At 42.6% G+C, this 71,448-nt stretch overlaps 2 protein-coding genes across 2 annotated transcripts; both read left to right on the top strand.

The window, feature by feature from the left end:
• Nucleotides 1–28,036: 28,036 nt before the first annotated feature.
• Nucleotides 28,037–36,368, top strand: LOC150041430 (homeobox protein Rhox13-like). The gene is made up of 3 exons (XM_090326206.1): nucleotides 28,037–28,434; nucleotides 32,599–32,644; nucleotides 36,233–36,368. The coding sequence occupies exons 1-3, from the start codon at nucleotides 28,037–28,039 to the stop codon at nucleotides 36,347–36,349; spliced, it is 561 nt and encodes a 186-aa protein (XP_090182332.1). The 3' UTR covers nucleotides 36,350–36,368.
• Nucleotides 36,369–45,986: 9,618 nt separating this feature from the next.
• Nucleotides 45,987–70,907, top strand: Nkap (NFKB activating protein). Its single transcript, XM_090325685.1, has 10 exons — nucleotides 45,987–46,091; nucleotides 50,535–51,218; nucleotides 53,349–53,429; nucleotides 55,795–55,865; nucleotides 56,595–56,738; nucleotides 58,684–58,747; nucleotides 62,480–62,589; nucleotides 63,084–63,159; nucleotides 67,014–67,163; nucleotides 70,356–70,907. The coding sequence occupies exons 2-10, from the start codon at nucleotides 50,839–50,841 to the stop codon at nucleotides 70,528–70,530; spliced, it is 1,251 nt and encodes a 416-aa protein (XP_090181811.1). The 5' UTR covers nucleotides 45,987–46,091; nucleotides 50,535–50,838; the 3' UTR covers nucleotides 70,531–70,907.
• The last annotated feature ends 541 nt before the right edge of the window (nucleotides 70,908–71,448 follow it).

The following is a 71,448-nucleotide window of genomic DNA, read 5'->3' as shown; positions in this document are numbered from 1 at the left end:
GTACAGGGGTTACAATTATATTCGTAGGTGCATTACTTCATCAATTCACTCCTAAGTGTTCATTTTGTGCCTTTCCTATGCCAGCAGTGTTGCAGGCATTGACGAGATAGCCATGAATAAACCACAATGCATTACATTCAATTGGAATAGAGTGAGAAAAAAAAAACAAGTATATTGACAGTATTCGAGGAAATGATCCGATACTAAATGTAAAAGGAATTAAGAAGTAAAATAAATACTATGACAGTAAGAAAAGGATTCTCGTAAGGTAATTATAGAGGCCTGAAGAAGCTAAAGGAGCTGATAGTTCAGTAATGTAAAACAAGAATGTTCCATGTAAAACAATACTAAAGCTCCTTAGGCACATGGGACATGTTCAAGGAAGGAGAAAAGCTAGTGAGATTGCAGTGGAGAGAATGAGGGCTTGAGTGGTAGAGAAATGAGGTCGGGGAACTAGCAGGAGGTGCTGGAGATGCAGAATGTTATTACTACAACGGCACTTTCGTTTTACCCAGAGAGGCAGCATAAGGAGTTTGAAAACAGAGGTGTGCCTATCTGACTTGAATTCACCATGCTCCCTCTGGTTGCTCACTGTAAGAGGACAAGGAGAGGAAGTGGTGCTGGGGTTAAAGTGGTAGAGCATTAGTTTTCAGATGAAGAACTCAGGGACAGTGCCCAGGCCCAGAATTCAAACCCCATGACCAACAAAATTTTTAAAAAATATTTGGGGGCTGGGAGTGTGGCCTAGTGGTAGAGTGCTTGCCTAGCATGCACAAAGACCAAGGTTCAATTCCTCGGTACCACATACATAGAAAAAGCCAGAAGTGGTGCTGTAGCTCAAATGGTAGAGTGCTAGCCCTGAGAAAGTTCAAGGACAGTGCCCAGGTCCTGAGTTAAAGCCCCAGGACTGGCAAAAATAAAAGAGGGCAAGGAGATAGATAACCTGTAAGAAGATTATTGTAGCAAGAGGACCAACTGAAAGAAGATAATATCTGTGATGAATTCTCAGTCTTCATCTTAGGAAAGTTGGAGCAGTCAAATTATAGGTATGTGTAAAATAGCCCTTCAGTATTTGCTGATGAATTGAACAAGACTCTGAGACAAAGACTGATTTGGGGCATGAAGATCGAGTCACCATCTAATAAAATTAGGACTCCTAGGGAATAACAAATTTCAGAAGATGAGAAAAAAAGAAGTTAGATTTAGGACAATGTATGGTTTTCAAATGAATGTATGTGTTCAACTAAGATGTTAAAACTTAATCTTTAACATGGCAGTCTGGGGATTTGGGGACCAGGAGTGTAGCCTAGTGGCAGAGTGCTTGCCTGGCATGCACCAAACCTTGGGTTTGATCCTTCAGTACCGCATACACAGAAAAAGCCAGAATTGGAGCTGTGACTCAAGTGGCAGATTGCTAGCCTTGAGCAAAATGTATCCAAGGATATTGCCCAGGCCCTGAAGTTCAAGGCATTATAAAAGAACTGGCAAAGAAGAAAGAAGGGAGGAAGGGAGGGAGGGAGAGAGAGAGAGAGAGAGAGAGAGAGAGAGAGAGAGAGAGAGAGAGAGAGAGAGAGAGAGAGAATTTTCAGCATGATTAAGTGATGAAGGCCTTTGTGGATGGAATAAGTAGCCTTGGAAAAGAAGCCTGGGAAAGCTTCCTTATGCCTTCTACAACCTGAGAATAGAAGAAGGTCCCTCTATGAAGAACAGGCCCTCACTTGCCATTCAATCTGCTAGCACCTTGACTCACAATGAGCTCAAAAAATGTCTGTTGAGCCAGGGACCAGTTGCTCATGCTTGTAATCCTCACTACTCAAGAGGCTGATTTCTGGGGATGGCCGGCTCAGGCAGGTAAGTCCATGGGACTTTAGTGATTAGGTTTAACATAAGGATTTGGAGCAAACACACACATTCAGGCCATAGCAAGAGGGAACGTCTCTTCCAGATGCTGTTGGTAAGCACAAGTGTGATAAGAAAGGAGAATCAGCACTGAGCTTGGTAGCCTGGGAATTATTTATGCACATCATGTATTAATACCTTGTGTTTCTCAATAATGCTATCAACAAAGATGAAATGCTATTGCAAGTTTTTGCTAGTCCTGGGACTTGAACTCAGGGCCTGGGCACTGTCTTTGGCCTTCCTCAAGGCTAGTGCTCTACCACTTGAGCCACAGCACCACTTATGGCTTTTCTACGTATGTGGTACTGAGGAACTGAACCTGGGTCTTTGTGCATGCTAAGCAAGCATTCTACCACTAGGCAAATCTCCCGACCCCATGTTGTTGCATTTCAAATAATAAACCTGGTGTTGCTTTTTTCTATAAAGTGACTTTTATTTTCATGTCTGACTGTCAAACTTTTATTTCTCTATAGAACTATGCATATATTTGAGCATTTTACTCAGAATCAAAGCAACCCAGAAGAAACTACAAAGAGAGACTTTCATAGCAGTGATCCATCTTCTGATGCAGTGAAAACTGGCAAGCGCTCTTACCGCTGGATGCTAGGTAAGCACTCTTACCACTAAGCCAAACTCCTTGCCCCCAGGGCCTCTCATTCTTGCTTAACTTTTTCACTCAAAGCTAACCTACCACTTGAACCACACCTCCAATTCTGCCTTTTTGCTGATATTAATTGGAGATAACAATCATATAACTGGATATAAAAACCTTTGTTTTAATCTAATTACATCCAAATTAGAATTTCACGGAAGTTTTTGTCTTGTATATCAACTAAGGTTTTACACAACATAATTTTTGCACAGCTTTACAAGAAATCAGTTATATCTTTAGGCCTAAATAAATGGCTATATGTTGAAACAAATTTACTTTCTTTTTTTAATTTTTTTTATTGTTGGGGTAATGTATAGGGGGGTTACAGTTACATTCACCAGATAGTAGGTGCACTTTACTTCTCACACATTGATACCCCTTCTTACGTTTTTGTCCCCATTTCCCTCCCCTTCCCCTCCTAATCATCTTGTTTTCCTCCTTCCCTTTCCTATTTCAAATAAACAAATAAACATATATACGATATATATACAATATATATATACAATATATATATACAATATATAATATACCAGGTAACAAAGTTAGATACTGTAACAATATGAGAATAACCAAAGAGCAGCAAAGGAGAAGAGAAATAACATAATACATTAAGATAAACAATCACACAAGATAAAGCTCTTGTTTCCATATCCTGAAGATTTTATGACCTTATGTACCTAGGTACATTACACTACTGTAATCCTCTGCTAGGAGAGTCCTAGATGGGTACTAATTATTACCAATGAGGGAAACGATTGAGCCTATGTACCTTTGGGTTGGGCTTACTTCACTAAATGATTTTTTCCAAGTCTTTCCATTTCCTTACCAAGTGGAGCAATATCATTCTTTCTGATGGCAGCATAGAATTCCATTTTTATAAGTACCACATCTTCTTGATCCATTCATATACTGAGGGACATCTGGGTTGGTTCCATATCTTTGCTATGGTAAGCTGTGCTGCATTGAACATCGCTGTGCTAGTGGATTTAGGATGTCCTTGTTTCTGGACGATTGGGTAAATGCCAAGTAGTGGAATTGCTGGGTCATAGGGGAGCTCTATGTTTAGTCTTTTGAGGAAATGCCATACTGCTTTCCATAGTGGTTGGAGTTGTTCTGATTTGCATTTCTTTTATGGCCAGAGATGTCGAACATTTCTTCATGTGTCTATAGGCCATTCTTATTTCCTCTTCTGACAAGTCTCTCTTTAAATTTTTAGCCTGACCCTTAATCAGATGGTTGTTTCTTTGAAGATTTGTTTTAGAGATTCAATTTTTTTCATATATTTTTATTGATACCCTTTCTCATGTCTTGGTCCCCATTCTCCTCCCCCCCACCCCCACCCGTCATCTTGTTTTCCCCCCTTCCCTATCCAATTTCAAATAACCAAATACGCATATATCCAATATATCAAATAACAAAGTGAAATACTGTAACAATGTGAGATAACCAAGGGACAGCAAAAGCGACGAGGGATAACATAGTACATTAAGGACAACAGTCACTCATTATATGGCTTTTGTTTCCTTATCCTGGAGTTCCTTACATTTAGTGTCGTACTATTTGGCCTAATGTCTCTAGATTTTGTTCTATTGTAAATCTCTGCTAGGAGAACCCAAGGTTTCTACTGATTATGATACATGAGGGAGACTATTTGGCCTATGTTCCTTTGAGACTGGCTTACTTCACTTAATATGATTTTTTCTAAGTCTTTCCATTTACTTACAAATGGGACGATGTCGTTCTTTCCTAAAGCAGCATGGAATTCCATTGTGTATAAATACCACATCTTGTTCATCCACTCATCAACTGAGGGACATCTGGGTTGGTTCCATAGAGATTCAATTTTTTGAGCTGTAGATATATGTTAGATATGAGGCCTTTGTCTGTTGTATGGCTAGTAAAGAATTTCTCCCACTCTGTGGGCTTTCTATTTAACTTGCTAGCTATGTCCTTTGCTATACAGAAGCTCTGCAGTCTAATGCAATCCCATTTGTCCAAACTTTCTATAATTTGTTGTGTTTCTGGGTCTTTATTAAGTTTCAACCTGTGCCAAGGGAACCTAGTGTATCTCCCATTCCTTCTTGTAAAGTTTTCAGGGTATCTGCTTTTACCTCAAGGTCTTTGATGCATCTGGAATTAATCGTGGTGCAGGGATCCAACTTTAGTTTTCTGCAGGTGCTTAACCAGTTCTGCCAGCACCACTTGTTGAAGAGGCTTTCTTTCTTCCATTCTATTTTGTTGGCTCCTTTATCAAAGATTAGGTGGCCCTAGGTCTGCGGGTTCATTTTTCTGGGACTTCAGTTCTATTCCATTGGTCTTCAGGCCTGTTCTTGTGCCAGTACCAAGCTGTTTTGGTTCCTATAGCTCTGTAATAGTCTAAAGTTTGGTATTGATATTCCTCCAGAGCTTTTCTTTCTGCTAAGAATTGTTTTTGCTATATGGGGTATTTTATTATTCCATATGAAATTTTAGATTGCCTCTTCTATTTATTTAAAGAATGACATTGGGATATTGATGGGTATTGCACTGAATTTGTAGATCGCTGTTGGCAGGATTGCCATTTTCACGATGTTAATTCTTCCAATCCAGGAGCATGGGAGGTTTTCCATATCCTCAGTTCTGCTTTAATTTCCTTTTTCTGGTTTTTAAAGTTTTCATCATAAATGTCCTTTACATTCTTAGATAAGATTATCTCAATAGATTCAGAAAAAAGCATTTGACAATATCCAACACCCCTTTATGTTAAAAGCTCTGGAAAAACTAGAAATCCATGGAGCATTCCTCAGTATAATAAAGATTGTTATGACAAACCTACAGCTAGCATTATACTTAATGACGAAAAGCTAAAGCCATTTCCTCTAAAATCAGGAACTAGACAAGGATGCCCACTCTCTCCACTCCTCTTTAATATAGTATTATAATTCCTAGCCAGAGCAATAAGGCAAGAAGCAAGCCTAAAAGGGATCCAAACAGGAAAAGAGGAAGTGAAACTTTCCCTCTTTGCAGATGACATGATTCTGTATTTTAAGAACCCTATAGAATCCACTCCCAAGTTGCTTGAGCTGATTTGAAATTTAGCAAGGTAGCAGGGTATAAAATTAACCCTCAGAAATCAACTGCTGCTGGGCACAGTGGCTCACGCCTTTAATCCTAGCTACTCAGGAGGCTGAGGTCTGAGGATCAAAGTTCAAAGCCAGCTTAGGCAAAGGACCTGAGACTCTTATCTCCAATCAACCTCTAGAAAACAGGAAGTGAGGCTTGGCTACAGGGTAGGGTGGTAGCCTTGAGCTGAAGAGCTCAGGGACAACATCCAGGCCAAGTTCAAGCCCCATGACCCACAAAAAACAATCAACTGCTTGTATGTGAACAATGAGAGGAGTGAGGCAGAAATCCAGAAAGCAACTCGTTTTGCAATACCCTCAAAGAAAGTAAAGTACTTTGGAAACATATTTTCAAAGACTTTAGAAACTACTGACTTTTTGCTTTTACAAATTCCTTATTGTTGTATCCCTCACAAAATGTATCTGTGTACTGTTAACACAAATTATGAGACATCTATACAAGATTATCTTTTTAGCGTTTTAATTATGTTCTTATATTTCTATTATTATCCTATTAAACAGTTATAGAAAAGCTGGGTGCTAGTGACTCATGCCTGTAATGCTAGCTACTCAGGAGGCTGATATCTGAGGATAGCATGGTTCAAAATTAACCAGGCAGGAAGATCAGTGAGACTCTTTTTGTTGTTGTTGTTGTTTGTTTTGTTTTGTTTTGCCAGTCCTGGGCTTGAGCTCAGGGCATGAACCCTGTCCTTGGACTTTCTCAAGGCTAGAGCTCTACCACTTGAGCCTCAGCACCACTTCTGGCTTTTTCTATATATGTGGTACCAAGGAATCGAACCCGGGTCTTCGTGCATGCTAGGCAAGCACTTTAACCACTAGGCAAAACTCCTGGCCTCAGTGAGACTCTTATCTCCTGTCAACCACCAGAAAACCAGAAGTGGTGCTGTAGCTGAATGTGATAGAATGCTAATCTTGAGCAAAAAGAGCTTAGGAACAGCACCCAGGCCTTGAGTTCAAGCCCCATGACTAAAAAGAAAAAAAAGTAGAAAAAATCTGAGAAAATTAGATGTACATATATTAAAGATGGCTTGTAAACTGTTCACATCAACTGTATTGATGGAATTCTCTACTTGGTATTAAAATCTGGTTATCCTTTTGCAGTATTTTTTTGTCAGTCATGGAACTTGAACTCTGGGCCTGGGTGTTGTTCCTGAGCTCTTCAGCTCAAGGCTACCACCCTAACCCTTGAGCCACAGCACCACTTATGGTTTTGTGATGGTTACTTGGAGATAAGAGTCTCATGGACTTAAGTGCTCGGGCTGGGTTTGAACTGTAATCCTCAGATCTCAGCCTCCTGAGTAGCTAGGATTAAAGGCCTAAGCCACCTGCAGTATTTTTTATAAAGTAATATTAAATGTTTTGTGAACAAATGGCATGTTCAAGTCTGTGTGACAAACTTTTCTATTTTTTTTTCAAGATTTTCAATGGGAAGATGATGAGAATTCCCTATTGGAATACATAAATTTGAATGGACAACCACTGACTTCTGAATCTCACCATAGTACACTGAGTATGTTGAAGTTTATATATATCAAGTTAAACATTACTAATATTCAAAATCTCAGAACTTCTGAATTCAAGTAGCAGAGTAAGAGGTAAAGTAGAGGGTTGACCCTCATACTCTTTATAGGCTGATTCTAGATCATATAGCACATGGCGTTGGGTGTTGAGAAAGGGCCATTAAAGGGTATCTAACCAGGTTTGGGTTTCCAATGCGAGCACATATAAATACTGTGCCACAATACCATACTTTAAAATTCTGAATAATAATATAAGAAAAATTATCAATGGGTGACTCATTCATTACCGACTTATATAACTGTAACCCCTCGGTATATCACCTTCATTACAACAGTTAAAAAATTAACATGGCCGGGAGTTTGGCCTAGTGGTAGAGTGTTTGCCTAGCATGCACAAAGACCCGGATTCAATTCCTCAGTACCACATACATAGAAAAAAGCTGGAAGTGGTGCTCAGACTCGAGTGGTAGAGCTCTAGCCTTGAGGGAAAAGCCCAAGGACAGTGCTCAGGCCCTGAGTTCAAGCCCAGGCCTGGCAAAAAGTAATAAATACATGAATAAATATAAAAAAATTTTAAAGAGTCTTAAGTCTTTAAAAAAATTATCACAAGATAAGCCAGGCAAGGTGGCTCATGCCTGTAATCGTAGCTACTCAGGAGGCTGAGATCTGAGGATCTCAGTTCAAAGCCAGCCCAGGCACTAAAAAGTCTATGAGACTCTTATCTCCAATTAATCACCAGTAAATTGGAAGTGGTACTCAAGGGCTAGGGTGGTAGCCTTGAGGTGAAGAGCTCAGCGACAACTCCCAGGCCTAGAGTTCAAGTGCATATATATATATATATATATATATTTGGCAATAGAATACAATTTGGAAGAAATTCCAAATGTATGGATACTTTCTGCACTTCTTACCTCATGTGAGTTGAGGTCTTTCAGTTTGAATTTTTTCCTTAGAAATAAAAATACAGTAAGTCCCATTTTTTATTCTTTACAAGTTTCAATGGTATATTTACATCCTAACATGGCTCGTGCAGATGACACTAGCTACTTAAAAGGCTGAAATATGAGGATTGCAGTTCAAAGCCAACCCAGACAGGAAAGTCCATAAGATTCTTAGCTCTAGTTACCTACCAAAAAGCCAGAAATGGTGCTGTGGCTCACAGTGGTAGAGCTAAGGGACAGTGTTCATGCCCCAGGACTGACACACACACAAAAAGTAAGAGGCAGTGACTATTTAGTTACAGACTTTTATGAGTCAATTGGTAAGTGATGCAACAAAATACAAATTTTGCAAGAGACATATCGAGTTAGTGTCTGTTATGTACTGGAGTTGTTACCGCTGTTTTCACTGCTCACCTTAGATGGATGGCACAGGTGCAAACAGGAAGAGTTGACTCACCCAAATACTGTAGTTCCCAGAGTGCATAATAGCAGAGCCTAGATTCCTGTTTTAAATACAGGATTCTAAGAATTGAGATATGGCATCAGTTAGCAGTATAAGCCTATTAATTTTCACATAATCTTTTACCTTGCAATATAACTCTGCGTTTTTTACTCATTTTTATGATGACATTCATTAGAAAAACCAGATAATGCAGATGATGAATATCTCCCTAAGAATGAAAAGGATGGACAGAATCACCTTGACAATTGAACAAGAAGTGTTCATCCAGTTGATATTGCAGGTCAGAGTTATTGTCACATTTTTATTTTTGTCTTTGATTTTCTTATTTGCATACATTGAGATACATAAATAGTAAACATTAAAGAAGATAGACTAATGGTGACATTTGTCATACAATAGGGAAAAGGTATAGAGGGATGTTAGTTGATTCTTTCATCATATTCAGTCCTGTTCAAATCATATATCTGTGGAGGAACTGGAAATTTTAAATGTGAGCTCAGTTGAAGAAGTTATTGAGGCATTGCTGTGTATTGGACACAGGAATGAAGAGACAAGGTTCTTGCCTTTGAGAAGATCCTGACTATACACCCCCTAGAATCCCAGCATTCAGGTGGCTGGATAGTCGTGAGTTCAATGCCAGTCTGTAGTGCACAGTAAGTCTGAGGCCAGTCTCAAAAATTACATAGTGAGGGGCCGGGAGTTTGTCCTAGTGGTAGAGTGCTTGCCTAGAATGCACGAAGACCCGGGTTCGATTCCTCAGTACCCCACATACATAGCAAAAAGCCGGAAGTGGTGCTGAGGCTCAAGTGGTAAAGTGCTAGCCTTGAGAAAGTCCAAGGACAGTGCTCAAGCCCTGAGCCCAAGCCCAGGACTGGCAAAAAAAAAAAAAACTACATAGTGAAGCCTTATCTCAAAAACTCCCACTGTCCCCAAATAAAATGTAACAAAAGACAGTTAAAAACCAAAGGAAAAAGATACTCAGTGAATATAATCCAAGACAGAATAAAAAGATCAGAAGATAGGACCTCTGTCTCCTACCATATATCCTGTAATTTTAATGTTTTTAAAAGCTTCTGTGCATTTATTTACTTATTTGTTTGTTTATTTATTCATTTTTCCAGTCCTCCTGGGGCTTGAACTCTGGGCCTGGGCACTGTCCCTAAGCTCCTTTCACTCAAGGCTAGTATTCTACCCGTGAAACCATAGAACCACTTCCAGCCTTTTCCATGATTTTGCAATAAGAGTTTCAGGGATTCTTCTGCCTGATCTGACTTTGAACAGTGATCCTCCTCAGATCTCAGCCACCTGAGTAGCTAGTATTACAGGCATGAGCCAGCAGGGCCTGGCTGTACTTTTATTTTTTTAATGTGTGGTATTCTATTAGGTTTAATAGAGTCTTTTCAACTTATTTTAAAACTCTAGGGGCCGGGAGTTTGGCCTAGTGGTAGAGTGCTTGCTTAGCATGCACAAAGACTTGGGTTCGATTCCTCGGTACCACATATATAGAAAAAAAATGGAAGTGGTGCTGAGGCTCAGGTGGTAGAGCTCTAGCCTTGAGAAAGTCCAAGGACAGTGCTCAGGCCCTGAGCTCAGGCCCAGGATTGGCAAAAAAAAAATCCAAAAAGCAATTGTAAAAAAAATTAAACTTTGTGTGTGGGGGGGGTCTTGCAGCTTGAACTTGGCCTGGGCACTGTCCCTGAGCTCTTCAGCTCAAGGCTACCTCTCTACCCTTGAGCTACTTCCCATTTTCTAGAAGTTAATTAGAGATAAGACTCTCAGGTCCTTTTTTGCCCAGGCTGGCTTTGAACCTTGATCCTCAGATCTCAGCCTCCTGAGCAGCTAATATTACAGGCGTGAGACACCATGCCTGGCTTCAAACTGATTTTTATATTCTATGTGCAAATTTTATGTTTGTGAGGTATTACATAATAGATATATAATATAATCTATGTATATGTATTTGTAATATATCATACAAAATATACATATATTTAATATAAAAATGTAAATTTGTATGCTCAACAATAATTCATATATAGATAACTAATAATTAAAGTTCAACTCTTCTAACTGGGTATGTGTAGAAGTCCCTTCAGTGTAGAGTCAAAGATCCAGCATGACCTTGAAAGTATTCACATTTCTTCAAGAAAAAAAGATTACAGGATTGTTCATTTATACCCAAAACCTAATAGCAAGGCATTTGATTTAAAAAATGAGTTTATATTATGGAGAAAAAAGGAACAATCCGTCCTTAGATCACACTCTATGGTTAACTTTCAAGAGTTTAAGAGTTTAAGCTGAGACTAATATGGGAAGAGAGCTTAAAAGCCCAATTCGTTTTTCCTATTCTTTCACATTCGAATTTTTTGGTAAGTTGGTTAAATAGCCAACAACAGTTCTAACTTTTTTGGCCAGTCCTGGGCTTTCAGGGCCTGAGCACTGTCCTTGGACTTTCTTTTTTTTCCAGTCCTGGGGCTTGTACTCAGAGCCTGAGCACTGTCCTTGGGCTTTCTCAAGGCTAGCGCAGTACCACTTGTGCCTCCACACCACTTCCAGCTTTTTTCTATGTATGAGGTACCAAGGAATTGAACCCAGGTCTTCATACATTCTAGGCAAGCACTCTGCCACTAGGCCAAACTCCTGGGCCCTAAATTTTAATTTATATCAATATAGCTTGTCTACCTGAATACGTTGTCTAATACTCATTTTGGACTAGGGCAACAATAGATTCTGTTTCCTCTGGGGTAATATGTTTTTCCTTCGTTAATTCTATGGAGAAGACAGGGCTTTATGGAAAGTTAAGTCTCTGGCCTTCATTTCAAGATAGAGCCATACGTGTCTTAATTTCACATATTTGCTGTCCCTTTTGGTGTTGATGCCTAATAGACGAGTTAAGTAATAGGATCAAATGATGACTACCTGAGAACAAAGAATGCACAGTGCTGAACAACAAGAAAACCAAGATAAGAGAGACTAGGGTGATCTCACCAGTGCTCTGGCAACGTAGCTAAACCATGTCAGCTGACTTGGTCTTCAGCTCAGAAAGGTGTGGAGGTATAGCAGTTTGGAATGCAGAGATGCCATGGGTAACAAGGTGGCCAAAGGTCTTTTGGAGTTCAGTTAGAGTTCTTTTACAGCTCTTCACCATTTCCCCTAATTCTCCAGTGTAGAGAATCAAAAGTGGTGTCCACACCTTCTCTGGGAAAAAAAAGACCTTCTAATTCTCAAGAGATACCAGAGACTCCAAACGCTCCCTTGAAGGCTGCCTTCAGCCTAAAATTCCCATGGGCTCCATGTTCTATTGACTTAGATATGAAGATGGCCTTTGGAAATTACGAGTCATCCCTCTATAGAACATTAACTGTGATCACACATTGAGACATCCAAATTCCCCAGAAAACAAAGTGTAACAATCGAATGAGTAGGGGCCAGAGGAAGCTGAACATCTGGAGGTAAGCTGTCAGGATACAAAGGCGCTTTATCTTGATACCAGGCAATGAGTCAACATCAAGGATCTTCAACAACTCATAAACAAAGCTTGTATCAAATAATTGGAAGAAGCCTTTAAAGAATATTGAGACTTAGAGAAGTCAAAAAAACACTGAGCTTATTCCAGAGCTTAGCATATAACTGGTGCTCCACAACTATGTATTACCTGAGGGAGCAGTGCTGTTTCCTAAAGTAGTAGTTGTTGTTTGTTGTGGTGGTGGAGTATGTGGTATTGGGTATATGGATAACAAAAAAAATCACATATTCTAGCCATGTGTTCTAAGACTGAGCCAGTCTTATAGCCCAACAAAGGAGTGTGTAGTGACAGAATAGCTGCAAGTTCAGAATAGCTGTACAAGCTCATACCTTGGAGACTTATAAAGTTGTTTGATGTGTTTTCTCCATTATGTTCACTGTTCAGTATAGTAAACCAATGGTTTTTCACTGATTGCAGGATTGGTTGCACGACAGGAATGTAAAATATAGGACAATCATAAAGCATGATGAGTGTGTGGACCAAGACATTATTTTCCCTATGGAACAGAAGGAGCCCTAGAGTGCTGCCTTTCTTCAGGAACCAGAGGCAGATAGTCTTCTGGTGCTTTCTATACCTGGACCACCTATGCTTACCCTGAAAGCATTATATTCTCTCTACTCATATTAGCAATAAAGAGGCATAGTCTCAATGTGTGTGTGTGTGTGTGTGTGTGTGTGTGTGTGTGTGTTCTTGTGTTAAGAGGATATGGTTAAATGCAGTGATAAAGAGATCTGCTTTCACAGGTGACCACCCTGAGTCTCCCTCAACAGACCCTGCACTTCACAGAAGTTTTCCAAGTGCCATGGTGCCTTACACTGACCCACACATTCTTCTCTGTCACCATGATTCTATCCTCACTTCCATACTGCCCTCTTTAGACCACAAATATGTTTCCACGCAGGCTTGAATTGTGTCCATACTATGGAATTCGCTCTAAGCCTGGGTTCTCAGAGGACCTTCCTAAGAAGCTACCAACTGGGTTCATGGAATGAGGTGGGTGAACCTAAGCTGCTCCAAAATCTGTTCCCTGCTGTTTCTTTTCAGAGAGCACATAGGGCCCCAAAACACTTCAATATGATGAAATCAGAATATCTGCATTGAGGGGACATTTTTCATAGCACATTCAAAATACTCAGGTTAACAATCAAGTAAATTAGGAACTAATGTATTGCTTCTAGCAGAGCAGTTTTGTTACGCTCTAGATCAGGATTTAAACAAGTATGATACTGTCCAACCCCCGAAGATTCAACTTGGAAGTGCTTTATAATTAAATCCCAAACAAATATTTGAACAACAAATACTTAAAAACAAAGAGCAGGGGGAAAAAAGGCATGTAATAAGAATTCTTTATTTAGAATGCAAGAATGTGGTCTTCAGATGAGTGAAAAAATGGTATTTTAAATAAGCAAAAGAATTAAGCATGGTTACAGTGAATTAAGCTGTTCATTCAAATGGTGGAGTGCTTAACATAAGCAAGGCCCTAAGATCAATCTCCGGCACCAATAAAAATTTTTAAAATAATGTATAAAATTAGGATACTAGGCTTTTTTCTGAAATGTTTTCAAATACACAAAAATATATTTGCCTATATTCCATCATCCAAGCCCATGATGGGCTGGATTTTTCCCTCACTGGTATGGGAATACCCATAAATGACTACTACCACATGGAACCAGTGAGGAATCCAAATATGGGAGCTATAAATGCCAGGGTGAACAGTCCAAAGCACCTATTAGAAATCCTGCAGGCCAGGTACCAGTGGATCACACAATTGTTGCTACTTAAGAGGCCGAAATCTGAGTTGTGATTTGAAGCTCTCCAGGGCAGAAAAATCCACAAGTCACTTAATTCAATTAATGAAAAAAAGGTTGTACTGGGGGGGGGAGGGTAATGGGTACCAAGACATGTGAAAGGGTATCAATGTATGTGAATTAATGCACCTTCTATCTGGCAAATATCATGTAACCCTTTTATTAATTACAATAAAAAATTTAAAAAAAAGGTTGTACTGAAAGCATGGCTCATGTAGTAGAACATTAGCAGTGAGTGAAAAAGTTGAGGGAAGCTGGATGATAGTGGCTTATTCCTATAATCCTATCTAGTCAGGAAGCTGAGATCTGAGGATCACAGTTCAAAGTCAACCCAGGCAGGAAAGTCCATGAAATTCACTTCCAATTAACCACCAGAAAACCAAAAGTGGCAAAGTGGGTCAATGTGGTAGATTGCTAACCTTGAGCAAAAGAGCTCAGGTACAGCACCCAGACCCAGAATTCAAGTCCCATGACCAACAAAAAACAAAGTTGAGCAAAACTGGAAGCCCTAAGTTCAAACAGGTACTGGCTCAAAAGGATGGATGGAGAGAAGGAGAATTATACATATTGACATGGTTTCTCAGTGTGCAAAAGGAAATAAGAGATGTTCTACCCAGTGTGTGTAAATGGAGAGGGCTGGGCTATGGAGAGTCCTGTATGGCTCGGGCCTAGAGATAGTTCATATGTGTTCACATGTCTAACCTTCAGGTGTTTCAAGAAATGAGATAAAGGAAGGTGCCAGTGCCTAAAAATGTTCAAGTCCCTAGCTCAATTTGTTTCCTATAAGGAGAAATTTTGCTGGTCAAGGCACAGAGCAGGTAAGACACTGGGTGCTTCTTAGTGAAGACATTAGAAGAAAGCAACAGGGACTAAAGGGCCCTACTATCTGAGTCCTAATCCAGGGATGTTCTACATGACCTTGGATGTGACTGGAAGAAGAGAAGAGCATGCTTCCGTGTAGGAAGATCCAGTCCAGTGTTGTGGGTCATCCTGTACCATGTCCTCCCCTCTGCGCCTTTCTTCTCCCTTTCCTTTCATACCTCAGACACACACACTTGCTTGACCTGTCTTTGTTTCCAGTCTGGTTCCCATCAGCACTACATAATTCACCTTCAACTTACTAATCAGATTGACGAGGAACACAAAGAAAAATGGTCAAAGTCCTTGTGGTATCTTGTCAGAGAGATTTTCACTGTGAGGAAGTATGGAAATTGCTGTGTGTATGTGTGTAATCTGCTAGGTTGGGGATAGGTTTTCTGTTAGTCCATATTAAGAGACCTGCAATAAAAAAAATTACCCTTATCTGAAAAAAAAAAAGAAAAATGGTCAAAGCTATATTTGTTACATTCCCTTGTGTAGGCATTCAACTGAAAAGGAATAGAGGAAAGTAGACACACATAAAAAGGCATTGAAGAGCTATTACTTAAATTAGAGGTGGCTAGCCATTATCAGGACAACTCCCTCCAATTTTCCAAAAGTGTTCCTGTGTTGACTCGTGCATCAGTGTCAGGTATGGGCAGAAACGTGCGCTTTCACTAAAGGAAGAGAGCATAAGGTGGCTATAAATCACCAAGGCTATCACACATTGCTTCCTTAGGCAGCAGCTACCTAGGCAAGGAGTTGTATCAGCCTCAACCACCTGAAACTCAGCAGTCATTCTTCTGCTCCCCTCCCAAAGGGCTGCATCTCCCTTGAAGCCATCTTTTTTTGTCTCCATCCGAACATGCAACTCCTGGGCTGACAGCCTGGAAGAGTAGGAGACTCATTCACTGGGAGGCACAGGAGCTCCTCATAGGAGTAGTAGGGGGAGCCTTTCTTTCACCATAGAGGTAGATGAGAGTTCCAATGGATCCTGAAACAGTTGTTTGCTCTGCTGGCAGGTGTTCTCATGACACACAGTTATTCACTAATTTCAAGTCTCCCTTTAGCAAAGTTGTCAGGTAGATGATAGATGGATGGATACACACATATATATATGCATGCATATGCAAACATATATGGTTAGTTATGATGACTGCCTTAGAGTAAGAAGACCTCTTCATCAGTTCTGATAATCAGCCTTACTCTGAGAGTAGCAAAGGGTAGGGCAGCTTGTCCAGCAGACAGGGACTCAAATACCTGCACCAAGATGAGGTGTCACAATTTCCTTTATTGATGCCTTTGTGTTTCAGAAAATCTCCTTAAGTACCTCAGTCTAACCTCAAAGTCTTCATCCCATTGTCTCTGTCTCCTGAGTGTGGGGATAACAAAATAATTTGTGTGTGTGTGTGTGTGTGTGTGTGTGTGTGTGTGTCTGTGTGTGTCTGTGTCTGTGTGTGTCTGTGTCTGTGTATCTGTGTGTGCTGGTCCTGGAGCTTGAACTCAGGGCCTGGGTGTATCCCTGAGCTATTTTGCTCAAAGCTAGCACTGTGCGACCTGAGCTACAGCTTCACTTCTAGCTTTTCATTCTTTATTTTTTTTCTTGCCAGTTCCTGGACTTGAACTCAGGGCCTGAGCACTATCCCTAGGCTTTCTCAAGGCTAGAGCTCCACAACTTGAGCCAGAGCACCACTTCCCGCTTTTTGTATGTATGTGGTACTGAGAAATAGAACCTGGGTCTTTGTGCATGCTAGACAAGCACTCTACCACTAGGCCAAACTCCCAGCCCCACTTCTAGCTTTTTGGTGGTTAATTACAGATAAAAATCTCAGGGACTTTGCCTACCCAAACTAGTTTCAAACCTCCATCTTCAAATCTCAGCCTACTGAGTAGCCACTAGCACACAGTTAAAAGATAATTTCTAAATGGAATTGTATCCCTCTATGTTTGCCTTCCAGCAAATATAAAATTAAACGAAAACCAAATGCATATATTAAAAAAAAACATATTCAAGCCAAGTGCTGGTGACTCGTGCCTGTAATCCTAGCTACTCAGAGGGATGCTACCTGAGGATCAAGGTTCAAAGCCAGCCCAGGCAAGACAGTTCATAAGACTCTTATCTCTTAGCCACCAAAAAAGCCAGAAGTGGAGCTGTGACCCAAGTGATAGAGCTCCAGCCTCGACCAAAAAAAAGTAAAGAACAATGCTCACATCCTGAGTTCAAGTACTGGCACACAGAAAAAGCTCCTCGGTGCAAGCCCCAATGCCCACACAAACAAGGGGACAACTACTTTAATCAGAGGTGGTAGAATGATGTCTTGGTTGTAAAATGAAATTTATATTAATGTTAATGTTAACATAATTAGATTGCTTTTAATTTTTATTATCTTTAGTTTATAAAGAGGTTTCAATTCAGTATCTCAATTTTCTGAATAAAATGCATTTTGGGAGCCAGGAGATTAGCCTAATGCTAGAGTACTTGCCTAGCATTCATGAAGACCCGGGTTTGATTCCTTGGTACTACATACATAGAAAAAGTCAGAAGTGGTGCTGTGGCTCAAGTGGTAGAGCTCTAGCCTTGAGAAAGTCCAAGGACAGTGCTCAGGCTCTGAGCTCAAGCCAAGGATTGGCAAAAAAATAAATAATAATGTCCAGGCCGAGTTCAAGCCCCACAACTGACCAAAAGAAATTAAAATAGCTATGCTGTATTTATGTTCTTTCTCATGAGATTGATTTAGTCATGATTGATTTTTAAGGTTGTAATGTGCATAATAATATTAAACAAAGAAAAACATAAATATTTTTCCTCAGTAACTTACTTATATATGCCTTATTACATGATGATATTTCTCTTTAGAGTATGAGATATTAAAAAGCCAGAAAGCTAAATACGAATGGTGCATGCCTGTAATCATAACTACCAATGAACTGAAAGTGGAGGATTGCAGTTCAAAGCCAGCCTGGGTAGGAAAGTCTTTGAGATTTTGAACTCCAATTAACCACCAAAAGGCCTAAGTGTTGCTGTAGCTCAAGTAATAACCTTCCAGCTTTGATCTAAAAATGTCAATGCCCGCAAGGCTCATGCCTGTAATCCTAGGTACTCAGGAGGCTGAGACCTGAAGACCAAGGTTCAAAGCCAACCCAGGCACTAAAGTCCGTGAGACTCTTATCTCCAATTAACCACCAGAAAACCAGAAGCGTTGCTGTGGCACAAAGGGTAGGGTTGTATCCTTGAGCTGAAGAGCTCAGAGACAGTACCCAGGCCCAGAGTTCAGGTCCCACGACCAACAACAACAACAAAAAGCCAAGACCCTGTGTTTTTAAGAGAGAAGGAAGGAAGGAGGGAGGGAGGGAGGGAGGGAGGGAGACAGGGAAGAAGGGAGGGAAGTTGGGAGAAGAATGGGAAAAGGCAACCCATCTGGAACCTGGTATGCTCTTGACAAAAGAAACAAACCAGTTCTCACAAGAGCACGCTGGTTAATTAATACCTCCCATTCATCCAACAATGCACCTCTGAAATGAACTTAAAATGAGACTCACATAGAAATACTGTTGTACTATGCCCCTCATTATATTGTTATTCACCATAGAAAAAGAAATCGAGGCTGAGTGCTGGTGGCTCATGTCTATAATCCTATAATGCCCATGCCTATGATCTCAAGAAGCTGAGATCTGAGGAGCACAGTTCAAAACCAGCACAGGCAAGAAATTCCATGGGACTTTTATGTCCAATTAATCACCAAAAAAACAGAAGTGGAACTGTGGCTCAGCCAATAGAGCACTAGCAATAAACAAAAAAAGCCTCAAGTTCAAGCACCAGGACCAGAAGAAAAAGGAAAAAGAAATAGAAACAAAGATGAGGCTGCATATTGTTTTTGCTTGGTACTATAATCCCAAATAGAATGACAAAGACAAGCAAAAATCTTTTCCTCCAACCACCTAACCTCCTGCTTCTTTCTCCCTGGGGCATTCAGCAGCCTGCCTAGGAAGACAATATGTTTGCAAACCATGCAGCTGGCCTCTGATCTCTTTTCCCAACAGCCAGCCTCACTGTCAGCCTAGCAGGACCCCACAATGCCACCTGTTCACCCTATTTATTGTTTTCTCTTGAGCCTATACTGGGGCTTAAACTCATAATATTGGCACTGTCCCTTAGCTTTTTCATCTTAAACTGGAGCTCTATCACTTTAGCCACATCTCCACTGCCAGTCTTTTGCTGGTTATTGGAACTGAGTCTCAGTGATACTTCTACCAGGGCTGGCTTGAAATCAAAGTCCTGATTTTAACTAGGTCTGAGATGGGAGAAAAGACTTTCATTTAAAAAGAGGTGCGGGTGTTTGGCCTAGTGGTAGAGTGCTTGCTTAGCATGCATGAAGACCCAGGTTCAATTCCTCGGTACCACATACATAGAAAAAAGATAGAAGTGATGCTGAGGCTCAAGTGGTAGAGCTCTAGCCTTGAGAAAGCCCAAGGACAGTGCTCAGACCCTGAGTTCAAGCCTGGGACTGGCAAAAAAGAAAATAGCAAGACCAAATATCCAGAGTCAGTTGCACTTTAGTGAAAAAAGACAAAATGCTTCCATGGTTTTAATTTTATAAACATCAGAAGAGACAGGTCAGGATATTACATAAATTAACTCTTCCAGGACTTACCGTGATTAGCAGGGTGTTCTGTCAGTTTGCCAGCAGGTGGTGGAAGTAGACAAGAAATGGATGTTTAGAGCTCCACTTCAGAAAAAAATCCATCTGAAAGTACATCTCTATTTTCTGTTTACCTACAGTTTTGAAACTGGTAATGACTCTGTGTTCTTATGAAATAGCCCCTGGAGATGGGGGCAAATGACATACCATATGGTGGAATTTAAAGAGATAAGAAGCGAAGTAGCGAATTAGAGGCAAAATCCCCATTCTCCCGACAGTACAAAATCACACATCCTTATAGCTTACATAAAATTTAAGAAGAGGGCTGGGAATGTGGCTCAGTGGTAGAGTGATTGTCTAGCATGCATGAAGCCTTGGGTTCGATTCCTCAGTACCACATACACAGAAAAAGCTGGAAGTGTTCTGTGACTCAAGTGGTAGAGTGCTAGCCTTAAGCAAAATAAGCTCAGGAACAGTGCCCAGGCTGAGTTCAATTCCCAAGACTGGCCAAAAAAAAAAAGAGTCAGGCACAGATGGCTCATGGCTGTAATCCTACTTATTCAGGAGGTTAAGATCTGAAGATTGTGGTTCAAAGTCAGCCCAGGCATTAAAGTTTGTGAGAGTCTTCAATTAACTACCAGAACACTGGAAGTCAAACTGATAGAGCACTAGATTGAGCAAAAGAGCTCAGAACAGCACCCAGGCCCTGAGTTCAAGCCCCATGAGTGGAAAAAAAATTTGTTAGGAAAAAAATTACAGAGAGAATTTAGGAGAACCCTGCAGTTAAAAAGTTTTCTAGCTGGCACCAATGGCTAATACCTGTAACTCTTGCTACTCCGAAAATTGAAATCTGAGCATCAAAGCCAGCTCAGGCAAGAAAGTCTAAGAGGCGCCAGGAGTTTGGCCTAGTGGTAGAGTGCTTGCCTTGCATGCACGAAGACCCGGGTTCAATTCCTCGGTACCACATACATAGAAAAAAAAGCTGGAAGTGGTGCTGAGGCTCAAGTGATAGAGCTCTAGCCTTGAGAAAGTCCAAGGACAGTGCTCAGGCCCTGGGCTGAAGCCCAGGACTGGTGAAAAAAAAAAAGAAAAGAAAAGAAAGTCTAAGAGATTATTTGTTTTGTTTTGTTTTTTGTCATTGTGGAGCTTGAACTCAGGGCCTGGGTGATAACCCTGAGCTCTTTTGCTCAAGGTAAGCTCTCCAACACTTTGAGATACACCACCATTTCCAGTTTCTGGTTGGTGTCAGGGGGAGAAGATTAATTGGAGGTAAGAGTTTCACAGGGACTTTTCAGCCCTGACTGGATCCTCAGATCTCAGTCTCCTAGGATTAAATGTGTGAGGTGAGCCACCAGTGCCAGGCTAGTCCAAGAGATTGCCTCCCTTTAACTACCAAAAAGCCAGATGTGGAGCCTGGCTCAAGCGATAGAGAACTACCCTGTTTGACATCTTTGTTTCTTTCTTTACATTCAAAATAAATACTTCAAAAATAAAATTAACATACGTTTATAAGTAGGACCTGCTGACCAGTGCAAGTGCTTTCAAGTAAGTATTCACACTCTGGCCACTTTTAGATTCTCCTTGTGCTCAAGGAGTGCAAAAGTTTAAACCCATCTGTTAAAAAGCATGGCGTGTGGCTTTCTACAGACAGATAAGGGTGCAGAATGAAAAGTGAAGCTGGGCACTATTGGCTCATGCCAGTATTCCTTGCTACTCAGGAAGCTAAAGTCTGAGGGTCAAAGTTCCAGCCCAGACTCAACAGGAAAGTCCCTGTGTCTCCTACCTCCTTAAATAACCAACAAAAAGCCACGCAAGCGGCTGTGGCTCAATTGCCTTGGGCAAAAAAGCTCAAGGATAGTGGGTAAGCCCTGAGATCAAGCCTCAGAGTGGCACCAAAAATAAATTAATAAATAAAAAGTGAGAATCCTGCTGGGCGCTGGTGGCTCACGCCTATAATCCTAGCTACTCAGAAGGCTGAGATCTGAGGATTGAGGTTCAAAGCCAGCTAGGGCAGAAAAGTCTGTGCAACGCTTATCTCCAGTGAACCACCAGAAAACTGGAAGTGGCTCTGTGGCTCAAGTGGTAGAGCACTAGCTGAAGAGCTCAGGAACAGGTCAAGTTCAAGCCCCATCACCCACACACACACAAAAAAAGTGAGCATCCTGACTGATACACACAGCCTCTTGGGAGGGGGGGCTATAAATGAGACACATTGTTTAAACTCTGCTGGGGGAGCCAAGAAGAATGAGCAGGAACAGGGGAGAATAACAACTTGGTGTGAAAAGCCTCAGCCCCATCTGGCTCAGATTTGCTGGGTTTTACATTCTTTCTTTTGTTTTCTACTGAATGGATGTGAATGAATGCATTCAGTCTGGGCCCAAATCTTAACTCCAACTCCAGCAAGCCTGGGCATTGGTGACTCTTTCTCTTGTCCTTTTGCATCTTTTCTAGCTGGCCTTTCTGCTATCCTCACCCCTGAACTTGTGTATGCCACCGTCCCCCTCCACTCTCTGCCCACCTCAGGAGGCAGCACAGTGCCAGGTAGAGCACAAATACCACTCTACTCTTGTAAGAGCCAATCCAAAAAGAGGCTTTTGATAAACCAGTAAGTTAGAAAACACATAAAAGCTGGGTAGCCAGCTCACACCCTCTTTTGCATCTCAACCCTCTTTTGCATCTCATCATCTTTGATCTGAGCTCTTTGCAGCAGCAATCACAAATCACCTCAGCTCTAGGAAGCTGACAAAAGGCAGACTCCTATACCTGCAGAAGGCGGTGTCATCTTTTCATCATCTTGAAAACAGCCTAAAGCTACAAAGTACCTGCCAGCTCTCTGCAAGGGAAGACTGAGCTTATAATTAACCAGGAAGACAAAAGAAATGCAAATCAAAGCAAGACTGAGATTCAACCTCACTACAGAAAACTCACAATAACAGATGCAGGTGGGGGTGTGACCAAAAGGGAATGCTACCACACTGTCAACTGTAAACTTGTTCAACCACTCTGGAAAGTAGTTTGGAGGTTCCTCAAAAGATTAAACATAGAGCTCCCCTATGACCCAGCAATTCCACTTCTGGGAATTTATCCAATTGGCTGCAAATCAGGCCATACTAAAGCCACCAGCACAATCGTGTTTATTATTTACCATAGCCAACAAGTGGAATCAACCCAGATAAGATTCAGTGGATAGAGCTGGGAGTTTGACCTGGTGGTAGAATGCTTGTCTAGCATGCACAAAAACCCTGGTTCGATTCCTCGGTACCACATACATAGAAAAAAGCTGGAAATGGTTTTGTGGCTCAAGTGGTAGCGCTCTAGCCTTGAGAAAGCCCAAGGACAGTGCTCAGGATCTGAGTTCAAGCAGGACTGGCAATAAGTAAATAAATAAAATGTTTAAAAAAAAGATTTAGTGGATAAATGCATCAAGAAAATGTGGTAAACATACAGAATGGAATTCTATAGTTCCATCAGAAAAAATGACATTGCCGCATTCATAAGGAAATGGAAAAAAACTATATTAAATGAAGTAAGACAGACCCAGATAAACATAGGTTGCATCTTTTCTCTCATTTGTGGTATTTAGAATGTGCCTAAAAATCTATATGGAAACCTGCTGAATATACATACCTATAGGTATATCTATATAAATATACACTAAGACATGATAAATTATACCAATTTCTAGGTATTCACACACAGTGAGACCAAAGGAGGATATTCTTAGGAGAATAACACATCTATGTACATCTAATCATATAAAATAAGATGTAGCAAAATGAACTCCAGGAAAGAATTTTTTTTCCTTTTCTTTTTGTCCTGTTTGTTCCTTTATCTGTCTTTGGGAAGGCAAGGGAGTCACAGAAATGGAGGGACAAAGGGTAAACAAATGCAGCTGTGATACTCACTTGATACTATCTTGAAAATGTATACAATTTGTGGGTGTGGCAGGAAGGAAAAACTGGGAGAGAGTGAGGGAAGGGATGATATTGGCCAAGGAGAAATGTACTCATTACCTGAATTATGTAATTGTAACCACTCTGTACATCACCGTGACAGGTAACATAAAAGTAAACAGCAAAGTAAAAATAACAGTAAAAAATGCATGAATACATGAAGAAATCACCATAATAATTAACCAGGCTATACCTGTGATTTGGTGCTGTTTTAACTATGCATATCTTTCTCATCCTCTGTCCCCAATTCTCCCTAGCTAACCTGTGGTTCATGTGTGCATGAAATAAGTCGTCTTTCTCTTTCCTTCACTGAGCCTCTTTAGCATAGGGTTGCAAATGAACTCAAGGTGTTTGAGCTCATCACTGCCATGCCTGACTTTCATAATCTGCAGGCAGGCCTCGGGCCTTTCTGCTCTCTGCTGAGCCATACACGAGAACAAGATGACTCTCTTGACACTGCTCTCACACCTCCCCCTTTCCAGTTTCCCCATCATATTCTCTCTCTCTCTCTCTCTCTCTCTCTCTCTCTCTCTCTCTCTCTCTCTCTCTCTCTCTCTCTCTCTCTCTCTCTGTCTGTCTGTCTGTCTCTCTCTCTCTCTCTCTCTCTCTCTCTCTCCCTCCCTCCTTCCGTCCTTCCGTCCCTCTCCCTTCTTCACATCAACATTGTCCAATTGTCCTCACATTAAGAACAAAGGACAACCAGAATTTTCAAGAATATACTTGTGAGCCCAGTGCAGTAGCTCCTCCCTGTAATCCTAGCTACTCAGAGATCCAGCTCTGAGGATAGAATTTCCAAGCCAGCGGGGCCACTAAAGTCTGTGAGACTCTTATCTCCAATTAACCAGCAGAAAGCCTGGAAGCGGAGCTGTGATTCCAGTGGTAGGAAAACAAAAACGAAAGGATACAGAAATGCCGTGGCGTGGGTGGCTCATGCCTGTAATCCTAGCTACTCAGGAGGCTGAGAGCTGAGGATCACAGTTCAAAGCCAGGCTGGGCACTTAAGTCCATGAGACTCTTATCTCCACGTCACCACTAGAAAACCGGAAGTGGTGCTGTGGCTCAAGGAGTATAGCTGTAGCCTTGAGCTGAAGAGCTTACGGACAAACAGGACCAACCCCCACCTCCCAAAAAATGGATATAGAAATGGTGGGCTACCGGGAGAACAAAAGCAGCAGTGATCGTCACCAGGCACTATGCTGAAAATGAAGTCTACAAATTGTGGAGGAGGGGGAGGGGAAGAAAGTGCGAGATAATGAGGAAAGAGGTGACACTGCAAAGACATGTAGTCATTACCTGACTTATGAAACTGTAATCCCTCTATACATCAACTTTACAATAAAAATAAATAAATGAGGGCTGGGAGTTTGGCCTAGTGGTAGAGTGCTTGCCTAGCATGCATGAAGACCCGGGTTCGATTCCTCGGTACCACATACATAGAAAAAAGCAAGAAGTGGTGCTGAGGCTCAAGTGGTAGAGCTCTAGCCTTGAGAAAACTCAAGAACAGTGCTCAGGCCCTGAGCTCAAGCCCAGGACTGGCAAAACAATAAAAAATAAAATAACTAAGAGACAACATCCAGGCTTAGAGTTCATGACCTTGTATTGGCAAAAATAAAAAGTATACTTGTGTATATGTGTATATATACACATATAAACATATATACCTATATACCCACAAATATATAAATATTTATTCCTGCTCAGTACAGCATATTCAAAATAGATAGTATGTGAAAGACACTCAAATGTCCACTGTCTGATTAATGGATAAAAAAATGTGGTTCAAACATGCAGTAAAATATTATCCAATCTTTAATAAAAAAAATCTTAACAGGGGCAGGGAGTTTGCCCTAGTTGTAGAGTGCTTGCCTAGCATGCACAAAAACCCAAGTTCAATTCCTCAGTACCACATAGAAAATGCTTTGGCTCAAATAGTAGAGTTCTAGCCTTGAGAAAGCTCAAGGACAGTGCTCAGGACCTGAGTTTAAGCTCCAGGACTGGCAAAAAAATAAAAGTAAAATAGAAATTAAAATTAAAGGGCCAGGAGTTTGGCCTAGTGGTAGAGTGCTTGCCTAGCATGCACGAAGACCCGGGTTCAATTCCTCAGTACCACATACATAGAAAAAAGCCAGAAGTGCTGCTGAGGGTCAAATGGTAGAGCTCTAGCCTTGAGAAAGTCTAAGGACAGAGCTTAGGCCCTACTCCAGGATTGACAAAAAATAAAACAAAATAAAGAAAATGCTAAGGGACAGCACCCAAGTTGTACCAGGCCGTACATGGGAATCAAATCTGTCCTAGATTCCTGCAGACAAAACTTTCCTGGAGTCACTGAAATACTTGGCCTGCCTGGAGAGTTTTGCATTCAGTAGGTGACTTCTTACCCTAGAAGGGTAAAAGGGGGTTCCCAAAGGTAACATGAGCTCCGGAGGGCATTTTTCAGGTCCCACTGAAGTCAGCGCCTCATTCAGTTGACCTCTTATCTCCCAATCTCATCTGAGTGGAGAACAGGGTGAAAAATGTTCTCTACTTATCTTGGAAACAGCTAGATAAAAGCCCTGAAGTAGAAAGCAATGGATTATTACCCTGGGGTGCCTGAGCGCCTGGCTGCTTCCACCTATTCACTGCTTGCCCTGAGGGCCATGAGTTCCTGGGCCAGCCTAGTGCGTTTTACAGACAGGCACCAGCACATTCATCCAGAGTCCCAGCATCTAGCAACTTCAAGTTGGGACCAATGCTTCCATTGCTGTCTGTCCTTACTGTTGGTCCTTTCGTGCACCTCTCATAACACTGTTCCTTTCCCTCTTCTCATAGCCCTTTGTTTTTCAAACTCCTGCTTTCTTCCTTGCCTAGAATTACTATCTGAGGATCCCTTGGCTCAAAGGAAAAGACAAAGTGGCTGAGTGTGTTCATGCTGATACCCACACGCTGCAAAATGAAGGGCCTTTCTGTGTCAGAATCAAGGTAAAAAATAAAAATAAACATGGCTGACCCTCTTGTGGGGAAGGGGTGGGAGCTACAGACTCACACCTTTATAGACATTGTTAAAGATGTTTACAAATACATTTTTTAATGAAAATAGAGCCTGGCACTGGTGACTCACACCTGTAATCTTTGCAACTCAGGAGACTGAGATCTGAGATCTGGGGATCGCAATGCAAAGCCAGCCTGGGCATGAAAAGCTAGCCTGTCAGTAAGATTCATTGCCTCTAACTGCACACACACACACACACACACACACACACACACACACACACACACACACACACACAAAGTAGAGCTGTATCTCAAGGTGGTAGAGCATTAGCCATGAGGAAAAAAGCTCAGGGACAGTGTCCAGGCCCTGAGTTCCACCAAAAAAAAATAATAATAAGTGAAAATAGCTGGACACCAGTCGCTCATGTCTATAATCTCAACTCTTCAGGGGACTGAGATGTAAAGCTTGTAGTTCAAAGCCAATCTGGAAAGGAAAGTCCTTGAAAGTCTTAACTCCAGTTAAGTAACAAAAGACTTGAATTACAGCCTTGAGCAAAAAAAGGTCAGGGACAGAGCCCAGGCCCAGAGTTCAAGCCCCACGACCAAAAAAAAAAAAAGGAACCATCTTCTTCAATTAATAAGATAAACGCAAAATAAATTTGTTAATTCATTTAAGTAAGTCAAAATTAAGTTAGACAAAATTTATAGTGTTTAGATGTCCTCAAGGATCTCATAGAGTCTCACAGAGTCCGTATCATTACAGTAAAGTTATGAGAAGTTCTTTTATTTATTTATTTTGTTTGGCAGTCCTGGGGACTTGAACTCAGGGCCTGAGCACCGTATTTAAACTACAGCACCAATTCGGGGTTTTTCTAGGCCACAGTCCCAGCCCAGGAAGTTTTTAAAGTCTTTTGGGGGTGGGGGGAGGAGTGCGCATGTGTCTTGATCCTCCCCCATTCTCCATCCCTGAGAGTAAGCAACTAATGCGCATGCTCCAGAGACAGTGCTTGCCGCTTTCAGGTTTGGGGTTTTTTTTGGTGGGTTGTTTTTTTTTTAGTTCAGAGCCTGAGCACTGTCGTTGGACTTTCTCAAGGCTAGCGCTCAACCAGTTGAGCCTCAGCACGATTTCTGGCTTTTTTCTATGTATGTGGTAGCAAGGAATCGAACTCAGGTCTTTGTGCATGCTAGGCGAGCACTCTACCACTAGGCCAAACTCCTGGCCCCTGTTCTTTTGTTCTTTTGGGGTTTTTTTTTGCTAAACGTACGTTTGCAACTTTGTTTTCTCCTAGGCCCTGCAGTTGGTCTCTATCCCGACTATATATATATATATATGTAATATATATTATATATAGTGTGTGTATGTGTTTATATATATACATGTGTGTATGTATGTGTGTGTGTATATATATATATATATATATATATATATATATATATATGCATCAACAGAAATTACAGCACTGTCATTGGCTGGAAGCGGAAAACCAATAGCAGTCTTCCCAAGCGAGGGAAGGGGGGGGGGGGAAGAGGGGCGGAGAAAGCGTGGGTGGGGTGAGAGAAGTTTGGGGGCCCTCGCAGTATACAGCTCCTTGGTAACAGGGGTGGGCACTAGGTTTGGACTATTTCTTCTCATTCGTTTCCCCAAGTCAACTCCCAAACCCTTCCGCAGATTTCCACCCTAATGACTCCACCTACCCTGCCACAGATGGAGAGGGAAAGGATGGCGGCCCCGCCGCAGCGTGGCGCAGCAGCTTCAGTGGGAGATGGTGGCCAAGCGCGTGAAGAAGCACTAGGCCTCGTGAACATGGTTCAGCACTTACGGGGTGAGGAGCTAGAGCAGGGTGCTGATGCGAATGCCCTTGAAGACAGGGCCATGGAGAATAATGACCTTGATGACAGTGATCAGGACGGAGAGCAGGACCAGCCAGACCTGGCGCTTATGGGTGCTGGGGCTTTTCCACAGCAAAGAAGGCGACAAGGACGACGACGACCACAAATTCAGTTCCAGCTCACTCAGGACCAAGTAGATGAGCTCGAAACTGTTTTCCAAGAAACTCAGTACCCAGATTTGCTCACAAGGTAAGCAGCTTGTACAGGAGGCACGTGATCTCCATAGAAATCACCTCCTGGCCCTTTTTCTGTCTCCTGGACTCGACTCTCTCCTTCCCATCCTTTTTTTTTTTTTTTTGGTCCTTCATGGGGCTTGAACTCTGGGCCTAAGCGCTTTGCCTGAACTCTTCCGCTCAAGGCTAGTGCTCATCCACTTGTGCCACAGCGCCACTTCCAGTTCAGTGCTGGTTCGTCAGAGCTAAGAGTCTCTCACTAACTTTCCTGCCCTGACTGCATTTAAACCACAGTCCTCAGATTTCAACCTCCCGAGTAGCTAGGATTACAGGCGTGTGCCACTAGTGCCTGGCTCTTCTTCCCATCTTGACCCACACAAACCACTTCTGAATGCATCTTCCCTGCTCCTACAGTGGAGACACTACTTTGGGAGGTCAAGGTCAACATTTGCCGCCAATATTTCCCCCCAATTCAGTCTGGAAACTGGTTATCTTTTTTGTTGTTGTTTTGGATTGTGCTGAGTGGGGCTAGATACAAACTAGTGTGGATCTCTTAACCACTCCTAAGACTTTAAAACTACCACAGGGGTAAATATTTTCATGCTTCTGTTTCACATCTCCCCAGAAATCTCTGCCTTGTGAAAGGAAAACACTTTGCAACAAACCACTCCCCATTGTTCCCCTTCAGGCGTCTCCTCCCCCGATCCCCTACCATTCTCACATTTCCTTCTCTGAAATGCACCCCTCTATTTCCGATGAGGAAACCATTGCAGTCTCTGGGCTTTTGTGATTCCTTAACTGCTTTTAGCACAACATGTTTGGGAGCCGGATCCCCATTACTAAAGAGTTTGGACACACTTTCTATTGTGTGGCTAGCTCAGATTCTTTCTTTCACCTTTGGCATCTGTGAACTTCCCTCACCGTTGCTTTTTGGATACAGAATTTTGTGACGGTGAATGGGAGTAGAAAATATTTTAAATTATTTTTCATTATCTTTAAATAGTTGGGAAAAGGGTTTCTGGTCAATTTACCACCATAGGAGTTCAGAATCTGACTTGTTCATTTCAAACCTTTTTTTTTTTGCCAGTCCTGAAGCTTGAACTCAGGGCCTGAGCACTGTCCTTGGACTTCCTCAAGGCTAGAGCTCTATCACTTGAGCCACAGCACCACTTCCAACCTTTCTGTGTATATGGTACCAAGGAATCGAACCCAGAGCTTCATGCATGCTAGGCAAGCACTCTACCACTAGGCTATGTTCCTGGCCCCTAAAAGCCTGTTGTACAACTACTTAAAACAAAACTTAGAAAAAAAATATATGAGATATGGGAAGATCTGGGTGCAGAGTGTTTTCTTAGTATGCATGAAACCCTGGGTTCAGTTCCTCACTACACATAAACAGAAAAACCCAGAAGTGGTGCTGAGATCTGAGGATCCAGGTTCAAAGCCAGCCTGGGCTGAAAAGTCCCTGTGAAACTCTTACCTCCAATTAATCCCCCCACCCAACCTGAAACTGGAAATGCTCCTCAAAGTGTTGCAATATTACCCTTGAGCAAAAGAAGCTCAGGGACAGTGCCCAGGTTCTGAGTTCAAGCCCCAGGAGTGGCAAAAATATGGATCTCTTTTCTTTTGTAATTTTTATTATCTTTAAGTGATTCTACAAAGGGGTTTCAGTTCAACATATCAATTTATGAGTATACAGATAAATCTTGAACCTGCCGTGCATTATTTTTTGGTCTAATGCAAACAGCAATAGGAGAAAAGGCTGGAAAAGAGATTGGCAATGACAGGAAGACAGAATGCATTACATTATTGTTTATAGAAAAGTACAACTATTCCTAATTTTTTATTGTCTCCAGTAGTAGTACAAAGAGGCTTCAATTCAATATAAGTATAATGCAACTTGATTAGCGTCACCCCTTCCATCATCCTCCCCCCAAGTTCCCTGGTTCAATTTCTGTGTATTGCACTGAGTATATCATACATATTATGTGTATATTTGCCTACTCTTCCCTCTATTCATCTTCTCCCATTCATCCTGAGCCCCCTCTCTTTTCAGACAAGACATGTTTCCGCTCTCTTTTTGTGTATTTATGTGATACCAAGACATCAAGTCCAGGGCTTCATGCCTGCTAGGCAAGCACTCTACAAGTGAGCACTTGCCAGTCCTCAGCCCTCTTATTTTGTTAAGTCGTTAATTGTTCAAATGAATTGCCCCATACAAACCACCCTTTCACATATTGTGCACTGCTCAGTTTCCTTCTGCATATGGTTTTGTACGTGTTTTCCTGTATGTTTATAGTTTCAATGTAACATCCATATATGAAAGAAAATATGTGCCCTTTGTCAATTTACTTATTTGTTTTTGCTTGAACTCAGGGCCTGGGCACTGTCCTTGGACACTTTTTGCTGAAGGCTAGTGCTCTGCCACTTGAGCCACAGCACCACTTCTGGCTTTTTCTGCGTATGTAGTACCCAGGAATTGAACCCACACTCCTAGCCCTTTGTCGATTTTTAATTTGGGGGGTTGTGTACCCAGACGTAGAATTGCTGAATCACACAATTCTCTATTTAATTCTCTGAAGAACCTCAAGGCCCTTTTCCATAGTGACAGCACAATTTGACATTTCTACCAACATTTCAGGAACGCTCTAATTTCTCCAGGAACCTCTGACATTTTTCCCCTGGGTTCCATAGCAGCCATCCCACTGGGTGTGAAATAATAGCACTGCAGGTTTGGTGTGTGTATATGCCCACACAAGTGTGTTCATACATGTGTGCAGAGCCCTAGGGCTTAAAGTCAGGGTCTGGACACTGTCTCTGAGCTTTTGTGCTCAGTGCTAGTGCTCTACCACTTTGAGCCACAGTGACATTTCCATTTTAATAGTTGATCAGAGATAAGACTGGGCTTTCCTGCCCAGGCTGGCTTTGAACCTCAGCCTTCTTGAGAAGCTAGGATTTACAGACATGAGGCACTGATGCCTGGCTAGCAAGGTGGGGGGTGTTGTTGTTGTTGTTGTTTTGCCAGTCCTGGCACTTGAACTCAGGACCTAAGCGCTCTCCCTGAGCATCTTTGGACTTCAGGCTATCACTGTACCACATGAGCCACAGGGCGACTTCTGGATTTCTTTTCTGAGTAGTTTGCTGCAGATAAGAGGGTCCCAGACTTTTCTGCCTGGACTGGATTTGAACCACAGTCCTCAGATCTTAGCCTCCCGAGTAGCTAGAATTACAGGCATGAGCCACCAGTGCCCGGCTTAGCACTGTGGAGCTCTTTTGTGTGGTTGGTTGGTTAGGTTTTTGTTGTTGTTTGGTTTGGGTTTTTTGCCAGTCCTAGGTCTTGAGCTCAGAAATCTGAGTCCCTGCACTTCTTTTGCTCAAAGCTATCATTCTACCACTTGAGCCATAGCACCACTTACAGCTTTTTCTGTTTATGTAGTCCTGAGGAATTGAACCTAGGGCTTCATGCATGCTAGGAAAGTACTCTACCACTAAGCCTCATTCTCAGCCCCAGCACTATGGTTTTGATTTATAATTCCCTAGTGATGTTGAGTATCTGCTAATGTGCTTGGTAATTATTTGTGTATCTTCTTTGGGAAATTCTATGTAAATCTTTTTCCCATGTTTAAATCTGGATGGGGTATTTTTGAATACTGGATTATCAGAATTCTTTCTACAATCCCCTGTCAAGTATATGACTTGCAAATATTGCATTTCATCTTGTGGTTCCTTTTCATTCTGTTGCATCCTTCAGAACAACAAGTTACTGTTGATATAGTCCAGTTTACCTATTTTCCCCTTTGCCATTGCACTGCTGGAATGCCTTTGTAAATAAGACTTTACTAGAATCAGGGACAGGAGAATGAGGTACCATCATGCAACTGCAAAACTATACCATTGCCATATGTGAAATTTATGTAATTTGTTCATCATACATTTTTCCATATGTTTTCATTTTTAATACAGTGCACTACAACTGTGTTGACTGCTGAGTTGTTAACCTCATTTTTGATTGTGCAATTTGACATAAATATTGCTAGAGCTACACTTTTCTGGGAATTAGTTAAGCATGCTTAAGGGGTTGTAAGTAGGCATGGCAATTCTGAAATGAGCACAGAGCACATACATCCTTCCACGTGTCATCTCAAGTGCTAAATACTGACCTTCCGTGTTCTTTCCATAGGAGGCTGCTTGCAAGAGACATGAACGTGCCTGAGGAAAAGGTGCAGGTGAGTAAATCTGAAGAAGGCATTTGACAGGAAGTCAATCTATGTATGACCTGCTCCAGTACATGGACAGTTGTGTCATGGTTGGGGAGTATGTGTGTGTGTGTGTGTGTGTGTGTGTGTGTGTGTGTGTGTGTGTGTCCTGGAGCTTGACTCACAGCCTGGGTACTATCTCTGAGATCTTCTGCTCAAATCTAGTACTCTACTGCTTGAGCGAAAACGCCGCTTTGGGATTTTGCTGGTTATGTGGTACTGAGGAATTGAATCCAGGGCTTCATGCATATTAGGCTAGCTCTCTACCACTAAGTCATATTCCCAGCCCCTGGCTTCTTTTTACTGATTAATTGGAGATAAGAATCTCACAGTCAAAAAAAAAAGAAAAAAGAATCCCACAGTCAATACTGTCCAAGCTGGCTTTGAACCATGATCCTTACAGCTAAGCTCCCTAAGTGGCTAGAATTACAAGCATGAACCATTATGCCCAGCTTGGGGGTGGGGTTTTTTGTTTGTTTTTTATTTATTTTTTTTTGCCAGTCCTGGGCTTGGGCTCAGGGCCTGAGCACTGTCCTTGGACTTTCTCAAGGCTTAGCACTCTACCACTTGAGGCTCAGCAACACTTCCAGCTTTTTTCTATGTATGTGGTACCAAGGAATCGAACCTGGGTCTTCGTGCATGCTAGGCAAGCACTCTACCACTAGGCCAAACTTCCCTTTGGGGGTGTTTTTTAAGTTAATGTGTTTCACTTTCTGTTTTATCTTGGTGAATAAGTTTATGAGTTTTGAAATTTGCAGACTTCCTAGGTGAAATGGAATTAGTAAACTCCACCTGGTGCTTCTTTTTCATTCCAGGAAGTAAAGCAATAAACAAAACAACAAACTTTCTCCTATGAACAAAACTGAATATGTGAAAGTACACTTACGTATGTATGTATATACCTCACAGACTGGTATAAGTATGTATGTATATGTATGCATATATACCTCACAGATAGGTATAATTATATACATAAACATGACATATATGTATATACATAGGTATCCGGTGATTACTGTTCAACTCTTTCTTTTCCTTTTTTTTTGCCAGTCCTAGAGCTTGAACTCAGGGCCTGAGCACTGTCCTTGGACTTTCTCAAGGCTAGAGCTCTACAACTTGAGCCACAGCACCACTTCTGGCTTTTTTCTATGTATGTGGTACCAAGGAATCGAACCCGGGTCTTAGTGCATGCTAAGCAAGCACTCTTCAACTAGGCCAAACTGTCAGCCCATTCCGCTATTTGTAATGCAGGTGGTTGTGAAGAGGGCACTCCTACCTGTTGGGGTCATTGTGGAGCTGGAAGTATTGCAATTGATACTGGGAGGAGAGGGTTACAAGAGGGTGCAAGTGCACAGAATTACCATAAGCTCAAGCACAAAAATAGAAACCAGAGGGTTTTCTTTTTCTTCATTAAAAAAAAAAGCCAGGAATCTGGCGTAGTGGTAGAGTGCTTGCCTAGCATGTACAAAGATCTGGGTTCTATTCCTCGGTACTGTATACATAGAAAAAAGCTAGAAGTGGTACTGTGGCTCAAGTGGTAGAGTTCTAGCCTTGAGAAAGCCCAAGGACAGTGCTCAGGTCCTGAGTTTAGTCCCCCATGACTGGTTTAAAAAAAGACAGGTGCTGGTGGCGCACACCTGTAATCCTAGCTATTCTGGAGACCGAGATCTAGGATCAAAGCCAACCTGGGCACCAAAGTCTATGAGACTCCTATCTCCAATTAATCACCAGAAAAACAGAAGTGGTAGAGCACTAGACTTGAGCTGAAGAACTCAGGGACAGCACCCAGGCCCAGAGTTCAAGCCCCATGATTGACCCCAAAAAAGCAGAAGTTCTTAGCACATGTTTAGACAAATTGGGGAAAGGAAGTCATTCACCCACCAAACACATTCCTTAATAAACCCACATTAGAGCCAGGCATTGGTAGTTTGAGCTCATAATCCTAGTTACTCAGGAAGTTGAGATCTGAGGATTGTGGTTCAAAGCCAGCTCAAGTAGGAGAGTACATCAGATTCTTATCTCCTATTAGCCACCAAAAAGCCAGAAGTGGAGCTGTGGCTCAAGTAGTAGAGCACTAGCTTAGAGCACAAAAGCCCAGGGACAGCGTCTGGGTGCTAAGTTCAATCCCTAGGACCAGCATGCATGCGCACACACATAAATACACACACACACACACACACACACACACACACACACACACACACACACATATTAGCTGCCCATAAAGGCATGTGGCCTCAACTTGTTCTAGGCCTCCCTGCCAGAACCACTTCTAATTCTCAAGACATTTCAGAAGACCAAAGAGACTTAAGCACTGGCTTTGCAATCAGGCAGCTATTTTCCTCTATACGACTAAATTTAGGGACCAAGTATTATCATTTCCAGTGTTCCAATAGGAATAAAGTGAAAGGAACTGTAATGAGTAGGAAGTATTTGGAAAGCTGAAGATCAGCAGACTTTATCATCCTTTCTTATGTTATTCTTACGGAACAACTCATAACCAAGACCTACACCCAATAACTGGAAGTAACTATGGCAGAACATTCAAATTAGGTACGGTGAGACTAAGGATTGAGCCCATTGCAGAACTTGGCACATAGTCTGTGTTTACCAGGAGCACACTGAGAAACAGGAGTGGTGTTACATTACCTACTATTTATTGTGGTTGGTAGTATTGGGGATACATCCAGGTGCCCTCCTTCCCCATATTTTAGTCATGTGCTTGACTGTTCAATCTCTGAAGCTACCAAAAGGATTCAACAGCAATAAAAATTGCTTTGGTTCACTATTTATCATAGCAAAGATATGGAACCAACCCAGATGTCCCTCAGTTGATGAGTGGATCAACAAGTTGTGGTATTTGTACACAATGGAATTCTATGCTGCTGTCAGAAAGAATGACATCGCCCCATTTGTTAGGAAATGGAAAGACTTAGAAAAAATCATATTAAGTGAAGTAAGCCAGACTCAAAGGAACATCAGCTCAATGGTTTCCCTCATTTGTCATAATCAGTAGAAACCTTGGGCTCTCCTAGCAGAGATCTACAATAGAGCAAAACCTAGATACATAAGGCCATATAGAATGACGCTAAATGAAAGGACCTCCAAGATATAAAAACAAAAGCCATATAATGAGTGATTGTTGTCCTTAATGTACTATGTTATCTCTCATCTATTTTGCCGTCCCTTGGTTATCTCATATTGTTACAAAATTTCACCTTGTTATCTGATATATTTTATATATGCTTAATTGGTTGTTTGAAATAGAAGAGGGAAGGGGGGAAATCAAGATGTGCAGGGGGAGAGGGAGAGGGAAATGGGGACCATGACATGAGAAAGGGTATCAATATTTGTGAACTAATGTACCTTCTATCTGGTGAATATAATGTAACCCTTTTATTAATTACAATAAAAATATATGAAAAAAATTGCTTTGGTTATGCCATTGCATGTGTCCATGACTTTTAAAGTTACATGATGTGATCTTTTCACCATTCATGGGAGAGAAAAAAAAGTGGTTAACACAGTAAAATAATCCTCTTTGTCCTCTGATTTCAGAGCTGGTTCAACAATAGGAGAGCCAAATATAGGCGAATCCAGAGAGCAGAAATGCTGCGACATCGCCCATGTGGAGTTGAAGATTTTATTTCCATGACCGAAGTGGAAGAGCCCTAAAGTGTAATCCTCCAGCAGCCCCAGGAGGATTGGTCTTCTGGTAGCACTTATCTGTGAAACACGCTGTCCTTGCTTCATGTATCTCCTCAACTCTCGCATTAGCAATAAAAAAGCATATTTACATTATTTGTGTGGGGGGAGGGGTATCTGTCTGTCTTTTGGAATTAGGAGGAATATGGTATACATTGTTCTTTCTTTCTTTTTGTCAGTTGTGCAACTTGAACTGAGAGCCTGGGCTCTCGCTCTATCACTTGAGCCACAACAGTACTTCTGGCTTTTTCTGTGTATGTAGTACTGAGGAATCAAACTCAGAACTTCATGCACGGTAGGCAAGCACTCTCCCACTAAGCCATATTCCCAGCTCCACATTGTTGTTGAAATGCCATATATGAGGCAAAGAGGTCTCCATTCAGGAGGTGATCTCCACAGACTAAATCATCACTGAAGATTCCCAAGTTCCACAGTGTTTAGCACTGATTTATGTGCTAGCACACTATCCTCACTATATTTTCCTTCTTTGAGCCCACATGTGTGTAAAAAGGACCAGGGAGGGCTGGGAGTTTGGCCTAGTGGTTAAAGTGTTTGCCTAGCATGCATGAAGACCCGGGTTCGATTCCTCGGTACCACATACATAGAAAAAAGCCAGAAGTGGTGCTGAGGCTCAAGTGGTAGAGCTCTAGCCTTGAGAAAGTCCAAGGACAGTGCTCAGGCCCTGAGCTCAAGCCCAGGACTGGCAAAAAAAAAAGGACCAGGGAAAGTCATAATGTAATGATTCTGATTTCCATTCACACCAACCATACCAGTCCTTTCTTGGATACCTAGAGAAACTTCCTGGAAGTGAGTGTATTCATAGGATTCATAAAACATGACAGCCAAAAAAAAACCATCATCTAGGCTGTACCCAACTCCCTTCCCTTCCCTGCCATCCAGTTCTGGGGAATACATCAGGCTCCCAGAAGCCATTATGAGCCTGCTCCTCAGACCAAGCATGGGAATCCATCTTATCCAGGCTACAGTAATCCTCAATTTTTTATTCCATTCCCTTCCTAGGAGGCATGTTGTCCCATATTTCCAAGCACAGATGCTGACAGAATCTTCAAATATATTTGTCATTTTTTCAAGAGTCTTTTGAGCTGGGTGTTAGTGGCTCACACCTATTATCCTAGCTACCCAGGAGGCTGAGATCTGAGGATTAAGGTTTGAGGCCAACCCTCAAGTCCATGAGACTTATCTCCAATTAATCACCAAAAAGCTAGAAGTGGAGCTGTGGCTCAAGTAATAGAGTACTGGCATTGAGGGGTGGGGGGAATAAGATAAGAGAAAGTAACCCAGGTTCTCAGTTCAAACCCCAGGTCCACCACGAAACAAACAAAAAGAATATTTTTTCAGGTCTGTGCATCATTCAGTGTTGGGTGTACATCCAGAACAGAAAGGCCTGGACCAGATGGTTATTCGATGTTTAATTCTTTAGGCAAACACAAATTTGCAGTCATCTCACTCTTTCCCATATACCAGTAATGCCTAGGGCTCCACTCTGTAACCATCCTCACCATCACCATAGTCATTTTCAGTTCTGTAAAAATACCCATCGAAACCAAGCTCACACCTCCAAGTCTAGCCACTTGGGAGACAGAGATACAGGGATCTTGGTTCAAAGCTGCCCAATAAAAATCCTCAAACTCCAGGCTGGGAGTCTGGCCTAGTGGTAGAGTGCTTGCCTAGCATGCACAAAGACCCGGGTTCAATTCCTCAGTACCACAAACAGAAAAAAGCCGAAAGTGGTGCTGAGGCTCAAGTGGTAGAGCTCTAGCCTTGAGAAAGTCCAAGGACAGGGCTCAGGCCCTGAGCTCAAGCCCAGGACTGGCAAAAAAAAATCCTCAAGACACAATAGCCAAAGTAACCAGCAAAAAGTCAGGCTGGAGGCATGACTGAAGTGGAGCACCAGCAAGCAAGCTACGTGAGCAAGGTCATGAGCTCAAACCCTAGTACTACCAAAAAGAAAAAGCATCTTCATCAGTATAAAGTAGTATCTCGTTATGATTTTAACTTCAAAAAGAATGTGTTTACTTTCTGGCTTCAAATATTCATTCAGCTTGATGTCAATGTTTCTACTAAGGAATTGTCATTTCCTACATTACTACATTTAAAAATAGGAAGTGAGCGAGATGCTGTTCATGTCTGTAATAGTAGCTACCACGACTGACAAAAACAGAAGAATGGTTAAGATTGGAGTTTCCTCATTCTTATAGGAGCTACCACTCAGTGAACCCGAGTAATCTATAGTATTAAATCTTTATTCTAGAAGGGATAAGAATGAAGGTACAGGGGGCCGGGAGTTTGGCCTAGTGGTAGCGTGCTTGCCTAGCATGCATGAAGACCCAGGTTCGATTCCTTGGTACCCCACATACATAACAAAAAGCTGGAAGTGGTGCTGAGGCTCAAGTGGTAGAATGCTAGCCTTGAGAAAGTCCAAGGACAGTGCTCAAACCCTGAGCCCAAGCCCAGGACTGGCAAAAAAAAAAAAAAAGAATGAAGGTACAGTTCTCTTTTCTTTTTATTTTTTTTGTGGATCATGGGGCCTGAACTTGGCCTGGGCATTGTCCCTGAGCAGCCAAGCCCCACTTCACTTTTTCTAGAGGTTAATTGGAAACTACTCAGAAAAGGCCACCAGTGGTGCTGTGGTCCGAGGAGTAGAGTACTAGCCTTGAGTACAAAGAGGATCAGGGAACAGTGACGGAGACCTGAGTTCAAGCCCCAGAACTGAAAAAAAAAAGAAGCTTGTCTAGAAGCTGGTATAGTTACTCTTTTTTTTTTGCTAGTCCTGGGCTTGAGCTCAGGGCCTGAACACTGTCCTTGGACTTTCTCAAGGCTAGAGCTGTACCACTTGAGCCTCAGCACCACTTCTAGCTTTTTTCTATGTATGTGGTACCGAGGAATCGAACCCGGGTCTTCATGCATGCTAGGCAAGCACTTTAACCACTAGGCCAAACTCCTGGCCCTTGGTATAGTTACTCTTGACTGAAACAAGTTTAATACTCCCAACAACTCACTGGCTAGTGGCTTCCACTACCCTACGATGCACCTCTGAAATGAACTTTAAGTAAGGTCACAGAAAAACACTGCTGTCTTATGCACTTCAATATATATATATATATATATATATATATATATATATATATATATTTAGTGCACAATAGAAAAAGAAATCTATGCCACGTTCTGGTAGCTCATGTCTGTTATATCCTAGCTACTTAGGAAGCTGAGATATGAGGATCAAGGTTCAAAGAGACAGAAAGTTGATGAGACTCTTAACTCCTATTAAGCACCAGAAAGAAGAGAAGTGAAGCTGTAGCTCAAGCAGTAGTGCTGGCTATGAGCAAAGCGTTAGGGCCTAAGTTCAAGCCCAATACTGGCAGAAAAAAAAAAAACTTTTTTTTTTACAAGTAGCAAGACTGAGTGTCAGTGGCTCTTGCTTATAATCCTAGTTATTCAGGAGATTGAGATCTGAGGATGGCAGTTCAAAGCCAACCTTGGCAATCAAGTCCTTGAGACTCTTATCTCCAACAGACTGGCAAAAAGTCATAAGTGGGGCCGTGGCTCAAATAGTAGAGCAATAGCCTTGTGCAAAAAAGTTCAGGGGCAGCACCCAGGCCCTGAGTTCAAGCGAGCATACACACACACACACAAAAACAAACGCACGTAGAGATATGTGTGCGCATGCCCACACACCCCCAATGAGAGACCAGGCCTACTCTATGCCCTCCCATAATGGCGCATGCGCCCCAGCGGTACAGCGTATTTCACGTGACACAACAAAATCTCGCGAGAATTCTGGACTTGCAACTGCATTCACCGTCATAATTGAGACCAGTCGGCAGAGAAGACGCGCCATTTTGGAGCCGAAAGAGCGCACTGCTTCGAAGTCATTTCATTATGGATGTTCCGCAAGAGAGCAGCGGCCAGAGTCCTGAAGCCCATGGGCTGGAGGGAGAGGTGCAGGGTAGGCGTCCCCCGCCCCCGATGGTTTGGGGGGATTCCCAGAAACACAGCCGGGCTGGGGGACGGGAGGGGCGGCGCCTTGGCCGCCATTGCGGTGCGGCCCTCACCACGCGGCGAGGCCTCCACCACCACCGCTCTCTCCTGGGCTCTATGCCGCCCACTCTGCTTCTCTCCCCGCAGACGTGAAGCCCGCGGGGACTTCCGTGACGGCAGGGCAAGGACACGAGGCCGGGGAGAAAACAAAGCGCGCAGATGAGCAGGGAGCGGCGGGAAAAGTTCCCTGCCCAGGCGCGAGCGCGGCCACTGCGGCCGCCATGAAAGATGACGAGGAGCGCGGCAGCGCTGAGACCGGCGGCGAGGAGCGCGGCAGCCCTGAGGCCGGCGGCGACCAGGAGCGTGGCAGCCCCGAAACCGGCGGCCAGGAGCACGGCAACCCTGAGGCCGGCGGCGACCAGGAGCGCGGCAGCCCTGAGGCCGGTGGTGGTAGTGGCCCGCTACCCAAGGAGCCCAAGCCGGAGGAGCCTGACATCGATCACAGCGCCCTCTGCCACTCTTTCAGTCAGTTGCGCCTGTGTGAGCTGGAGCACCTCGTCCTGCGCACTCAATACCCAGAAATTTTCACTGAGTAAGTGGCTTCCTTACAGGCCCTCGGCTCTCCTGGATGCTAGGTTTTTGTGGCTACATGCCTATCATTCTCCCCTCCGCAACAAAAGCTACTTCAGGGGCCTAAGGGAAGTGAGTGGGTATACTGGGGTGAGATGATAGCTCTTGGGTTTTTGTTGTTGTTGTTGTTGTTGTTTTGGCCAGTCCTGGGGCTTGAACTCAGGGCCTGGGCACTGTCCTTGAACATTTTTTTTGGCTTAAGGTTAACATTTGAGCCACAGCACTGGCTTCTTCAGTGTATGTGGTGCTGAGGAATTGAACCCAGGGCTTCCTGCATGCTAGCGCACACTACCACTAGGCCACATTCCCAGCCCACATTTTTTTAAATAAGGTTTTATTGACACCATATTAAGAAGAGTACTTCTTCATCTATTTAAAACTGGGCTCTGAGGTTGTACGAGTTGTGATAGAGAGCTTGCTAGCATGGACAAGGCATTTAGGTCCACCTCCATTACCACAAGGAAACAAAAACAGTACAACAGGAAAAATTTAAATAATTGTCACCATAGACATTTTCACTAGTCTACATTCTACATTTTTTAATGTTGCATTGAAACATGATTGGTCTTGTCTTATCTACAAATTTTATTAACATCCTCTTAAATTGTACACACACACACACACACACACACACACACACACACACACACAAACTATCCCTACAGCAAGCCTAAAACTGGATAATACAGAAAATGGGCTGACTTAGATGGGAGAACAAGAATTTTTTTCTTTTTTCTTTTTGTTTAAATGGTACTGAGGAATCAAACCCAGTGCCTCATGCATGCTTGGCAAGCACTCTATCACTAAACCAATTTCCCAGCCCCTAACAATAGGAATTTTTAAATGAATGTATGCTGTCTCGCTATATTTCATCAATGTCTCTAAAATGGACCATTTGCTGTTTTCTTCCCTCAGTGATGATCCTCTGGATTTTACTGAACCCACTTTACAGTCGGATGAACCTGAAGAAAAGTGAACATCCTAAGTTGCCATTTTATAACTTACTTCAAAACACTCCTATAAATATGTTAGTTTCTGTAGTTTTGTTGCCTTCTCCTTGTTAGTTACATAAAGTTTGAATATTTGAATTTTTATATGTAAGAAATCTGATAAATGAACCCCAATATATGGAAATCTCTGTTACCAAGGGGGCTATGACTAACTAATGGAAAAAATGAAAATAAAAACAAATTTCTACTTGTATTTCCTGTAGAAAATTTTAAAAGTTTAACTTGCTGTGGGGCCAGGAGTTTGGTTTAGTGGTAGAGTGCTTGCCTAGCATGCACAAAGGCCTGGGTTGTCTTGTTATGGGGTCAAGAGGAGGGGATCTACACCCCTCCAGGGGGGGATTCCACATCCCACCAGAGTCCACCACACAGAGACAATCTCATATAAAAAGGTGAATTTATTGGGGAAGTAGATGGAAAACTGACCAGCCAGGGGAAATAGATGGTGGTGAAGTGACCGGCCAGGGACACAGTGCACTCGGGAGCTGACACTGTGACCCCGAGTGGCTCTCACGCAGGGTTTTTAAGGGCAAAACCCATGTGGTCGAACCTGGCCACACAGGTTGGGATAGTCACATACACAGAGGGACCATTACCAGCTCCGGCCACACGCAGTTAGCCAATAGGGTCACAGTCCAGTGTTTGAATTTACCTATCACCTTAGTTGGAATTGGTGCTCAAATTGGAAAGGTCTCCACACAAAGCCGGCCCCCTCCTCACCCAAGGGGATATCCCTCCTCATGGGAGTGGGGAAAAGGTCAAGGTTGCCCCTCCCTAGAAGGGCAAAGGTGGCTGGGCTGTACCATATATCCCTCCTCATGGGGGGATGGTTGGGTTGGTCAAAGTGGCTGGCTGTACCATTGTCGACCTTCCACAATGGGGCCGGGGAACTCTTAGGCATTCTGGGTGGCACCAGTCCCTGCTCCCCTTAACACTCCCTGCTCCCCTCAACACTCTGTTTTAGAAATAAAATGTTAAAAAAAAAAACTGAGTCGGAAGTTTGGCCTAGTGGTAGAGTACTTGCCTAGCATGCATTAACACCCAAGTTCTATTCCTCAGTACCACATACATAGAAAAAAGCTGGAAGTGGTGCTGTAGCTCAAGTGGCAGAATGCTAGCCTTGAGAAAACCCAAGAACAGTGCTCAGGCGCTGAGTTCAAGCCCTACGACTGGCCAAAAAAAAAAAAAAAAACCAACCTTGAGAAATCCTGTTTAATTATCCTGTTGCAGAATATTGAACTGAAAAAAACAACAACAAAAACATGCTCACCAGTGGCTCACGCCTGTAATCCTAAGCTACTCAGGAGGCCAAGATGTGAGGCTCATGGTTCAAAACCAGCTTGGACAGGAAAGTTAATGACACTCTTCCATTAACGACCAAAAAGATATTAGAGGATGTATGGCTCAAATGATAGGCCACTAGACTTCAGCAAAAAAGTTCGAGGACATTGCCCAATCTCTTCAGTTCACACACACACATAAAGTGAACCAGAAAGAGGACTTACTTGGGGAGAGACTGGGAGAGAATTCAGGCAAGAAAAGTAGGCAGTGATAGCTGAATGTGATGAAAGATATTATATATATATATATATATAATCCCACTAAATTAAAATGGTAGGGACAAAAGGTAATAAAAGGGTGAATATGATCAACATTGTATACATGTAAGAAAATATCTCAAAAAATACCTTTTAGCAGGGCGAGGTGACTTATTCTTGTAATCCTAGCTACTCAGGAGGCTGAGATACGAGGATCACAGTTCAAAGCCAGCCTGGGCACAAAAGGCACTGAGACTTATCTCCAATTAACCACTAGAAAACCCAAAGCTGTTCAGAGGCTCAAAGGGGTAGGCCGGTAACCTTGAACTGAATAGCTCAGGGAAAGAGCCCAGACCCAGAGTCCCTGAGGTAGGCAGTAGCCTTGAGCTGAAGAGCTCAGAGACAGCACCCAAGACTAGAGTTCAAGCCCCAAGACCAAGGAAAAAAATTACCTTTATACAATTAATATATGCTAATTTAATAATCGGTATGTCAAACATAATCCCAATACATATATGCTGTGTATTTCATGACATGAAAATCTGAGATTCCAAGAGATTAGTAGGAACTTAAGGTCACATCAGCAAAATAATGCCTGCAACAGTACTAATACATAAATTCAGAATCGAGTGGAATTTAAAACCTCAGCATTGTGCTGGGAGTTTAACCTATGGTAGAATGCTTGCTTAGTATGCATGAAGATCCAAGTACCACATACATAAAAAAATGCAGAAATGGTGCTGTGGCTCAAGTGGTACGTAGAGCTCTACTTGAGAAAGACCATGGACACTGCTCAGGCCATGAGCTCAAGCCCCTCACCCCCACCGGACTTGGGGGGAAAAAACCTGCTGGGCCAGGTGGCTTACACCTGTAATCTTAGCTACTCAGGAGCCTGAGATCTGAGGATAGAAGTTCAACGCCAGCCTGGACACTAAAGACTGTGAGACTTTTATCTTCAATTAATCACTAGAAAATGAGAAGTGGTGTTGTGACTCAAGAGATAGGGTGGCAGCTTTGAGCTGAAGAGCTCAGGGACTGCTCAGGGCCAGAGTTCATGCCCCATGACAGACAAAAAACAACAAAAGAAAGCCTCAGTATTTCAAAGAATGCATAAATAGGGGTTTGGAATTTAATGCTGAATAAATAATTATAATTCTCTTAAGCCTATCTGATAAAATTTTTTTTGGCTTCGTTTGGGGTTTTTGTTTTTCGGTTTGGGTTTTTTTGTTGTTGTTTGACAGCTTTGTGGCTTAAACTCAAGACCTGAATGCTACCCGTGAGCTCTTGTGCTTTACCCCTTGCACCACAGCTCCACTTCCAGCCTTTTTTTTTTTTTGGTGGGTGAAGGGGCTTGAACTTGGCCCGGGCGTTGTACCTCAGCTCTTCAGCTCAAGGCTACCCAACCTACCCTTGAGCCAAGCCCCAATTCCCGTTTTCTACAGGTTAATTGGAGAGTCTCAGGTCCTTTTGTGCCGGGAGTGGCTTTGAACCTCAATCTTCAGATCTCAGCATCCCGAGTAGCTAGGATTACAGGCGTGAGCCACCGCGCCTGGCTCCACTTCCAGCTTTCTGATGGTAAATTGAAAATAAGAGTTTCATAGACTTTCCTTCCCAGACTGACTTTTTTTTGGGGGGGGGGTCGGGCTCGGGACTTGAACTTTGGACCTCGGGGCCCAGATTGGTTTTTGAACTGCAATCCTCAGCTGTCTGCCTCCTGAATAGCTGAGATTACAGACATGAGCCATAGACACCAGCCCCAGACAGTTTGCAGTGTTTATTTGAATTATGTAAAACTGATCATCAGTATGCATTTAATGTCGCAACAAAGTTCCTCATGTATGCTAATAAAAAAATCTTTGAAGGTCCAACCTCCACCCTAAGAATGTCGGTTGTCCTTTGCTCGGAGCTGGCGACATAAGAGACGCCCTCGTGTCCAAGCCCCGCCCCCTCCGACTGCAGCTGCTGATGAGAGCCAGCTCCCTTTCTTCCAGATCAGAGCAAACTGGGCTAACATTGGCTACCGGCCCTTCAACCTCAGAAGCCGCTTGCACGCCCCTCCGCCTGTCCCGCATGGAGCGTGTCCATCACGTCAGGCGCTCGGGCATGCGCCCTGCCTGTGGGAGCTAGTGGCATCGGCGCCGAGGTGGCCGCGTGCCTAGTGCACCTGTGTCGCGTCATCACTTGCCTTTTCTGTCGCGCACGCACCCCACCCTCCCAACCTTGCATGGCGGAGTCACAGGGGTGGCTCTTGACTTTGAGGTAACAATTGAAGGGAAACGCCTAAGCCATGTGAACCAGGTGAGGCCAGGAGCTGAGTTAAGGAAAGCGGCTATGGGGCGGGCCGAGAAGGGCTGAGTGGAGCGCGCTGGGGAGGGGCTGGGACCGAGTTCTAGAGCCCTTGCACAGTAGGTGGAGTCGGCTGCCTAGCAACGTGCTATACAGCCCACAGATTAAAGCTGTTGTCCATGTGACCCACTGCAGGCCCAGGAACCCGAAAGCTATTGAAGAAGAAAGGTGGAAGCTGCAGCTGGACAGGTGGGGAATGTCTACAGTAGTCTTCTCTGATTTTAGGATTGGCAAGTGATGAGGATGAGAGAGTAGAACCCAGGGCCTGAGAGAACGCCTACCCCCTCCCTCCCCTGCTGAATTTGAAATGGGAATGTGTCAACCTTACCCCCATCCACTGACTGCCAGCATTTACATTTTCAGGATTGAATAGACCACGGATAACTACTTTTTTAGTTGTGCCTTTTCCTTTTGTCCAAACTGACTGTGGTGTATAGGAATAATCGATGCCATTTTAGCAATTGTCATTGGTCGGATTTTTGCCAGTCCTGGGGCTTGATCTTAGGGCCTGAGCACTGTCAGCCACAGCACCACTTCCAACTTTTTTTTTATGCGGTATTGAGGAATTGAACCCAGGTCTTTGTGCATGCTTGGCAGGCACTCGACCACTAGGCCAAACTCCCGACCCCGGAAATATTTTTAAAGATGGATCAGGGGCAGGGAGTTTGGCCTAGTGGTAGAGTGCTTACTTAGCAGGCAAAAAGACCTAGGTTCAATTCCTCGATACCACATACATAGAAAAATAATCCAGAAGTGGTGCTGTGGCTCAACTGATAGAGCTCTAGCCTTGAGAAAACACAAGGATAGTGCTCAGGCCTTGAGTTCAAGCCCCAGGACCACCCCCCAAAAGATGGATCAAGAGAAAACAGACTCATATCTCTCTCTCTCTCTCTCTCTCTCTCTCTCTCTCTCTCTCTCTCTCTCTCTCTCTCTCTCTCTCTCTCTTTTTCTTTCTCCCCATTCCTGGGGCCTGAACTCAGGGACTGGGCACTGTCCTTTAGCTTTTGCAAGCCTAGCGCTCTACCACATGAGCCACAACACCACTTCCGACTTTTTCTGTGTAAGTAGTACCAAGGAATGGAACTCGGGGCTTTGTGCATTCTAGGCAAGCACTCTATCACTATGCCACACTCCTGGCCCAAAACACATCAATTTTTAATATACAATAATCTTTTCTCTGGAATGTGAGGATAGTCATATGCCTACTGTCTGGATCACTCCAACTTCTATGTTCTAGAAATTACAGATGCCTCCCTGCCTCTGATTTAAGGACCTGGCTTTATATACAGTCTCCTTTCAACTTGGGGCATTTATTTGAGGAGCCTAGTTAGGGTTTATTGAGGATCAGAGCCATTTAGGAAAGGCACTGAAATCTAACTTTTGTTGTTATTTTTAGTCACAGGGGCATTGTGGCACTACTGAAGAAACGAATGCTCAAATAATTTTAAAACTGTGTCCCATAACGGGACTTCACCTGCTGTGTGCCACGGATTTTGTTTTAGTCCTGTAAATATTTTATAGATATTGTGAAGAGCCCAGCAGGATTTGTATCACTTGGGAGTGACACACTTCACGGGGAGGGAGAATCTCAGGATTCCACTCCCAACAAATTTACTGAACCAGACTACATTTTCACAATCCCAGGAGATTTTATGTGTACATAAGAAGCATCTATCTAAATCCTAGACACTTTAGAATATTACTACCTGTGAGTACTCTGAAGTGAATGTTCCAAGGTGGCATTCTACTGCTAAAGAAAATGTACACTTTTCTGAGTTAAAAAATGTGAACTTGGGGGAGGGGCAGGAGTTTGGCCTAGTGGTAGAGTGCTTGTCTAGCATGCATGAAGACCCAGGTTCAATTCCTCAGTACCACATACATAGGAAAAAGCTGGAAGTGGTGCTGAGGCTCAAGTGGTAGAGCTGTAGCCTTGAAAAAGTCCAAGGACAGTGCTCAGGCCCTGAACTCAAGCCCAGGATTGGCAAAAAATGTGAATTTGGGACTGGAAGTATGGACTAGAGATAGAGTGCTTGCCTAGCATGTTTGAAGCCCTGGGTTTGATTCCTTGGTACCACATAAACAAAAAAAGTTAGAAGTAGTGCTGTGGCTCAAGTGGTAGAGTGCTAACCTTCAAAAAAAATTCAAGGATAGTTCTTGGCGCTGAGGTTAAGGCCCAGGACTGGCAAAAAATGTGAACTTAAGGCCTGGGAATGTACTTTGCTGGTAGAGTGCTTGCCTAGCATTCATGAAGCCCTGGGTTTGATTCCCAGTACCACATAAGCAAAAAAAGGCATAAGTGGTGCTGTGGCTCAAGTGGTAGAGTGCTAGCCTTGGGCAAAAAGACACTCAGGAACAATACCCAGGCCTTGAGTTCAAGCCCCAGGAGTGGGACTCACCAGACACTGATGAAAGTCAGCTATACAACTAGTGGGTGGAGATGGGAGGGCGGGACTAGGAGAGAATTAGGGAACTAATGACACTGTACAAAAGGAAATGTACTCATTACCTGACTCATGTATTGCTCATGTATTGTAATCATTATAATAACAATAAATTAATTTTAAAACAATGTAAACTTAAGTATAAATCTCAAATTTTTAGAGATTATTAATTTGTTAAATTGACAGGTCTTGAATATATCCATTTATGGTGTATAGTTACCCTTTTTTTGTTGGCTGTGGGGCTTGCACTCTCTGGGCCTGGGTGGTTTCCCTGAGCTCTTCAGTTCAAGTGAACCGCAATACTCCTGGACCTGGGCGTTGTCCCCGAGCTTTTTAGCTCAAGGCTACACTCTACACCTTGGGCCACAGCAGCACTTCCAGTTTTCTAATGGTTAATTGGAGATAAGGGTCTCAGGGTCTTTAGTTCCCCAGGCTGACTTTGAACTGAGATCCTCAGATCTCAGCCTCCTGAGTAGTTAGGGTTACAGCCATGAGCCACCGCATCCAGCTTACTCATTTATTTAAAAATTATATTTTTCCCCCTAACCTTAAGTCTCAATCTTAAATATTCCTTCTTTTAGGGAGCTCCTCCACTCACTCTGTAGCCTTGTTCTATTTTCCATTACATTTATCATGTATTTCATGTTTGGTGTGTTCTGCAAGTATAAAAAAAGTCCATGGGATTTTCTCCAAAGACAACATCAGTGTTGATGATGTATTGTATATTTCTCAATAAACGTTTGTTGGCTTTATCACAATCCTTTTTTCTTTTTTTTTTTTGGTCCTGGGGCTTGAACTCGGGATCTGAGCTCTCAACCTGAGCTTCTTTTGCTCAAGACTACTGCTCTACCAATTGAGCCACAGCAACACTTCTGGATTTTTAAAAATTACTTATTTGGGGCCGGGAGTTTGGCCTAGTGGCAGAGTGCTTGCCTAGCATGCACGAAGACCCGGGTTCCATTCCTCGGTACCACACATACATAGCAAAAGGCCGGAAGTGGTGCTGAGGCTCAAGTGGTAGAGATCTAGCCTTGAGAAAGTCCAAGGACAGTGCTCAGGCCCAGGACTGGCAAAAAAAATTATTTATTGGAGATAAGAGTCTCACAGAGTTTCCTTCCCGGATGGCTTTGAATCACGATCCTCAGACCTCAGCCTCCTCAGTGTGTAGGATTATAGGAATGAGCCACTGACGCCCCGGTTCATCTCCAATTAACCAGCAAAGCCTCCAGAAGTGGTGGAGTGCAATCTTTGAGCGGGAAAAAAAATTCTAAACGATAGCGCCCTGACACTGAGTTCAAGACCTAGTACGTCCCCCCCCTCCAACTCCCCCCAAAAGTTTTGACTATGGCTAGGTGCTGGTGGCTCATGCCTATAATCCTAGCTACTCAGGAGTATAAAAGCTGAGAGTCATGGTTCAAAGTCCAGCCTAGGCAGGAAAGTTCATGAGATGCTTTTCGCCAATTAAACAGCAAAAGGCCAAAAGTGGAGGTGTGGCTTATATGGTGAAGCGCCAGCCTTGAGAGGAAAAGCTGAGGGACAGCGCTCAAGCTGTGAGTACTAACACACAGACACACAGACACACAGACACACAGACACAGACACACAGACACAGACACACAGACACAGACACAGACACACACACACACACACACACACACACACACACACACTGCAGCCGACATCCAGTTAGTGACCCACACCTGTAATCCTAGTTACTCGGGAGACTGAGTTCTAAGGATCGCGATTCTAAGCCAGCTAGTGTAGGAAAGTTCGTCAGAATAAAAAAAAAAAAGTAGTGGTATACTGGGCCGGGAGTTTGGCCTAGTGGTTAAAGTGGAGTTTGGCCTAGTGGTTAAAGTGCTTGCCTAGCACGCGGGAAGACCCGGGTTCGATTCCCTGGTACCACATACATAGAAAAAAGCCGGAAGTGGTGCTGAGGCTCAAGTGGTAGAGCTCTAGCCTTGAGAAAGTCCAAGGACAGTGCTCAGGCCCTGAGCTCAAGCCCAGGACTGGAAAAAAAAAAGAAGTAGTGCTATGGCTGAAGTGGTAGAACAATAGCCTTGAGGGAGCAGAGGTTCAGGGACAACACTCAAGCCCTAAGGTCGGCAATAATAATAACAATAATAGCTATGTTGTCTATGTAGTTTCTCAGTAAAATTTATCTTGTATTGCTATTCGTCTTTCCCTTCAGGGATTTCAAGTTTGAAACTCCTAAAGAAAGTGATGCATGCAAATTCGATTTGAGGAACTTCATTCGGAACCAGACAGTTCATTGTGGCAATTTCCTGGCCGGCAGGTTTACGTTGTTACACACGTTCCTTCTGATTGGCTGGAGCCCTCCGGCAATCGGGGGAAGGAGTTTGCCGGAGCACCCGGAACAGTCTCCACGGTTAGACGCTTGGGTGGCGCGACTTGTCAGAGTGGCGGCAGTCGTCATTCTTACACGGTAGTGAGGGCCACCTCCATGTCCTGCCGTGTCGGCAACAGCTGCAGCCATGTCTCCGGTGTCTCGGTCCCGGAGCCCTGAGTGGGAGGCCTGTGGCTCCGGAGGAAAACGTCGCAGTTCCTCCAAGAGCCCCAAGCCCAGCAAATACTCCCGCTCCCCGCGAGGCCGCCGCTCGCGTTCGCGCTCGTGTTCTCGGTCTGCTGACCGGAATGGCCTGAGCCATCATCCGAGCGGCCTCAGCCAAAGCTCCCGAAACCAGTCTTACCGCTCCCGCTCGCGTTCGCGAGAACGCCCATCCGCGCCACGCAGCACCCCCTTCGCCTCTGCCTCCTCGTCCACCTACTATGGCGGCTACTCACGTCCCTATGGAAGCGACAAGCCGTGGCCTAGCCTCCTGGACAAGGAAAGAGAGGAGAGCCTTCGGCAGAAGTGAGTGACATCTCCGCACCTTGTCTTTTTCCAGCTCCTTGTCTTGTTTCTGCCTTTCGAGACCTCTTTTATCGTTCATTCACATTCTGATGAGTCGCTTTCTGCTCTGCCTAATTTGTACCCTTATTCATCCTTTAAACAAATTATTCACGATCTTTTATTCTTCCTTTCTTCCCTAATGTTTTCACTCATTCTCAAGCCCCTTCATAATGCCCTGCTTCCAAGCTACCTCCTTTCTACTTTTGATTTATTAGTAGATATTCCTGACAGCCTTAGCTCTCTACGGCTTGTACTTGGTTGTATCATTCCAAGGGCCTAAGCTTCTTTTTCCCATCACTAACTGAACCCATGGAAAAGTAAAGCTTTATTTTGATGGGTAACACAATTAGCAGTGCCATCCAGTTTGTGGGCGTGCCGCCATTGCTTGTTGAATAAAGGAACAGATACATTTGACATTATGTGATATGTAACAGGAATGGGTTGTGGGGAATTGAAAAGGGCTTGAAACCCCTTAAGAGTTGAAACAGGAAGTGGGGGAAGAAAACCTTCACCTCACAAAATATGATATCAGTTATTGTGGAACAAGTATTCTGCTAAGTTGTAGATCAGATTACCTTGAAGAAAAAAAGAAGTCTTTGTAAAGTGATCTCAGTCTTGACCATGACAGTACATGTTTTCTAATGACAGTGACTGTTGTGGGGAGAGCATATAGTTTAAGAAAGAGAAAGGAACAGGCTTATAACATTGCTCAGTCAAAAACATTTAATAGTGATAAAAAGGACAGGTTCCAGTATAAGACTGTCTGGGTGGAGAGGGAAAGGGGGACAAAAACATGAGAAGGGGTATCAGTGTGTGGGAAGTTACCTGGAGAATGTAACTGTAACCCCTCTATATATTACTCCGACAATAAAAACAAATTTTAAAGAATATTCAAGAAAGAAAAAAGACTGAGTTTGAAACCCTTATTTGCCACTCAATAGTCGTCTTGGTAAACCTAGGAGACCTCTTGGAGCTTCAGTTCCTCTCTATTAAAAGGGGCCTGGGGCCTTGGGGATTTAACTTACTGGTAGAACGCTTGCCTATGAAGCATTTGAGGCCCTAGGTTCAATCCCTGGCACAGCCAAGTATTCCTTGAGGTATAGGAATAGAAACAATAAAAATAATCCTGAGTTGGGTTAGAGACCTATCTTGCTAAGCTAATTAGTCATAAAGGCACTCAAAGTACATTACAAAGCAAATTGCTTCTTACTGGAGACTCCAGAAAAAACATGAAAGAACTACTTGGATGATGTTGCATTTGTACATTTAGAGGATAAATTATCTTAACTATACAGATGAAACCAAGTGGCAACAGGTATGAGAATGGGACTTTGTCCTTTCTTACAGTTTAGTAGGAAATCTTTCCTCTACAACTCTTGAGTACTGAGGCTGGGCTTGAGCTCAAACCCTGGGGCTGGACTTTTTACCTCACAGATGATACTCTACCAGTTAACCACATTCCACTACTAGCCTTTTGCTGATTAATTGGACATAAGAATCTCTCATATTTGCTCCGACTGGCTTCAAACTGACATTCTCAGATCTCAGCCTCCTGAGTAGGTAGGATTATGGGTTTGAGACACAAGGGTCCAGCTTGTCCCCTTTCAGATTTTTTTTGTTCAAGTCAGGCACTGGTGGCTCACACCTTAATCCCAGCTACTCAGGAAGGTCAGATCTGAGGATCATGGTTCAAAGCCAGCTCAAGCAAACCCCATGAGACTCTTATCTACAAAAACATCAGAAGTAGAGCTGTGTCTCCAGTGGTAGAGTGCTGGCCTTGAGCACAAAAGCTCGGGGACATCACCCTGGCCCTGAGTTCAAGTCCCAGGACAGGCATCAAATAAAAACTAAATATATAGAGAGAAATCCAGGTGTAGAAGTGTATGCATGTTGACCAAGCTACTCACATGGCTGAAGTAGAAAAAAATTGAGACCAGCTATTCTACCTAGTCTGAACAACTTAGCAAGACCACATCTCAAAGAGGAAGAAAAGGTGACATATACAAGGGACATGGAATTTTGTTGAATCTGACCATATATTTAGGGAACAGTTCATCCATTGAGTTATTATTGAAATGTTTTATCTTCTAGGAGATTAAGTGAGAGAGAGAGGATTGGAGAATTGGGAGCTCCTGAAGTATGGGGACTTTCTCCAAAGAATCCTGAGCCAGAGTAAGTAGTTTTAAGTCACTTAAACATTTGTTTGAATCCTGAGTCTACTGTCAGAATTTTCTGTGTGTGTGCGTGCATGTCCTCTCTGGTATTAGAGAGCCCTTAAACCCAAGTCTTTAATTAAGCTCTAGTTTAGCTAAAGGCTGGTGCTCTACTACTTGAGGTACACTTTTTTTTGCTAGTCCTGGGCTTGGATTCAGGGCCTGAGCACTGTCCTTGGGATTTCTCAAGGCTGGATCTCTACCACTTGAGCCACAGCACCACTTCTGACTTTTTTCTATGTATATGGTATCGAGGAATCCAACCTGGGTCTTCATGCATGCTAGGCAAGCACTCTACACTAGGCCAAATTCCCACCTTAAGCTACACTTCTGCTTCTAGCTTATTGCTGATTATTGAAAATGAGGATCTTAATTTGTCTACCCAGGATGGCTTTGAACTTCAGTCCTCAGATCCTTAGTAGTTAGGGTGACAGGCATGAGTCACAGGCATCCCAGCTTTACTGTCAGAATTTTTAAATATGGAACTTTATTTTTTGGTCATTGGTGGGACTTGAACTCAGGCCTAGGCACTAACTATGTCTAAACTTTTGGACTCAACACTAGCACTCCATCACTTTGAGTCATAGTGCCACTTCTTGTAGTTCATTGGAAGTGAGTCTCACAGGGACTTGTTTTGCCAGTCCTGAGCTTGAGCTCAGTGCCTGAGCACTGTCTTTGCACTTTGTCAAGGCTAGATCTCTACCACTTGAGCCTCAGCACACTTCCAGCTTTTTTCTATGTATGTGGTACCGAGGAATCGAACCTGGGTCTTTGTGGATGCTAGGCAAGTACTCTACCACTAGGCCAAATTCCCAGCCTGGGCTGGCTTTGAACCACAAGCATCAGATCTCAGCTCCCTCAGTAACTAGTATTACAGGCGTGAGCCACCTGATCCTGCTTCTCCATGAGACTTTTTTTTGCTGGTTCTAGGGCTTGAACTCAGGGCTTTGGGCACTGTCCCTGAGTCTCTCAGTGCTTAAGACTAGCACTCTACCACTTGAGCCATGGTGCCACTTCCAGCTTTCTCTATTTATGTGGTACTAAGGAATTGAACCCAGGGCTTCATGCATGCTAGGCAAGCACTCTACCACTAAGCCACATTCGCAGCCCTCCATGAGACTTTTATCTCTAATTAACTACCAAAAAGCAAGAAGTAGAGCAAGGGCTAAATTAGTATAATGCCTTGAACAAAAAAGCTAAGGAACAATACCAGGGCTCTGAATTCAAGCCTTAGTACTGGCACAAAAAATGATTCACTGCTTGCTATTTTTCCCTCTGGTCATGGAACTTGAACTCGGCCTGGGTTCTATCTCTGAACTTTATCACTCAAGGCTAGCACTCTACCACTTTGAGCAACAGTGCCACTTCCGGTTTTCTGGGGCTTAGTTGGAGGTATGAGTCTCACAGACTTTCTTTCCCCAGACTGGCTTTGAAGCAAGATTCTTAGATCTCAGTCTCCTGAGTAGCTAGGATTACTACAGGCATCAGCTACTGCCACTCTGCCCACTGCTTGCTTTTTCTTTCTTTTTGCTGGGCTTTTTTTTTTTTTGGTCCATCATGGAGCTTGAACTCTGGGCCTGGGCATTGTCCCTGCACTCTTCAGCTCAAGGCTAATGCTATACCACATTGAGCCACAATGCTACTTCTGGTTTTCCAGTGGTTAATTGGAAATAAGATTCTCACCGACTTTCATGCTCGGGCTGGCTTTGAACTGCAATCCTCAGATTTCAGCTTCCTGAGTAGGATTATAGGTGTGAGCCATCGGTGCCTAGCTCCACTACTTGCTTTTAATGGCTTCTTGGACAGTCTATGCTTTTATTTAACTTTTTAAAATCCATGTTTTAGTACTCTAGTCTATATTTTATAATTTTTTGCCAGTCCTGGGCTTGGGCTCAGGACCTGAGCACTGTCCTTGGATTTTCTCAAGGCTAGAGGTCTACCACTTGAGCCACAGTACCACTTCTGGCTTTTTTCTATGTATGTGGCACCAAGGAATTGAACCTAGGTCTTTGTGCATACTAGGTAAGCACTTTACCCACTAGACCAAACTCCCAGCCTTATGTTTTATTAATTAAAAGAAAAATTCTTCTGCCGGGAGCATGGCCTAGTCATAATGTGCTCACCTAGCATGCACGAAGCCCTGGGTTTGATTCCCTGGAACCACATACACAGAAAAGTCTGGAAGTGGTGCTGTGGCTCAAGTGGCAGATTGCTAGCCTTGAGCAAAAAAAAAAAGTATCCAAGGATAGTGCCAGTGCCCAGGCCCTGAGTTCAAGCCCCATGACCAACAAAAAAATTCTTAAGAGCATTTTCTTTAAATTCAGCTCTGATGAACATACACCAGTAGAGGATGAAGAGCCAAAGAAAAACACTACTTCAGCATCAAGTTCAGAAGGTACCTTTAACTGTGTGTGTCCTTTGTTTGGGGTTTTTAGTTTTTGTTTTTGTCTTTTTTGGTACTGGTGATCAAACCCAGGATGTTGCACTTGATAGGCAAGTACTTTGCCAATGAGCCACATCCTAGCCCCAGAAGGTACTTTTATTTTTTTTTTATTGCAGAAGGTACTTTTAAAATATAGAAATTATTAATTAAATATTTTAAAAATAAGTTTATGAATAGTTGAAGATTATTTACACTTTGCTTTTACTCAAGTTGGCAATTGTCTTTTTCCAGTATTTCAAATATAATAAAATTGATGTTAAAAAGCATTTCCTTAGAAATTAAGAGTCTTACAGAATTTTCTGCCCAGGCTGTCTTAGTACCACGATACGCAGATCTAGCCTCCTAAGAAACTAGGATTATAGGTGTGAGCATACCTGTGCCCTGCTAAAAGGTGATGTTGTTATTGTTGTTGTTGATTGTCAGTCATTGGGCTTGAACTCAAGGCCTGGGCTTTGTCCCTGAGCTCTTTTTTGCTCATGACTAATGCCACAGCTCTACTTCCTGTTCTCTCCTGGTTAATTGGAGATAAGAGTCTCATGAGTCTGGTGGTTAATTGAACTTTTCTTCCTGGGCTGGCTTTGAACCATGATCCTTGGATCTCAGCCTCCTGAGTAGCTAGGATTATAGGTGTGAATTACTGTCATCTGGCTAGAAGGTAATTTTTATGTGTATTTACTGTAGATGAAAAGAAGAAGAAGAAGAAGTCATCTGGTCATTCAAAAGAAAGGTCCAAGAAAAGGAGAAAGAAAAAATCATCTAAAAGAAAACATAAGAAGTATTCTGAAGACAGTGACAGTGACTCTGATTCTGAAACAGACTCCAGTGGTAAGACAGCCAACATCATTTTGCAAGCCTTGCTTCAAAACTGTCTACTTCTTAAAACTTACTTCACCTCCTCTATCATACTCCTTGCACCCTTCCCTCTAAGAAATAGCATCCCTACAAGAAAATTCTTAGCAAATTTCCTGACTTTGTACCAGGTACCCCACTTATTATTGCTATGTAGTGTACACAATAATAACATTTTGCATATAAGGAAATGATGATAGAGAGCACGTGGTAAATACCATACCTGAGGTCACAGGTGGGGATCAAAGCTAAGCAAACTGACTTTAGAACGGTAATAAATCCTTGTACAAGCACATGGCATCAAGCAACTGTGGCAGTTGAACTATAACACATGTGGTGGGAAATCAGTCCATATTAGGCAAATCTGCTCCATAGAGGGGACTTTTGTTTTTTTACCAGTCCCAAGGTTTGAACTCAGGGCCTGAGCACTGTCTTTGGGCTTTCTCAAGGCTGGAGCTCTACCACTTGAGCCATAGCACTATTTCTGGCTTTTTCCATGTATGGGGTATCAAGGAATCAAATCTGGATCTTTGCTTGTGCTAGGCAAGCACTCTACCACTAGACCAAACTCTCAGTCCCATTGCTGCAGTTTTTAAAGAATCATGCCATGAATTGCTCCTATCAGGCTAACTGCCAGTTCAAATGTGGTACTCTGAGGTACATCATAAAGATCTACCTTAAAAAAATTTATTGATGCTGGGTATTGGTGGCTCACACTTATAATTCTAGCTACTCAGGCTGAGATTTGAGATCACAGTTCAAAGCCAGCCTGGACAGGGAGGTCCATGCAACACTTTACCCCACCCCACTCCACTACTCAGAAGTGGTTTTGTGGGCCGGGAGTTTGGCCTAGTGGTAGAGTGCTTCCCTAGCATGCACGAAGACCCGGGTTCAATTCCTTGGTACCACATACATAGCAAAAAGCCAGAAGTGGTGCTGAGGCTCAAGTGGTAGAGCTCTAGCCTTGAGAAAAGTCCAAGGACAGTGCTCAGGCCCTGAACTCAAGCCTCACAACTGGCAAAAAAAAAGTGCTTTTGTGGCTCAAGTGGTAGAGTACTATCCTTGAGCTGAAGAGCTCAGGGACAGCACCCAGGCTCAGAGTTCAAACTCCGTGACTGACCAAAAAAAAGAAAAAGAACATTTTCCTACTTAACTAACATGTCATTAATTCCCTCAGTAAGTTAGTAATTTCCTAAATCATGTAATCCCAATATGACTTTAATTTCTATGTTCCCTATAGTTAGTACAGTTTCTAGAAGATTGAAATAAGTGGTAGAATTGATTAATTTTTCTATAACAACAAATAAAATAGCAATAACCTAGTTATATACTGAAAATATTGGGGTTTTAGAGTATGTGTGTGTGTACATGTGTACATATGTATGCATATGTGTACGTGTACTAGAATTTGAATTCAGGGCCTGGTCACTGTACCTAAGCCTTTTTGCTCAAGGCTAGTATTTTGCCATTTGAGTCATATCTTCTGAATTTTTTGGGGTGGTTAATTGAAGGTAAGAGTCTCACATTCAGCTGGGTACTGGTGGCTCACTTCTGTAATCCTAGCTACTTAGGAGACTGAGATCTGAGAATTGCAGTTCATAGCCAGCCTAGGTAGGAAAGTCCGTGAAACTCTTACCTCCAATTAACCACCAGAAAACTGGAAGTGGAGCTCTGGCTCAAAGTAGTAGAGTGCTAGCTTTGAGCTGAAGAGCTCAGGACAGCGCCCAGGCCCTGAGTTCAATCAAGCTCTACAGCCAACAAACAAAAAATCTCATATTCTTTCCTGCCTACATTCGTTTCTAACAATGATCCTCATATGTCAGTCTCCTGAATAGCTAGGATTAAAGATGTAAGCCATTGGCTCTCTGTCTGGGAATTTAGATTTTAAAACTACGTTCCAATTGTGTGTTTTAATTTGCAGATGAAGATACGAAAAGGAGAGCAAAAAAAGCTAAGAAAAAGGAAAAAAAGAAGAAACGTAAATCGTAAGTTTTTCTTTTTTTAAAGTAAAGGCATATTTAAAATTAGGTTAAAATAATATAATGACCCCCCCATTTGCCTATCCATACTCCCTCAGTTATTTTGGAACTAATTCCAGATATTGTTCTGTCCACCAACAATTTATTACCTTTCTCTAAAGAGTAGGCATTGCTTGAAAAAAAAAAAAGCAGTGCTACTAAATCAGGTACTGGTGACTCCTGCCCATAATCTTAGCTAATCAGGAAGCTGACATCTGAGGATAACAATTCAAAACTAGCCTGAGCAAGAAAGTCCATGAAGCTGGGCATGGGTTGCTCACACCTGTTATCCTAGCTTCTCCGGAAGTTGATATCTGTGGACCACGATTCAAAGCCAGCCAGTCTAGGCAGGAAAGTCAGTGAGACTCTTTTTTTTTTTGCCAGTTCTGGGCTTGAGCTCAGGGCCTGAGCACTGTCCTTGGACTTTCTCAAGGCTAGAGCTCTACCACTTGAGCCTCAGCACCACTTCCGGCTTTTTTTTCTATATATGTGGTACCAAGGAATCGAACCCGGGTCTTCATGCATGCTAGGCAAGCACTTTAACCACTAGGCCAAACTCCTGGCCGTCAGTGAGACTCTTATCTGCAATTAACCACCCAAAATGCCAAACAATATCTGGTTCTCTCTTTTGCCATATAAATAGTCTGTGATGACATTGTCTAGATAGAGTAGACATTCATTCAGATTGATGTATATTGATAGTTTAATTTGAATGTTCTTTCTTCATTAGGTAGAATAGTTCTATAAGAAAAGTTCATCAGCCAGGCGCCAGTGGCTCACGCTTGTAATTCTAGCTACTCAGGAGGCTGAGATCGGAGGATTGTGGTTCAAAGCCAGCCCAGGCATGAACATCCCTGTTACTTTTTTTTTCCCCTGAGCTGGGACTTATCTCCAATTAACCATGAGAAACCGGAAGTGGAAGTGGTGTTGTGGCTCAAGTAGAAGAGGGCTAGCCTTGAGCTAAAGAGTTCAGGGATAGTGCCCAGGCCCAGAGGTCAAGTCCCAGGACACAAACACACAAAAAGGACAGAAGTTTGGCCTAGTGGCAGAGTGCTTGCCTAGCATGCACAAATACCCAGGTTTGATTCCTCAGTACCACATACACTGAAAAATCTGGAAGTGGTACTGTGGCTGGTGGTAGATCACTAGCCTTGGCAAAACCCAAAGACAGTGCTCAGACCCTGAGTTCAAGCCCCAGGACTGGCAAAAAAAGAAAAAAGAGCTTACTCGCAGTAACTATATAAATACCCTGAAAGTACAGATTGCAGAGGAATGTCAAGATAATTGCTTTTTTTCTGTTTTATGAATTTTCAGAATAATGAATAGGCTTTTTTTTTTTTTGCCAGTCCTGGGCTTGAGCTCAGGGCCTGAGCACTGTCCTTGGACTTTTCTCTAGGCTAGAGCTTTACCACTTGAGCCTCAGCACCATTTCTGGCTTTTTTCTATGTATATGGTACTGAGGAATCGAACCCGGGTCTTCATGCATGCTAGGCAAGCACTCTACCACTAGGCCAAATTCCCAGCCCGGCTTTTTCTTATTATGAGCCCAAGGATGTAGATATAGTTGATATATTTCAATTCACTGTACTCAAAATTATTTTTATGTTCAAATTGATTAAAGTGGAGAGAGTGTTCGAGTTTTTTTTTTTTTGAGAACAGTTACTGGGGTTTGAACTCAGGCCATTGCACTTGCTAGACTACATGAGCCATACCCCCTGCATTTTTTTTGCTTTTTTGATAGGAATTTTTGTTTTGCCCAGGCTAACCTGGATATCATTCTTCCTATTAATACCTCCCTCATAACTGGAATAATAGGCACATGCCACCATTCCTAAGTTTATCAGTAGAGATGGAGGCTTTGCCCAAGGTGACCTCAAACCAAACCACAATCCTCTTCATTTCCCAAGTAGTGAGTAATAAAGGTGTCAGCCACTATGCCTAACAATTTCAATTATTTTTGCCAGTCCTGGGACTTGACCCCATGGCCTAAGCACTATCCTTGGGCTTTTATTTCCCTCACAGGTAGTGATCTGCCACTTGAGCCACAGCACCACTTCTAGCTTTTTTTTCTATGTATGGGATACCTAGGAATCGAACCCAGGTCTTCCTGCATGCTAGGCAAGCATTCTACCACTAGGCCAAACTACCAGCCCTAGCAATACTAATTTTTTTTTTGTCAGTGGTTGTAGAGCTTGAGCTCAGGGCCTGGTCACTGTCCCCGAGCCTCTTTGTGTTTAAGGCTAGCGCTCTAACCCTTGATCCATAGGATCACTTCCGATTTTTGAGTGGTTAATTGGAGATAAGAGTCTCACTGGGACTTTTCTGTCTGGGCTGGCTTGAACCATGATCCTCAGATCTCAGCCTCCTGAGTAGCTAGGATTACAGACATGAGCCACTGGCACCCAGTGTAAAAATCTATTTTTAAGCTCTTTTGTTTCTATGGTCTTTCTCCATGAGAACTTTATTTCATTGTTTTCTTAGTAAAGTATTATTTAGTTAGACTTTTAAGACTTAGCAACTTTGAACAAGCCGGTAATTCAAATAATTTTTTGTAAGTCATGGGGCTTGAACTCAGCATGGGCAGGTCCCTGAGCTCTTCAGCTCGAAGCCCCTGCCCTACCCCTGGGCCTGGATGGTGTCCCTGAGCTCTTCAGCTCAAGGCTTCCACCCTAACCTTGAGCCAAGCCCCACTTCCTGTTTTCTAGAGGTTAATTGGAGATAAGAGTCTCAGGACCTTTTGTGCTGGGCTGGCTTTGAACCTTGATCCTCAGATCTCAGCCTCCTGAGTAGCTAAGATTACATTTGTGAGACACTCGCCCAGCTCAAATAATTTTATCAGGTTTTTCATTACCTTGAAAAAACACGATGCTTAGCCAGGCACTGTAGTCCTAGCTATTAGCGGGCTGTGATCTAAGGATCTAGGTTCAAGGCCAGCCCAAGAAGGAAAGTCTGTGAGATTCTTTTTTCCAATTTACTACTAAAAAAAACTGAAAGGGGGCAGGGCCAGAAGTGTGACCTAGTGGTAGAATGCTTGCCTAGAATGCACAAGGCCCTGGGTTCAAGTCCTTGGTATTACCACATACACAGAAAAAGCTGCTAGTGGTGCTGTGGCTCAAGTGGTAGAAAGCTAATCTTGAGAAAGCTCAAGGACAGTGTTCAAGCCCTGCGTTCAAGCCTCAGAACTAGCAAATAAACTGAAAGAGGGGCTGTGGCTCAAATGGTAAGAGTGTTAGCCTGGACGAGAAAAATTCAGAGACTGCTAAGGCCTTGAGTTCAAGCCCCAGAGTGGACACTTTAAAAAAACCAAGTTATCTAATATGTGGCTATTAGATCCAAACAGTACAAGAGTGTGGACTCAATATTTGTGTACCTAATACTATGGACATGGTATTGGAAATATAAACACAATTACATAGACATAAGAATTTATGACTCTATAGACATAATATTTTATTGCATTGATTAATATGTATCTATGACACGCAAACACTCAGCCTAATTTTAATTATGTTCTAAAATCTAAGTGCCAGTGATTGTATATAGAGATTCCCTTCTTGAATACTTGTTTGTTTTTAAACAAGTCATTTGAAATATGATTTAAAAATCAATGTTAATAAATTCTTTAATAAAAAAAATCAACATATCCTAAAACATGGGAGTGTTTAGTGGATTTTTTAAATCAAATTGTAATTTCTACAGGAAGAAATATAAGAAAAAGAAGTCTAAGAAGAGCAGAAAAGAGTCTAGTGATTCAAGCTCAAAAGATTCCCAAGAAGAATTCCTGGAGAATCCCTGGAAGGAACGAGCAAGTAGGTTCTTCTGATAGACTTTTTGCTCAAAACAGGTAAAATATTGAAAGTAACTGGTTAGTCAGAATGCAAATGTGAGCTGTGGCTTAAAGTGGTAGTTCCCCTGTCCTTAAACAGAAAAACTAGGAACAGTATGTAGACCTTGAACAGACCTTGAGTTCAAGGCCCATGACTAACAAAAAAAATCAAATTTAGCCAAGTACCAGTTGGCCAGTGGTTCACACTTCTAATCCTAGTACCCAGAAGGCTGAGATGTGAGGATCACGGTTCAAAGTCAACCAGGCAGGAAAGTTCATGAGACTTTTAACCTCCAGTTAACATCAAGGAAACCAGGAATGTGGCTGTGGCTCAAAGTGGTAGCACCAGTAGTACCTTAGCCTTAAGCAGAAAGTTCAGGGACAGCCCAGACCCTGAGTTCAATACCCATGATAACAAAAACAAAAACAAAAAAAACCCAAAAAAATGAAATGTATTTCTGAATATCTTTCCTACAGAGGCTGAAGAACCTTCAGATTTAATTGGCCCAGAGGCTCCAAAAACACTTGCCTCTCAAGATGATAAACCTTTGAAGTAAGTAGCCGTGTTTTCATTCATTTATTCATTTATAAGTGGCTAAGTACAAGGGGATTAATAGAGAGAGTGGCCATTAAAAGAAACAGTGGGTTGGGCCAGGAGTTTGGCCTAGTGGTAGAGTGCTTGCCTAGCATGCACAAAGACCTAGCTTCTATTCCTCCGGTACCACAAACATAGAAAAAGCTAGAAGTGGTGTTGTGGCTCAAGTGGTAGAGCTCTAGCCTTGAGAAAGCTTAAGAACAGTGCTCAGGCCAAGCCTCGGGACTGGCAAAAACCAACAAACAAACCAAAAAAAAAAAAACAGTGGGCTTGAGGTAGATGGCTCAAGAACAAGGTTAAAGTGGAGCAAAGAGAACACTTCTTACTTCCATGCAGGAGATGAAGTTACCTGCTGCCTTTATTTATTTATTTATTTTTGGCGCTGGAATAAAAAAATCAGGTTATATAGCAACTCTCAAAATTTTAACAGTATATCTGGGTAGCCAAAGTGGGTGTTACTTATTATTCTAAGATATAGAGATGCTGGGCTGGGAATGTGGCTTAGTGGTCGAGTGCTAGTCTTGAGTACAGAGAGGCTCAGGGACAGTGCCCAGGCCTTGAATTCAAGTCCCAGGACTGGGAGGGGGGAAATATATATATATATTTATATATATATATGATATATAAATATGTATGTGTGTATATAGTCTCTGTCCCCCTCCCCCAAACAGAGATAAGAGATTTTGGGCTTTTCTCTTGATAAACTCGGGTTTTACTATCTACCCATTTGTAGGGAGTTGCCAGATTTTTACCCTTTCAGAGAGTGTAGTTGTAGATTGCCAGACTCACTTAAGTACTCCCCTCCCCCCCTGGAAACTTAGCATGTAAACGGAGGGGGAGCTTAACTACTTTGTTAGTTGCTTCTGGGTTTTATCTTTTGAGTCTGGCTTCTACTATATTTAAAACAATGCTATTGGGGCCGGGAGTTTGGCCTAGTTGTAGAGTGCTTGCCTAGTATGCAGGAAGACCCAGGTTCAATTCCTCAGTACCACATACATAGAAAAAAGCCAGAAGTGGTGTCGAGGCTCAAGTGGTAGAGCTCTAGCCTTGAGAACATCCAAGGACAGTGCTCAGGCCCTGAGCTCAAGCCCAGGACTGGCAAAAAAAATGCTATTTCTTTCTCACCTATCTGTTACATTTCCCCTAAAACAACTTTGATCCCTTTTTATCTTAAATGGGGGGGGAGGAAAGGGGGTGGAGGAATGGGAGAGGAAAGAAGAAAGAAAGAAATCCTGTGTGTATCCTAGGGTATGAGTAGGAGTGGGAATCAGTTTGAGCATTCTTTTCCTGTAGCTACTGTGCCTCAAATTCCCCCTGAGGGCCTAAGAACCTAAAATGTATTTTAGGGGAGAAGAAAGGGTGGGGTTTCTGTTTTTCTGTAGCTGCTTTATTGCTGGGGCTGTAGACCATTCCTAGTCTGGGACCTGATCTCTCCTCTGCTCAGTTTGTCAGAGGAAAAAGTAGTCACCTATCAGATGTCTGAACTGCTATCCAGTAGCAGTGTTTTGGGGTTTTTTGGACAGTCCTAGGGTTTGAACTCAAGGCCTGGGTACTGGTCTGGGCTTCTTTTGCTCAAGGCTAGCACTTTACTTGAGCCACAGCACCACTTCTGGCTTTTTGTGTTTGTATACTACTGAGGAATCCAACCCAGGCCTGCATGCATGGTAGGCAAATACTCTACCACTAAGCCACATTCCCAGCCCAAGTAGCAGTGTAGTTTTAATATCTAAAGTCCCTTGCAAGAGTCCAATTCTGGTGGCTCATGCCTCTCAGGAAACTGAGATCTGAGGATCATGGTTTGAAGCCAGTCTGCGCAGGCTTCTCCAATTAACCACCTAAAACCAGAAGTGGAGCTGTGGCTCAAAGTGGTAAGGTGTTAGCCTTGAGCAAAAACACCCAGATTCTGAGTTCAAGTCCCGTAACCCACCAAGAAAAAGTATTTTAATAATATGATAAAATACATATTTTATATATATATATATGTATATATGCACACCCCTTCCAAAAAGTATGGCTGTGAACTATCTTTTCACAGATTCCAACTTTGCTAGACTACTACAAGTTCCTTGTACTTACTGCACAGTCTTCAGTCTTTAAATTTGTTTCTTTTTCCAGTTTTCCCTCTCTTTCTTGCTCCCACTTTTTTAAATCTTTTGTCAGTCATGGGACTTGAACTCTGGAACTGGGCACTGTCCCTGAGCTCTTCAGCTCAAGGATACCACCCTACCCCTTGAGCCACAACCTTACTCTCTGTTTTCTAGTTATTAATTTGAGATAAGAGTCTCACGGTCTTTAGTGCCCAGGCTGGCTTTGAATCACAATCCTCATTTCTCAGACTCCTGAGTAGCTAGGATTACAGGCATAAGCCACCTCACCCGGCATGCCCTCTTTTATTTTCACCTCAATTTTTTCTTGTTAAAATCCTTAGCCACCTTTCATAGTTCTTTTCAGAAGGAGAGCACTTAATGCTGATTCCCAGTACTTGTCTTCCACAAGAAGTTGTGGTTTCTATACCTGTTTTGTTATTGTTGTTGTTGTTTGTTTTGTGCTGTTGTTGTTGGTGATGGTGGTGTTGGTGGTGTTGGTGGTGATGGTGATGGTGGTTGTGGTTGTGGTTGTGGTGGTTGTGGAGCTTGAACTCAAGGCTTGGATGCTGTCCCTGAGCTCTTTTGCTCAAGGCTAGCACTCTACCTCCTTCAGCCAGAACACCACTTCTAAGTTTTCTGGTGTTTAACTAGAGATGAGTCTCACAGACTTTCCTGCTCAGACTGGGTTTGAACCTGGATCCTCAGGTCTCAGCCTCTTGAGTAGCTCTGATTACAGGTGTGAGCCACCGGTACCTGGCTCTACCCTTGTTTAGTCTCCCAGCATTTTCTATTTCTTTTATGAGAAGTGTTACATGTTTAACTTGTATTACAACTGACACTAATGTCAATTCTACAAGGACAGACCTTTTTGTTCTGAGTTGAATAGATAAGAAATATTTAGAGTACCTTTGAATAAAAAAATATGTAATTATGCTTGCATAATAATAATAATAATAGTCAAGGGTCTAAGATATAAGTAAATTAGAGGGCTGGAAATATGACTTAGTGATAGAGTGTTTGCTTGCGAGGCAGGTTCAATTCCTCAGTACCTCATAAACAGAAAAAGCCAAAAGTGGCACTGGTGCTCAAGTGGTAGAGTGCTAGCCTTGAGCAAAAGAAGCTCAGGGATAGTGCCAGGCCCTGAGTTCAAGCCCTAGGACTGACAAAAAAAAAGAGTAGGGCGGGGAGTATTGCCTAGTGGTAGAGTGCTTGCCTAGCATGCAGAAAGACCTGGGTTCGATTCCTCGGTACCACATACATAGAGAAAAGCCAGAAGTGGTCAAGTGGTAGACCTCTAGCCTTGAGAAAGTCCAATGACAGTGCTCAGGCCCTGAGCTCAAGCCCAGGACTGGCAAAAAAAAAAGAGTAGAAGAAAAAAATAAAATATAAGTAAATTAGAGACTTTTGTTGTTTTGAAGGGAAAAAGGAGAAAAGCAGAGGCAACAATGTCAACACCTATAAGGATAAATTAACCCACAATTATAAATCATAAATTACAACAATTGTTTAGTTCTTCCAAGTTAGTTTTTCTGTAGGCGATTACTAAACAGGTGCTAGTATAGTGTTCACTAATTAAAATAAGGTACTTCCTATTAGATTTCTTGACATAGTCCTCAGTACTATTATTCCTGTAATGTCACCGGTGTTCTCTCTAGATGATGACATGCTTTTTATATGACATGCTAATTGTAATGAACCTTTCCTGACTTCTGAATTACTTTGCAGCTATGGCCATGCTCTGTTACCTGGTGAAGGTGCAGCGATGGCTGAATATGTAAAAGCTGGAAAGCGTATTCCACGAAGAGGTGAAATTGGCTTGACCAGTGAAGAAATTGCATCATTTGAATGTTCTGGTTATGTAATGAGTGGTAGCAGGTATGTGTTTAGACTTGAGTTCAGTTTCTATGATTAGTCCTTTTCCTCCTTCATTTCTACCAGAATTATGTATTATTGATTGATTTTTATTAAGTGACTACTTTTTAATGGAAAAGCTAGTAGAAATACAGGTTTGATGATAGCTGTATTGATATAAACACACTTAGCTACACTTTCAAGTATGCATGAAGCTGAACTATATCTCCAACTTAAAAAATGGGGCCGGGAGTTTGCCTAGTGGCAGGGTGCTTGTCTAGCATGCATGAAGGCCTGGGTTTGATTCCTCAGTACCAAATACATAGAAAAAAGCTAAAAATAGTTCTGTGGCTCAAGTGGTAGAGCTCTAGCCTTGAGAAAGCCCAAGGACAGTCAGTGCTCAGGCCCAGAGTTTAAGGCAGGACTGGCAAAAAAAAAAAAAGAAAAAGAAAAAGTGATATTTCAGCCAGGCTCGGTGGCTCACGCCTGTAATCCTAACTACTCAGGAGGCTAAGATCTGTGGATTGCAGTTCACAGCCAACCTGAGCACTAAAGACTGTGAGAATCTTATCTCCAATCAACCTCTAGAAAACCAGAAGGGGCATTGTAGTTCAAGGGGTAGGGTGGTAGCCTTGAACTGAACAGCTTAGGGACAGCACCCAGGCCCAGAGTTCAAGCCCCATGATGGTAGAAAAAAAAAGGAAGTGATATTTCCCTTGTACTTTCCTAGCTCATATTTGGTATAAATATGTTATCCACTAAAAACATAGTTAAGATCAGCTATTTATAGTAGGCCCAGTGAGAGTGTGGCATTTTGGCAGTTAGCAAAGCAATTTCATTAAACAGTGTCCTTACAGAAGAGATGGCAAAGGAAGAAGGAAGGAGGCGTAAATAGTATTAAGACGAAGTTGAATTTGGAATTCTTTTTTTTTTTTTGCCATTTGTAGGGCTTGAACTCAGGGCCTAGGCACTGTCCCTGAGCTATTGAACTGAAGATTGAAGTTCTACCACTTGAGCCACAGCTCCACTTGAAGATTTTTTTTTTGCTTAAGTGGAGGTAATATCACTGACTTTCTTGCCTGGGCTGGCTTTGAGCCTAGATCCTCAGATCGCAGGCTCCTAAGTAGCTAGAATTACAGGTATGAACCACAAAAGCCTGGCAAATCTGACATTCTTTAGATAACTTTTTTTTTCTGTCAGGGCCTGGGCACTGTCCCCGAACTCTTTCGCTCAAGGCTAACATTCTGCCACTATGAGCCACTGCTTCATTTCTGGTATTTCATTTGGGTATAAGAATCTCACAGATTCTTCCTGTCTGGGCTGGCTTTGAACCATGATCTTCAGATATCAGTGTCCTGAGTAGCTACAATTACAAACATAAGCCACCAGAGCCTGGCTTTATAACTGTTTTCAAATGGTATTGGAAGCCAGGTGCGTGATGGCTCACACCTGTAATCCTCGCTACTCAAGAGGCTGAGATCTGAGGTTCTAGATTCAAAGCCAGCCCTGGCACAAAAGGACCTGAGACTCATCTCCAGTTAACCTCTAGAAAACGGGAAGTGGGGCTTGGCTCAAGCTGAGTTCAAGCCCCATAACCCACAAAAAAAAAAGAATTTGAAAAGTAGGTAGGCTGGTTGCTGGTGGCTCATGCCTATAATCCTAGTTCTCAGGAGAGTGAGATTAGAAGATCACAGTTCAAAGAAGCCAGCCTGGTCTCGAGAGTCTGTGAGATTCTATCTGTAAGGAACTACCAAAAAAAAAGAAAGAAATGGTATTGGAGGCAAGTACTTGAAGAACCCCTGAAGCACATTGAGAACCTTGGAATTCTGAGCACCAACATTTGAAACAACAGTTCAGAGCATTAGTACAGTAAGACAAGGAAAATGAACTAAAGGTACAAAATTTGGAAAGGGATACAACACATATTTTTGTGATTGATATGATTGTTTTTAGAGAAAGTCTCAGCGTCAGGAGTCCAGGCCCTGAGTTCAAGCCCCATGACCAACAAAAATAGATAATTCATTTCATAAATGGAAGGACAAATTCTAAGGTGGAATACAATCATCTTATAATTACAGTATTGGTAATGAGAATATGTAAAGAATACATAAAACAACCCAAAAGGAAAATGAAACAAGCATTTCCAGCATTTGAAATGATGTGGCTCATCAAGATCTCTTGTTGCTGTATACGAGTATACTGAATACTAATGGCTGTATACATTAGTACACTTGGAGAACAATCCAGCATTATCTTGGAACGTTGAACATTGATATGTTCTGTGACTCAGCAATTCCAGGCAGCTTAGGAGAAAAATATTTGCATGTACCAGGAAACACACACATGGATATTCATCATAGCATCATTTAAATACTTAGTACTTTTTTTAACCAGTACCTGCATTTGAACTCAGGGCCTTGTGTTTGCTGGGCTGTCACTTTGAATTAAGCCTCCAGTCTGGCTTTTTGGCTAGCGATTTTGGAGTCGTGAGGACTTTTCTGCTCTATCTGCCCTTCTGTCCTGCCAACCTCGGCCCCCTGAGTAGTTAGGATTACAAGGGTGAGCCCAGCTGTATGCACAGGGCTCATTGTACTCTGAGTAAACTCTTATTTCTATGATTCCCCCATATGGCCACTCCTCTGCCTTCCTGTCTTATCCTTAACAGTTTTGTATAAGATTGAGTGTGTGTGTGTGTGTGTGTGTGTGTGTGTGTGTGTGTGTGTATAATGCAGCTTTTCATGAAAATTTTCCCTCTAAAAGAACAGACCTTTGACTCCACTGGCAAAGTTTCCCTCTGCCTTTACCTCAAATATTACTGATCTGACTTGAGCTGAATTCCTTGTTGATAGAACATCTGAGATCATTATTTGATCATTATTTGAATACTAGAAATGAATCAAAGGACACATCAACAGATAAAATTAGTGATGATCTAGCCAGGTGCAGTGGCTCTCAGCCTGTAATCCTAGAGGCTTAGATCTGAGGATCACAGTTCAAAGTCAGCCTAAGCACTAAAGTCCGTGAGATTCTAATCTCTAGTAACCACCAAAAAACTGGAAGTGGCGCTGTGGCTCAAGGAATCAGGTGATAGCTTTGAGCTGAAGAGCTCAGGGACAGCACCCAGGCCCAAAGTTCAAGCCCCATGACCAAAAAAAAAAAGAGAGAATATTTTATGAAAATATTGAGAAATTAAGCCAAATATAAAATTGTTTCTAGGCATCGCCGAATGGAGGCCGTGCGACTGAGAAAGGAAAACCAGATCTATAGTGCTGATGAGAAGAGGGCACTTGCGTCTTTTAACCAAGAAGAGAGACGGAAGAGAGAGAACAAGATTCTGGCCAGTTTTCGAGAAATGGTATACCGAAAGACTAAAGGGAAGGATGACAAATAAAGAATTTCCTGACTTTTCAACAGACTTTTTAACAACAATAACATTCATGGATTCCACCCATATACACACAAAGTATGCTCTGAGCAAGCTTTCAATGCTACCGTGCCTTCTATTTAATTTTTTCAGTCCTTCAATTAAAAATGGCTTCTTAGCTAGGCGCTGGTGGCCCATGTTTATAATCTTAATTACTCAGGAGGCTGAGATCTGAAGATCTCAATTCAAAGCCAGCCTGAGCAGAAAAGTCTGTGAGACTCATCTCCAGTTAACCACCAAAAATCTGGAAATGAGCTGTGTCTCAGATGGTAGAGTGCTAGACTTAAGTCAAACACCTAGGCCCCAACTTCAAGCCCCAGGACTGCCATCAAAAAAAAAAAGAATTATTCTTTTGTATTCATACAACTTTCATCATTTCATTGGGTTGTTTAGATTGCCATGAATTTCTGGCTGGAAGTCCAAATTATCAGTAAAAATTGCAGCCAGGTACCAGTGGCTCATGCCTGTAATTTTAACTACTCAGGAAGCTGAGATCTGAGGATCACGGTACAAAGCCAGCCTGGGCACGAAAGTCCATAGACTCTTAAGTCTAATAAACTACCAAAAAAGCTGGAAGTGGAACTATGGCTCAAGTGGTAGAGTGCTAGCCTTGAGCAAAACAAGCTCAGGGACAGTGCCCAGGCCCTGAGTTTAAGCCCCAAGACCAGCATCAAAAAAAAAAGTAAAATTCCTTTGTATTAAGAGAAATGACATGCAGAACAAAGGAGCTGGATAAGAAACTTCAATAATTTTATTGGCACTACTTCAGGTCCACTGCCGCCCCATCCACAACTTGTGGGGTATTACCATTCTTCTATATTGAATATGTTAGAAACTGACTAGATAAAAATGATATTGGAGGTTACTTTTCTTAACATGAAGGTT

The sequence above is a fragment of the Megascapheus bottae genome, chromosome X (genome assembly GCF_031878675.1).
Source record: "Megascapheus bottae isolate mThoBot1 chromosome X, mThoBot2.hap1, whole genome shotgun sequence".
Classification (NCBI taxonomy): Eukaryota; Metazoa; Chordata; class Mammalia; order Rodentia; family Geomyidae; genus Megascapheus; species Megascapheus bottae.
The sequence above is the reverse complement of the archived record's forward strand: the minus strand, read 5'-3'. Positions and strand labels throughout refer to the sequence as shown.

Bases quoted from the DNA above. Each gene is read 5' to 3' on its own strand.
- LOC150041430 (XM_090326206.1), top strand. From the start codon at position 28,037: ATGACTCCACCTACCCTGCCACAGATGGAGAGGGAAAGGATGGCGGCC. The intron at 28,435-32,598 runs GTAAGCAGCTTG...TTCTTTCCATAG, and splicing joins TACCCAGATTTGCTCACAAG to GAGGCTGCTTGCAAGAGACA. The intron at 32,645-36,232 runs GTGAGTAAATCT...CTCTGATTTCAG, and splicing joins TGCCTGAGGAAAAGGTGCAG to AGCTGGTTCAACAATAGGAG.
- Nkap (XM_090325685.1), top strand. From the start codon at position 50,839: ATGTCTCCGGTGTCTCGGTCCCGGAGCCCTGAGTGGGAGGCCTGTGGC. The intron at 53,430-55,794 runs GTAAGTAGTTTT...CTTTAAATTCAG, and splicing joins CCAAAGAATCCTGAGCCAGA to CTCTGATGAACATACACCAG. The intron at 63,160-67,013 runs GTAAGTAGCCGT...ATTACTTTGCAG, and splicing joins CAAGATGATAAACCTTTGAA to CTATGGCCATGCTCTGTTAC.